A 72,089-nucleotide genomic window follows, 5' to 3' on the forward strand; every position below is an offset into this window, starting at 1 on the left:
AATGCCAAACAACTTCTTTATTATCATTTTATCCTTTTATCTTTGAAATACAAGGAGTTTCCGCCTGTAGGCGTATTCATAATCCGCCCGAAGGCTATCCAGTAATCCACCAGGGATCACTAATCCAAGTTTCCGCCCGTAGACTAGTATGCGGGCCTCGAGATCCAATCCCGAGTCACGTTAGTCTCTTGTGCAGGGCCCGAAAGGCGAGGGATTTACGGCCAGAGCCCCCTCTGGCACCCAAGCGTCCTCCTGCTCCAAGTAGAACTCAACGGAGAGACCTCTCACGGCGGGTTCGGTCCACGTTCCCGGCGCGGTTAACAACCCCCTTGGTTAGGGTCAGGCAGGCAGTCGAGGGTAACTGAAGCTGCCTCTCCCTTCAGGCTTCAACCTGAAGTATTTAGATATATTTTCGTCCTTTAGTTCATTGAGCAAACAATGCAAACAGTGCTTTCCAAACTGTTACAAGCACAATCAATTTCCAATGGTCGTTTAGCTGGCAAACTGTTAAGGAGTGACTCCTTTTCTCCGAATGCAACCCGCATTCGATTCGGAATCAATTGCAACTTGGCAAGATTCCTATCATTCTTGGGTTAGGGTCATACCCTACCAATACTTTAGGTTTTGTTGTGGTGGATTCCAGCGCTCCATGTCGCTTTAGTTTATTGACTGGTCATTTGCTTCAAGGCAAATACCTAACTTTCCTTTTCCTTGGCAATTATCCCCCAAGAAAAGTGAGTAACAGGATGATTACTCATCCTCTTGTAAGTTAAATTCTTTCAATAACTTGCCAACCTCATTTCGAGAGATGATAAAACTCTCTTGTGGACAAATCTCAAGTCTATACAATGTTGTAGCTTTTTGCACATGTATTGCATCTAATTCCATGGGATCATTCTACCCATTTGCTTAGCGTTTTCCGGTCACGGGATTTACCTCCAGCCGAGTAGCAGGGTTGAGGGTATCTTCTTACCCAATCCATTCCTAATTATATTGGCCCACGGCCCTAGGAATTTCCAACTCAGTCGGAGTTTCATAATTTGTACGAGTGATCCCTAGGATGAAACCTTAGATCATTTTATGCATGAGCATACAATTGACTCGACATTTAGTGAATGTGTGTAAGATCTTTGGGTTTGCGGGTTTTGTCTTGGCAACAAGTGTAAAACTAGGTCGAATTCTTATCGCACTAAACCCTAGTTAGCACTTGGGATACTTATCATATCGACTGAACCATGCCCATATGAATCCCGTGTGGTTTATGTGATTTAGATAACCAATATACTTGTCCTGCGACAAGGATGAACCTTTCCCAAAGGTAATAAACTAGATTTAATGGAGAACAATAGTTACAACTACACCAATACGTGTAAACATGCGATTCACTGCTTCTACGCATCACATGGTTCACAATAACCCTATCCTTCCTTGGTAAGGTAAAAATGCCTGATAATCTGGACACTAACTTTCCTAGGTCCTACTAGGACTTATATCAAATAATCATTCCACTTGCAAGTCCATAGATCATTTTCGTGCCCCTCTATTCCTTTTCGAATAACGTCTTATGGGTGTTAACTTCCCCTCATGAATCATTACAAGGAAGATCTATCTAAAAATGGGACATGCCATTAATCTTTCCATGCCTAGTAAAAAGGTGTACCTCAATAATTTCAACCTTGTAATGAGGCAACAGTTGTCCTAGGCTCGTCGCTTTTGAATACACAAAAGGAAAACTTGCTGATAAGGTCCTACAAATGCATAGACACCTTATGCTCTTTTCATTCATTCCTTTGAACGTATCAATGATCAATTTCCATATCTTAAGCTATTTCTAATAATGTTCAAATAGCCAATTCATTTTCCAATTGCTTTTAACTTGCCTAGTTGCATTTGACATGCATGAGTGCCTCCTAATCCATGAAGTTATCGTGATTAATTCAATATTTCTGTGTCGAATCCAAATAGATAAAACCTGGACTTCCGGACTCCGGGAAATATCCACGTATGCTCGGGGTGAACCTCCCGCATCGCACCTTGTGATCTTTCTAGAGGCCATCGCGAATTCGATCTCCAGTTAGCCTTTGTGGATTTCAACTTTTTGCCTTGGCTTGCAGTTTTTATGACCTTGGTCCGTCTCCCTTGTATGCGCAATTTCCTTTGAGATATGGCTTCCTTGACCGAAGTTCCGACTTGCGGAATTTGACTTGGGAAGGCCTTAGGGTTCTTATGAGGTCCTTTGGACAATGGAGGTTTGAGAACTTTAATCCACCTTGAAATTCCGGGTTTAGGAAGGATTTTGTGGGCCTTACGATGATGTTCGCGGAAAAGGGCTCTTGCGAATGGGCCTTGCAAGAATGGAGACTTTAGAGTTCTTCTTCTCCTTCCCTAAAATCCAAGGACCGGCCTTGTAAGTGATTAGTGGGAGGGCCTTTATGGGCTTCCTCTCTTATTCTTCAAAATCCCGGCCCATGGATGACTGGTGGGAAGGGGTTTTGTAGCCTCCTCTTCCTCAAAGTCCCGGGATGGACTTATTGGGTGATTGGTGAGAAGGCTCGTAGCTTTCTTCCCTTCAAAGTCTCGGGGGGTGTGGATAGACTTATGGGGGGAAAAGGTAGTGGGAAGGGGGCTTAAGAAGCCCCCTTAGAAGCTTCTTAAGAAGCTTCTATTAAGAAGCTTCTAAGAAGCTTCCCAGCTTCGGCCTGCGACGTCGAGGGGGGGAAAGGGAAGTCGAAATCCAGCGGCGGCGGCCTGAGATGGCCTGGCGGACCGTGGCGGAACGTGGTGGCGGCTGGCGGACTGGCGGCTGGGCGGCAGCGTTGCGCTTGATGACGGCGGCCTCCTCCCTCTCACGCTTGTCCAACACGTCTTCCTCCCTTCCACACGGCAGCCCTCCTTCACGCCGCCTTCTCCTTCACGACCTCCCTCTGCCGCCTTGTCCTCCTCCACCTCCTTCAGTACGGCGACATGGCGACCCTTCCCTCACACGGCCGGCCTCTCCCTTCTCAACAGCCTTCTGCCGCCCATTGTTCCTCCACACGGTTCACACGGCCGTTCAGCACGTCCTCCCTCTCACGCTTGTTTCCCCCCCCCCCCCCCAAGAGGGGGTTCTTATAGTCCAAGGGGGGAGAGGGGACCTCCCCACGTGGCCCTTTGCATGGCTCTCTCCCTCTCACCTCCCTCATGCTAGCCCATCCCTTTCCCCCAGCCACACATCGGCTGGGGAAGATAATAAAAGAATTTGTAATTATCTTATCCTCTTGACCTCTTCCCAAGAGGCTGTTTTCCCGCGGCTATGCGGTTTGAATCCCCGGCCTTATTTTCCTAAGGTGGAGTGTCTCCATTTCCCGCGTATGGCTGCTGGCACTGGTGATAATCTTTGCACGAGTTTACGATGAGAGCGGGGAGTTAATATTTACGGTAGGCAGTACGCGGAAATATTACATTCTCTCCCCCTTAGAAGAATCGAGATGTCCTCATCTCGAGATAAACTGGGGATATCGAGATTGAGAGAGCTTTCATCCATCCAGGTAGCATCCTCCTTGGGACAATTTTTCCACTGGACGAGGCATTCTCTCAAGGTTTTGGATCTCAGTTGTCTCACCCTAGCATCTAAAATCTTGTTCGGCCTTAGTTCAAGAACTCCTTGACTAGGCATTACAATTTGTTGGTCATCAAGTACATGACTAGGATTAGGTACATACTTCATTCTTCAATAGACTGCTATGGAATACATTTATGAACCTTTAGGTTTTCAGGGAGTTGCAGTCTATAAACATTAGGTCTTAAACACTTGAGGATCTTGTATGGTCCACAATACCTTGAACTTAGCTTCCTACAATCTCCTAAGGATAGAGAACTCTTCCTTGGGCATACGTGAATGAAGACCATGTCTCCTTCCTCAAATATTCTATCTTGACACTTCAAATCCGTGTATGCCTTCTGTCTATCCTTCGCAGCTTTGATGTCCCGAGAAAGTGAAATCATGAGCTTCGCACAATATCTTCTATTTAAATAACTGGCTTGCTCGTATACATACTCTCGTCCTATAGTAGACAAGTCCACTATTGACAGAGAATTCACGATACTTAGCCTCTAGCTTTTGTCCCTGGTCCTTGATAGAGACTTCCCTTAGCATCCTTTGATAGGCTAGATCATGGCATCCTTCCTCTCTAGCTAGCTCAAGTATTAGGTCGTTTGGCATGGACACCTCTGTAGCTAGAGATCTAGCTATTGATAGATCTTGCAAGATTAATGAATTAAGGAATGCCTTGCGATTGAATGCATCAACAACTACATTTTCCAGGTCGGTACTTGATCTTAAAATCATATTCCTCCAATACTTCAATCCGTCGACGTTGCCTCATGTTGAACTCATTCTGGGTAAAAATCCATTTGAGGCTCTTATGATCGGTTACTAGAGTAAACTTGTTACCCAACAGGTAGTGTCTCCAAAGCTTTAGAGCATGGATGACAGCTAATAACTCCAGATCATGCGTGGCATAATTCTTTTCGTGACTCTTCAATTTCCTTGAAGAATATGCTGATGATTTTCCTACATGAGCACATATCTTAAGGCAAGCATGCTAGTATCAGTTACTACCTCTACTCCTTACTGTGGTCTAGAAGTTTTTGGATCGGTGCTGATACCAAACTTTGCTTCAACCTATCGAAGCTAGTTTGTTCGGCAGTTGACCATGCAATGGACGTTTGCTTCCTCAATAATTCTGTCAAAGGTGCTGCAATCAAGGCATAGTTTTAGATGAAGACCCCATACCATCCTGTCAATCCAAGAAAGCTGAGTATTTCTTTGACAGTTGTTGGTATTTGGCCATCCTAGAACATTTCTAACTTAGGCTGGCTCCACTGAGATTCCTTTTTCCGATATGATGAATTCTGATGTTTGAGGAATGTGCAATTCCATCATCTTAGCATACCGCTTGCGTGACCTCCTTGTCTCAAGGAAAATCCGAAGTTGGGATTCATGATCTCCTTCTTGTTTGGAATAGAGTATCGTCGAAGAAGACAAGCACGAAATCATCAAGATATGGTCTAAAAATATCCTGCATTAATCTATTGAAGGTGGCAGGTGCATTTGTAAGCCCGAATGACATAACCAAGAATTCAAGGTGCCCATATCTTGTATTGAAGGCCGTTTTTGGAATGTCCTCATCCTTGATCCTGATTTGATAGTAGCCTGACCTGAGATCAATTTTTTGGAGAAGATCTTTGCTCCTTGAAGGCGATCAAGAAGCTCATCTATTCTAGGAATAGGATACTTGTTCTTGACTGTTGATTGATTCAACCCACGTTAATCAATACATAGTCGAAGTGTCCCATCTTTCTTCTTCTGGACTAGAACTAGAGCTCCCCATGGTGAATTGCTAGGTCGGATGTAGCCTTGGTTTAACAGTTGCTTGAGTTGTTCCTTCAACTCAATAGCTTCCGGAATGGACATCCTATAGGGTCTCTTCGCAATCGGCGCAGCTCCTATTACTGACTTGATCTCATGATCTACTTCTCTTTGAAGCGGGAGTTCTGTTAACTCTTCAGAAACTACATCCCCGTATTCCTTTAGCCAAGTGACCAAATCACTTTACTTCTTTATCAATATTCATAGTCAAGACAATCGGGAAAAAGTTTTATTCCATTCATCTCAGCATAGCCCTTACAATTATTTCTTGGGCCGATGGAACAAGTTAATACATTAATTCGAGGAGAATAAGATGTTGTTGCATTCAGCTACAGGAACTGAGTAGTAGTACGGATTGGGGTCATCGATTTTCAGGAATCGATAGATCATCGAAAGATTAGGGTATCTTTTCCTTTGATATCCATTCTTCTCATGACGTCCCAAAACCTTGATTCGGTCGGCAGAGATTCTTTGAATCACTTCTCCGTACACATACTTATTCTGCTTAACCCTTCGACCTCCAACCTGTAGGGTTGCGTTTGCGTGAGCCTCAACAAAGATGAACAGCTTCACGATCTTCAAATCCTCCATCCACTTGATTCTCTTCAAGTTAATTTGAAGGTACGCAGGTCGATAGGCAGTTATGTAATAGATCCCTGAAACACCCATCCATCTCTGTTCCATGTACACAGGCGATGGATTGTAAATGCGATCTAGGATGTTCATCATCTCAACCCTTTGTCGATAATCCGTGGAATGCATCGCGGTCATAAACATGATTTGGAACACTAAGAACTTGTTCCATGCTTCGTAATTCTAGAATACAGCATTCAAAGTAAGGAAATGTTTGGGACACAACATTTGCTTTACTTCTTCTTATTAAAATTTCCTAAAACAAATCCTTTGTTGGTTTGCTCTGATACCAACTGTAACGTGTCCGCTAGAATCATTCCAGACATGTCTTAGCAGTCCATCGGGAAGGATGTCTAGAAAGCTCCGCCCGGCACTCCCATGGAATGTTACGGGACTTGCGATCTAGGTCTTCCCGTGTCTACCACGTAGCGGAAGTATCCTGGCCGTTCCCACTTAGGATCGACCTGAATTTGGGTTTTCATGTTTGGTCATTAGCTAGCAACAACTAGCGTCAGATCCGAGCGAACTACTTTACGCAGAAACGCCAGATCCGAAGCGGATTCACACTGCACTTGGTTCAAGGAGAATGGGAAACGAGAGGGATGCAAGGCTCGACCTCTCTGCCACAAGGCATAGTCCCATTCCGTTCCCCTAAAACAGCGCGAATCGGGTAATAGTTAATTCTAAGTCATCGTTCTCGTTACTTGTTTCAGTGATGACGATCATCCTCTGTTCGTTGAAGACTTTGAGAAAAGTTCCTGGCTAACCGGGACCACCCATCCATAGTACGGACCCATGGTCCATCCTCCGCACTTTCCTCGGTTTGTTTTAGTTATGTAATTACCTACCACATTAGTTTGACATATACAAACAGCTTCTTTGATTAACCCTGTTATGCACTGGTTCCTTCACGTAATCTTATCACAGGACATAAAGAAAACAATGCCAAACAACTTCTTTATTATCATTTTATCCTTTTATCTTTGAAATACAAGGAGTTTCCGCCTGTAGGCGTATTCATAATCCGCCGGAAGGCTATCCAGTAATCCACCAGGGATTACTAATCCAAGTTTCCGCCCGTAGACTAGTATGCGGGCCTCAAGATCCAATCCCGAGTCACGTTAGTCTCTTGTGCAGGGCCCGGAAGGCGAGGGATTTACAGCCAGAGCCCCCTCTGGCACCCAAGCGTCCTCCTGCTCCAAGTAGAACTCAACGGAGAGACCTCTCACGGCGGGTTCGGTCCACGTTCCCGGCGCGGTTAACAACCCCCTTAGTTAGGGTCAGGCAGGCAGTCGGGGGTAACTGAAGCTGCCTCTCCCTTCAGGCTTCAACCTGAAGTATTTAGATATATTTTCGTCCTTTAGTTCATTGAGCAAACAATGCAAACAGTGCTTTCCAAACTGTTACAAGCACAATCAATTTCCAATGGTCGTTTAGCTGGCAAACTGTTAAGGAGTGACTCCTTTTCTCCGAATGCAACCCGCATTCCATCCGAAATCAATTGCAACTTGGCAAGATTCCTATCATTCTTGGATTAGGGTCATACCCTACCAATACTTTAGGTTTTGTTGTGGTGGATTCCAGCGCTCCATGTCGCTTTAGTTTATTGTCTGGTCATTTGCTTCAAGGCAAATACCTAACTTTCCTTTTCCTTGGCAATTATCCCCCAAGAAAAGTGAGTAACAGGATGATTACTCATCCTCTTGTAAGTTAAATTCTTTCAATAACTTGCCAACCTCATTTCGAGAGATGATAAAACTCTCTTGTGGACAAATCTCAAGTCTATACAATGTTGCAGCTTTTTGCACATGTATTGCATCTAATTCCACGGGATCATTCTACCCATTTGCTTAGCGTTTTCCGGTCACGGGATTTACCTCCAGCCGAGTAGCAGGGTTGAGGGTATCTTCTTACCCAATCCATTCCTAATTATATTGGCCCACGGCCCTAGGAATTTCCAACTCAGTCGGAGTTTCATAATTTGTACGAGTGATCCCTAGGATGAAACCTTAGATCATTTTATGCATGAGCATACAATTGACTCGACATTTAGTGAATGTGTGTAAGATCTTTGGGTTTGCGGGTTTTGTCTTGGCAACAAGTGTAAAACTAGGTCGAATTCTTATCACACTAAACCCTAGTTAGCACTTGGGATACTTATCATATCGACTGAACCATGCCCATATGAATCCCGTGTGGTTTATGTGATTTAGACAACCAATATACTTGTCCTGCGACAAGGATGAACCTTTCCCAAAGGTAATAAACTAGATTTAATGGAGAACAATAGTTACAACTACACCAATACGTATAAACATGCGATTCACTGCTTCTACGCATCACATGGTTCACAATAACCCTATCCTTTCTTGGTAAGGTAAAAATGCCTGATAATCTGGACACTAACTTTCCTAGGTCCTACTAGGACTTACATCAAATAATCATTCCACTTGCAAGTCCATAGATCATTTTCGTGCCCCTCTATTCCTTTTCGAATAACGTCTTATGGGTGTTAACTTCCCGTCATGAATCATTACAAGGAAGATCTATCTAAAAATGGGACATGCCATTAATCTTTCCATGCCTAGTAAAAAGGTGTACCTCAATAATTTCAACCTTGTAATGAGGCAACAGTTGTCCTAGGCTCGTCGCTTTTGAATACACAAAAGGAAAACTTGCTGATAAGGTCCTACAAATGCATAGACACCTTATGCTCTTTTCATTCATTCCTTTGAACGTATCAATGATCAATTTCCATATCTTAAGCTATTTCTAATAATGTTCAAATAGCCAATTCATTTTCCAATTGCTTTTAACTTGCCTAGTTGCATTTGACATGCATGAGTGCCTCCTAATCCATGAAGTTATCGTGATTAATTCAATACTTCTGTGTGGAATCCAAATAGATAAAACCTGGACTTGCGGACTCCGGGAAATATCCACGTATGCTCGGGGTGAACCTCCCGCATCGCACCTTGTGATCTTTCTAGAGGCCATCGCGAATTCGATCTCCAGTTAGCCTTTGTGGATTTCAACTTTTTGCCTTGGCTTGCAGTTTTTATGACCTTGGTCCGTCTCCCTTGTATGCGCAATTTCCTTTGAGATATGGCTTCCTTGACCGAAGTTCCGACTTGCGGAATTTGACTTGGGAAGGCCTTAGGGTTCTTATGAGGTCCTTTGGACAATGGAGGTTTGAGAACTTTAATCCACCTTGAAATTCCGGGTTTAGGAAGGATTTTGTGGGCCTTACGATGATGTTCGCGGAAAAGGGCTCTTGCGAATGGGCCTTGCAAGAATGGAGACTTTAGAGTTCTTCTTCTCCTTCCCTAAAATCCAAGGACCGGCCTTGTAAGTGATTAGTGGGAGGGCCTTTATGGGCTTCCTCTCTTATTCTTCAAAATCCCGGCCCATGGATGACTGGTGGGAAGGGGTTTTGTAGCCTCCTCTTCCTCAAAGTCCCAGGATGGACTTATTGGGTGATTGGTGAGAAGGCTCGTAGCTTTCTTCCCTTCAAAGTCTCGGGGGGTGTGGATAGACTTATGGGGGAAAAAGGTAGTGGGAAGGGGGCTTAAGAAGCCCCCTTAGAAGCTTCTTAAGAAGCTTCTATTAAGAAGCTTTTAAGAAGCTTCCCAGCTTCGGCCTGCGACGTCGAGGGGGGGAAAGGGAAGTCGAAATCCAGCGGCGGCGGCCTGAGATGGCCTGGCGGACCGTGGCGGAACGTGGTGGCGGCTGGCGGACTGGCGGCTGGGCGGCAGCGTTGCGCTTGATGACGGCGGCCTCCTCCCTCTCACGCTTGTCCAGCACGTCTTCCTCCCTTCCACACGGCAGCCCTCCTTCACGCCGCCTTCTCCTTCATGACCTCCCTCTGCCGCCTTGTCCTCCTCCACCTCCTTCAGTACGGCGACATGGCGACCCTTCCCTCACACGGCCGGCCTCTCCCTTCTCAACAGCCTTCTGCCACCCATTGTTCCTCCACACGGTTCACACGGCCGTTCAGCACGTCCTCCCTCTCACGCTTGTTTCCCCCCCCCCCCCCCCCCCCCAAGAGGGGGTTCTTATAGTCCAAGGGGGGAGAGGGGACCTCCCCACGTGGCCCTTTGCATGGCTCTCTCCCTCTCACCTCCCTCATGCTAGCCCATCCCTTTCCCCCAGCCACACATCGGCTGGGGAAGATAATAAAAAAATTTGTAATTATCTTATCCTCTTGACCTCTTCCCAAGAGGCTGTTTTCCCGCGGCTATGCGGTTTGAATCCCCGGCCTTATTTTCCTAAGGTGGAGTGTCTCCATTTCCCGCGTATGGCTGCTGGCATTGGTGATAATCTTTGCACGAGTTTACGATGAGAGCGGGGAGTTAATATTTACGGTAGGCAGTACGCAGAAATATTACACTTTTCATGAGCAGATCTGCAAGATTTTGGTCAATCGAGATCTTGACAAGGTCAATAAACTTGTCCTCAATGACCCCCTTTAAAGTGATACCTCATCTCAATGTGTTTCGTCTTCGCATGGAAGACCGGATTCTTGGTTAATTGAATAGCACTTATAGAGTCCGAATGCAGTGTAGGGATAGCATCAATACCAAGGTCAGCAACCAAACGAACCAACCAAATGGCCTCCTTGCAAGCCTCAGTGGCTGCAACATACTCAGCCTCTGTAGTAGAAAGGGCCGTGAATTTCTGCACCCTAGACATCCAAGAAATAGCACCTCCAGCATAGGTGAATACATAGCCGGAAGTGGACTTTCTACTATCTGCATGTCCTCCATAATTAGAGTCAATGTACCCCACGACTCCTAAATCCTGGCTACCATAGGATATGCACAAATCTGCAGTGCCCTTTAGGTACCTCATGATACCCTTCACGGCTTCCCAATGCTTCTTGCTAGGTGTAGCCATATAGCATGCCATGACACCAACTGCAAAGGCAATATCTGGACGAGTGCCTATCGTGGCATACATAAGACTACCCACTGCGGATGCATAGGGGATCTTGGCCATCTTGGCCCTATGCTCATCTGTTTGCGAACAATCAGCTTGTGATATCTTCACATAAGAAGGCAATGGACAGCCAATAGGCTTTACGTCCTGCATGCGGAAGCGCTCAAGGACCTTATGAATGTATTCCCTGTGTGATAAGTAGAGGAGTCCATGATGCTTGTCGCATCTAATGTGCATACCAAGTATGTGAGAGGCCTATCCCAGATCTTTCATCTCAAAGCTCTTCTTGAGCTGAGCCTTAAGAGCATCTAGCTCATCATGACCTTTCCCTACTATTAGCATATCCTCAACATAGAGTACCAAAATCAATAAAAAACCATCACGGGATTTCTTCCTGTAAAGACACGGATCCATAACACTCCTCCTGTAGCCCTGTGTTGATTGCATAAAGGCATCAAACTTGTGATATCACTCCCTAGGTTCCTACTTCAAGCCATAAAGACTTTTCTTCAATTCACACACTAGGTACTCCCTGCCAGGTTCTGCAAAGCCCTTAGGCTACTCCATATAAATCTCATCATGCAAGTCCCCATGCAAGAAAGCCGTCTTGACATCCATCTGGTATAAATCCAAGTCAACTTGAGCAACCAAATCCAAGACTAAGCACAAGGTAGTCATCTTAACCACATGAGAAAAGACCTCATCAAAGTCCACACCATGCTCTTGCTTAAACCCCTTTGCTACCAATCTAGCCTTGTATGCCAGCTTGGGGTGTCCAGGGGTACTTTTTAGCTTGTACACCCACTTGCATGGCAAATCCTTCTTGCCCTGAGGCAAGAAAACCAAATCCCAAATCTCATTCTTATGTAAGGAGTCTATCTCAGACTACATAGGCCTCTCCCAGGAGTGACTGCCACCCCTACGGACAGCCTCATCATAAGTGAAAGGCGCTCCTGCATCTGTAACCAAGACATAATGCATCGAGGGTTGAAATCTATCAGGTGGATGTCTATCTCTACTAACAGACCATCTCACAGTAGGCTCTACTGCCTGCCCAGCTTCCTGTCCAACACCCTGACCATGAGCATCTGCTGCAGTTGTAGGCTATCCAACTGGCTGTGCGGGAGCTCTCAACTCCTCCTAAAATATGACCCTGTGGATCTCAACAACTCTCTCAGGCTACCTACGTATCTTGTCTTCATGGAAGACTAAATCGTGACTACAGATAACTTTTCGTGTCTCCGGATCCCAGAGACAGTAACCCATCTCATCTACATTCCCATAACCAAGGAAAATGCATTTAACACTCTTAGGACCTAGCTTACTTCCCTTGTCCCTAGACACATGGCAAAATGCCTCACATCCAAAGACACGGAGATGCGCATAAGAGGGAGGTTTTCCAATCCATATCTCCTCCGCAACCTGGAAATCCAAACCACTAGAAGGTGATCTGTTTATGATATGCATAGCTGTACTAACTGCCTCAGCCCAAAAGCTCTGTGGTAGGCCTGCATGGCTAAGCATACTGCGTACACGCTCCTGGATGGTTCTATTCATCCGCTTAGCCAAACCATTTTGGGAGGGATGTAGGGGGCGGTCAACTGACGCTTAATACCCCTCTCATCACAAAACTACTCAAAAGCACATGAGACATACTCACCCCCATTATCTGTCCTTAGGCATTTTAGCCTATACCCAGACTAGTTCTCAACCAATGCAAGCCATCTCTGAAACATAGCCAAGACATCGGATTTCAGCTTAATGGGATAAGCCCAAACTTTCCATGAAAAATCATCTATGAAAGTTAAAAAATACTTTGCACCACCCATAGACTAACAAGGCATGGGCCCACAGACATCCAAATGTACCAATGCCAAGGGCTCACTCATACGTGGCCTACCAGAATTCTTATGCGTAGACCTAGTCTGCCTGCCATAAAGACAATGCTCACATGAATCAAAACATGCATAATCAAGCGGCAGTAAGTACTGCAAACCAGAAAGCATTTTCATTCCCTTCAAAGACATATGACCCAAACGGGCATGCCAAAGAGATACATGTGGGATAGAACCCACAGAAAAACATGATCAAGGGAAGAAGCGGATATAATCAAGGGATAGAGGGCTGCCAGCCTTGGCACCTCTCACAATCACAAGTCTGCCACGAGTGATCTTCCATGCAGAGTCTCCAGAAGATACACGATAACTTGCATCATCAAGCTGTCCAGTTGATATGAGATTGCGTGTCAAAGCAGGTACATGCTGTACATCCTACATAACAAAACTGCTGCCAGAAGGAAATTGCAGCCTAACATCACCAATGCTCACAATATTAAGAGAGCTCTCATCACCCAAGCACATAGAACCCAAAACAGTATGGTATGAATGAAACTACTCTCAGCAAGGTGTCACATGAAAGGACATACCTGAGTCCAAGAGCCAACATTGTGCATACATAGAGTGTATCTTTATCATCTATGAAGCACTTAAAGAAGCTACAAGGATATAATCATCATCAACATCCTCAGGCTGCATAACATTGATCTCTTCAATTTTAACATTGGACTTTGCAAGCACTATGATGCGATCAGAAGACTTATCCTGCACTTTGTCTTTCCCCTTATTTTTGTGCCTTTCATTGCACAGTTCATGGCATTGTGGCCTAATATGGCCCACAGTGGTGACAAGTAAGATCTGCATTCCTACCACGGGATTTGCTACGTGACTTCCCACGAGACTTAGACTGATATTTCTGAGAATCCCATCCACGGCCCACTACCATGCTTTCCATATCCATCATTCCTGCCTCTAACTATCATAGCATGCGACACACGAGAAGCATCCAAATTCTTACGGTTAACCTCTTCCTACAAAAGAGCACTCTCAACATCAGATAATTTCAAGGTAGCAGTAGAGGCACATAATGCAGTGTGGAATACATCCCATGACTCATTAAGAGTACCAAGCAAGAAAAGAGGAGTGACATCCTCTGCAAAAGTGATGTCCTACGAAGTCAAGTTCTTGAGTATAGCATGGAACTGGCTCAAGTGAGAAGACATAGTCACATTCTCCTTCATGCGCAGATCCATAAGCTACTTCAGCCAATACATTTGACTCGCCGGGTCTTTCTTGTCATAGAGATTCTTGATTTTATCCCACAATTGCCATGCACTCTGTTCTTCCTCAAATATATTGTAATGAACCTGTTATGTGAGAGATAATACAATAGTGGACTTGCATAACTCATCAAGCTCAAGCCATTCCTCATCTAACATAGTTGCAGGCGGATGCCCGCTCAACCTCAAAGGTTTGATCTGCGATTTCTGCACCAACACCTGCCAAATCTGGCTCTTCCAATAAGAGTAATTCATACCATCAAGCTTAGTGATATTGAAGATAGCATGATCAGTGGACGAACTCGCCATAATGCAAGCTGGAAGACTGCAGACAATTCAAAACTGCTTGTTGTTTACTGTAGAAAATGACAAAAAAATCACCAAAATCGAAAGAAAATGACAAGAAAAGTGTAACCAAAGCTCCTGCCCACCAAGTACTAGTGAAAGTTCATCATTTCAAAATATTTCAGCATGAAAAATCCATGTCAGTCTGGAGTTATATGCTTGCTGTAATAAATGACAGCAGGGTACTGTGAGAGTCAATTGCTGACCAAATCACTGCACCAAGTCAATAAATAACTGCCAAGACATGACCAGCCATAAACGAGCATAAATCAGCACCAAACAGTCATCAAGACCCTGAGCAAATACCAGCACCAAACAGTCATCAAGACCCTGAGCAAATACCCAAACATGTCACCAAAGCATCCGTCAGTGAGTAGGCATACCCCCTGGACGGTAGGGCAAAGTATACATAACACTGGCAAGACCTGACCACCAGTAGGTGTATGCTCATAAGAGTGCAAAATCCAAGCTCAGGTCAAAAGCAACTCCAAGATATCAGTGCATGAACCATGCAACATTTAAGTGTATGAGATCCCAAAGTCTCAAGTACAAAACTTCTAAGAGATTGGATTTCTATAACATAAAATACCCTTCTCCTCTATGAGTTTTAAACTGGAATGGCTATGGTAGAAGATTCATCCGTGGCAGGCATTTAATCTTATTATTACATGGCTCATAAGTGCTTCATGGACCTCTGGAACGAACTATTTGTTTGGGAAGCTCGAGAGTTTAAATATGGATAAGGGAGGGGGCCAAAGAGGGGACGAAAAAAGCTTTTGATTCTTATCAATTCGTTTGCCTCAACTCTTCTTGCTGGTATTTGATAGGACAAGTCCTAATCACAGATGATAGCATGGGCCTAGTCTTGAGGAGGGAGAATATGATCTTTACCAATCCATGATTGCCACATCCTCTTAACTTCGCGACAAGTTCTTCCAGTATGTCCATTTTTGGAGGAGGTACTCCAGCAGCGCCAAAAGTTCTGACACCAAAGTGGAGTGTGGCTAAGTAAGCCGCCTACGCATTAGCAAACCTCACTACATAGACAGACTTGTGCAATTTGAATTTGCCAAGGGGTGTCTTGGCTCTCAAGTTGCGTTTGTCGTGGCTCTAAGTAGACTTGTTACTTCCTCTTCCTCTCCCTCTTCATGCCAAAGGGGGGGGGCGGATTTTGTTTTCTTGCCTCTCTTGTCAAGGAAAGCATTTTATGTGTAGCGCGGCACTAATGGAAGTGCTAGCTGCTGACCTTGGTAGTTCAAGGAGGCCAAGCCATGAATCATGATCCTTATCGGGCTCAATACGCAATGTTTTTGCCCTTGTGTTTGCACAGGACACGCGAAAACGTTGACTGTCAACGTTGCCACACACGCGCGGGGGCGCCCGCCCCACACGCAAGTATGGAAGAAAAAGCCCGTTTGACCGATTAATGAGATCAGGAAAGAGGCTACACGTTCCTTCCTTCATAAGCCTCGAATTAGCTCGTATCCCTGTTTGGAGGCCAGGGCCGGAGGTATCGTCATTGGTGAGCTATGCATTAAAATAACACCATCTTAATGGCTGTCTCGATAGAACCTTCAAAATGGCAAGCAAATACGAACAAATGCCTCCGTTGACCTTACAATAGCGAGCGCTTCTAGTAAGTGCCCACAGAGCTGGCGACTGGCTGCTTCTCTCATAAACGGTTTTGGAAGAGTCTCCTAGGAGTTATCTCGGCGTTGCCATTTCCTCTGCGAAGGTAGAGGCAGGCAGGCATTTGGAGAGTCAAACCTATGACCTTACTCTCGAACCTGTCTATGACTCCAAGTTGGTAGATTAAGCGGGAGGGAGGGAGGGAGGGAGGGATTATGACAGCCCGAGTTTGAAAAGGAACTTGTGTAATAAGATTAGACTCTTTTTTGGCTTCTTCCGCCAATGGGAAAGTCGTCAATGATCCTGGGCTGATGATCCAGCGCCGTGCGCGCGCGCGCGCTCTATAAAAGGCATGGATTGTGACAAGTGCCACATCTGCCCAGTACGTACGTACGTACACACTCTCTCTCTCATTCATTCATTCATATCCATCTAATATGGGGTATACTGCTGTTCTTCTCCTGCACACGACAGTCGTCCTCATTCTGGGGCTCGCCTTTTCTCCACCAGTCCGCGGCCTAAGTGGCAGCAGGCGCAGCTTACTTGCAGCCGACCCGACCGCCAATCAAAGCCTGACATTTGGCGAGCGCCAAGCCGAGTTCGCGGCCTGGGTCGACTACGTGGCTTCCAAGAAGCACAGCGCCGCCCCTCCGTCGAAGAAGTCGACGTCCTCCTCCTCCATCACCAGCACTAATAGTGATCAGAAGAGTACTACTGCGTCGACTATCATCAGTGTTCAGGATGCCAAGTCGGGCAGCTCGGCAGGGACGGTGCTGACGGTGGGGAAGAGCGGCCAGTACCGCACCGTCCAGGCTGCCGTGGACGCTGTCCCGAAACACAACAGCCAGCGTGTCACCATCCGCATCGCAGCGGGCACCTACAAGTGCGCCCCCAATTTATGCTCACTGCCCCTTCGCCATATTATTAATCACTAGACTAGATCATTGTCGCACCAAAGTCGCTGGCATCACCAGCCGAGATTCTTATGGACCTCGCAATAGTCACCATATACTAGATTTTTTCCTTTGACAATGTGTGCGTGTGTGTGCACCATATAATAAAGCAATCAAACTTCAAACACGCTCCTCATCTCCTCGTGGGTTTATGCTCTCCTGATGATCTTATAGGGAGAAGGTGCTTATCCTAGACACAAAACCATACATCACATTTATCGGGGCCGGCAAAGATGTGACGACTATTGCTTGGGGCGACACTGCCTCAAGTAGCGGGAGCACTTTTAAAAGTGCTAGTGTGGCAATCAATGCTGACTATTTCATAGCACGTGATATTTCTTTCAAGGTAAATCACGGCATTGAATTATGTAACTAGGGAACCCAATTGTGAGGAAATGATGTTGGCGTATTTCATCAAGATACACCTAGAAAGACATCCTATGTATCATGTTGTATCATATTTGCTAACACGTGTATCGTCATCTTGGAATTGCATTCTAGAACTCTGTTTCTGCTCCCCCTCTCGGCGCAGTAGGCAAGCAAGCGGTTGCCCTACGCATATCGGGAGATAAGGCAACATTCTACAATTGTGACTTCTACGGAGCACAAGATACTTTATATGACCATTCTGGTAGACACTATTTCCAAGGTTGCTTCATTCAAGGATCCATTGACTTTATATTCAGAGATGGCCTATCTTACTATGAGGTAATGTTATAGTGCTAGAAGTTGTATTATTGAACCAAAACTAATCATCCTTGAGAATACCATCATCAAGAGGCAATTGAGAAATTTGCTCTATATGAAGTCCTAGGCTCAATGATCACCACTTACTACTATTGAATCCCAACTCATGGGCCTTAAGGGTACCACTATCATCCCTAAGAACACGCCCATCCTAAACACTTCTTATGAATTTCTAGCCCAACTAGATCCACTCGCCAAAGTCCATGTGGCATGCTCGAGTTATGGCCAATCCTTAATGTGCTAGTGTTGTTTTTCTCAAAATTTCATTAACACTACAAGGATTTGAGCTGGTAGCAATGGCGATTAGCGATGGCAGGTAGCGGCGTTGCTATTTGCGTTGCTATTGGCATCGCTTTTGCGACGCAAATAGCGACGCTCTACAGGGAAAAAAGCGGGCCAAAACCGAGCGCGGCTTTATTTCGCATTTTCACGTTTTGTGTTTTGAGAGCGAGAGTGAGGGAGAGAGCGAACGTCGTGAGAGAAGGAGAGGAACAAGACTTGCCGCCGTTGCCGCCGTTGTTCGGGAATGAGAGGAGGAGCCTTCATCGCAAAGAGGAGCCGCCCCACACTCGCCATATCTCATCGGTGAGTCTCCCTCTCTCTTTCTTTTGCTTGTTTAAGGTTTAAATCACTTTATATTTTGCTTGTTTAGGAGAGGAAATGAGAGAGAAAGAGAGGGAGAGGGAGAGGAAGGGAGAGTGCATTCTCGCTCTCCCTCTCCCTTTTGCTTGTTTAAGGTTTAAATCACTTTCTTTTTTGCTTGTTTAGGAGAGGAAATGAGAGAGAAAGAGAGAAAGAGAGGGAGAGGGAGAGAAAGAGAAAGAGAGGGAGGGGGAGGAAATGAGAGGGGAGAGGAAGAGGGAGGGAGAGTGCATTCTCTCTCTCCCTCTCCCTTTTGCTTGTTTAATGTTTAAATCACTTTCTTTTTTGCTTGTTTAGGAGAGGAAATGAGAGAGAAAGAGAGAAAGAGAGAGAGAGGGAGAGGGAGAGTGAGGGAGAGAAAGAGAAAGAGAGGGAGAGGGAGAGGGAGAGGGAGGGGGAGGAAATGAGAGAGGGACAGAAAGAGAAAGAGAGGGAGAGGGAGAGGGAGAGGGAGGGAGAGTGCATTCTCTCTCTCCCTCTCCCTTTTGCTTTTGGAGAGTATTAAGATATATTGTGAGAGGGAGAGGAAATGCGAGAGAAAGAGAGGGAGAGGGAGAGAGAGGGAGAGAAAGAGAAAGATAACATATATTGGAACGATAGCATATCCATGATTATGGTAATGGTATCCACTTTGCTTTTTTTATGGGTACCATTACATCGACTCCTTAAGAGGGCTAAAAATTAGTCATACACTTTATAAAGTCTAATTAGGAGATTTAAGATGCACGATAATAGACTTATCGATAATGGTATGCAATGTGCTTTGCCATGGGCCACGTACATTGGTGACTCTTTAAGATGGCTTAAAATTGGTCATATCCTTCATGTCCAAGTAGTGAATCTAATTGTGATATGCATAATTCATTTTTTTGGTATTAACTTTATAGGCATAACAAATTAGAAATCATGCCAACTAGTCAACGGAAGGACTAAAAGAAAATGATACCCTAGCTAATGGTCATTACGGTACTTCATCAAAATGAACCCAAAAGTATTGTTATAGAAGAAGAATCCCTTAAATTGAGCATAGGATATTTTCTTCAAATGTTATGGCTATGAGTAGAATTGATTGAAACAAATTTTATTACTATAGTTGATAAATTTCATAGATGGCATTAATTTTAATACATAGACCTAGGACAAAAAAACCACATTTCTAAGATGCTTTTTGTTGAGACTGATTTATTATTAGATTAAGAGATCCTCAATGATGCTCATAAATGGATTACTTATACTTAAAGCCCTCTAGTGCAATTGTATAAGTAATCCTAGTAGAGCCCCTCTAAGATACTCAAAGTACATAACCTAGAGACCGTAGCTAGGTATATAAGGTATAATGGTTGTACAAGAAGACACCTCAATAATTGACTTATCGCCATTAAATCCCAAAGAAGAATCGTGTTCCATCCCCTTCAACTCTATATTCACCTCATGAAGAACTTCATTAATCATAGCATCCTTGTCACCAATCTTTTTGTTGCAATGATGAAGTAACATATTCATCACTTTTCCTTTTAGCATCTAAGCCATTATCCAATCTTTTAGTCAAGTCCAAACATTTAGTCTTCGACTCATGAACCTTATGAACCAATGCCTTTTTTTTTACAATAATGAATAATTATCTACCGGGACAAACAAATCCTTGAGCATGGTATATGGCCGAGATATAACATCAATAAATCTCTCAACTACTATGTACAATGCATTCTTTACATTAATCAATAAAGTATTTCTTATATCTTGAAGTTTAGATTTCAACACGATGGATGCATCAATATCAACCTCAATGTTTTACAAAATTTGCTTCTCAAGCTCTTGCAGAGGCTAAAACCTCTCAAGCAAGAGCTTATGGTCAACTTGCAACTTGACATACATCTCCATAAAGCTATCCATTTGAGCCTCATTTGCTGTAATGTAGATAAGATGGAAAATGAAGAAGGTCTTATTGTTTAAGATCACGAGGCGTATCTTAATCAGCGTGTCCCATGTCCTTGCTCTCAATGCAAGTTGGCAATTAGACAAAAATGCCGATTGTTTATAGAACACGTACGATGATTTTGCGAGTTTCAATCTGGGATCATTGATCAGGCGATTGCGGATTTTAGAAAATGGTAATTTGAAGTTATATTAATCATGCATTGTACTCGCAAGCTAATTGAAAACCATACACAATATGATTGGGTCTTGTTGGCAAATTTTCTATCCAGGGGGGTGATGTCTCGTCCCAAGGGGGAATGAACCCTTTGCGGCCAATTAGAAGAGTTCGTGGGCGTGCGATGGATGGAGTGTAGGAGCTAATCCACCACTCGCAAGGCCAATCTATACCGTCAATGCCAGAGGAGACAGACAACCTTCCAGGCCTACCTACAATCTTGGAGCCTGAGATAGAGGCAATGATCGATGCATTGATTCCCATGGATGTCGAGACATATGATCCGCTTAGAGAGGAAGCATCCATACTATTATATGTATTGTACTCGCAAGCTAATTGAAAACCATACACAATATGATTGGGTCTTGTTGGCAAATTTTCTATCTAGGGGGGTGATGTCTCGTCCCAAGGGGGAGTGTACCCTTTGCGGCCAATTAGAAGAGTTCGTGGGCGTGTGATGGATGGAGTGCAGGAGCCAGTCCACCACTCGCAAGGCCAATCTATACCGTCAATGCTAGAGGAGATAGACAACCTTCCAGGCCTACCTACAATCTTGGAGCCTGAGATAGAGGCAATGATCGATGCATTGATTCCCATGGATGTCAAGACATATAATCTGCTTAGAGAGGAAGCATCCATACCATTATATGATGGGTGCCGAGTATCTCGATTGAAGATATTGCTTGCACTCTTAAGTGTGCAAGCAAAATACAGGTGGAGCGATACGAGTGTGACCGAGTTATTCAGGTACCTTGCACATAAGCTTCATTGATTTATTTTTTTTTGACACTATTATTACAAACATTTGTTCTTTTTCAAGGTTTTTTATGATTTTTTTCAGGTTATGGAAATATCATATATTACCACCTGCAAATACCATGCCTAAGTCTTGTGATGATACACGACATGTTTTATGGAAGCTTGGCATGGACTACAATAACATCCATGCATGTATCAATGATTGCATATTGTTGCAAGATGAATACGAGACTATGGAGACATGTCCAAAGTGTGGTGCTCACAGGTATCGATAAGACTTGCAAGGGAAAACCATCCCTCAAAAAGTTCTCAGACACTTTCCGCTCATCCCCCCCATAAACCACATGTTTCGTACGGCCGGCATGGCAAGCTTAACAACGTGGCATGTGCAGAATAGGTCTATGGATGGAGTTCAATGAATATCAACGAATTCACGCGCATGGAGCCACATTGACTCTACCTTCCCAAGCTTTGCGCGAGAGCCAAGGAATCTTCGGCTCGATCTCACAATGGATGGTGTGAACCCATTCGGTCTACGCTCAACTTCTTACAGTGTGTGGCCTATAGTCCTTGTCAACTACAACATCCCTCCATGGCTTTCTACAAAGAAATGACATCTCATCCTTAGCTTGCTTGTCCCAGGCCGCTACAAAGTGAAAAATATGGACATGTATCTTCGTCCATTAGTCGATGAGCTTAAGATTTTATGGGAGGAGGGGGTCACTGTGCAAGATATGAGCAGGCGCGATTGTTGGGGGTCCAACATTCGAGCCATTCTCATATGGACGATGCATGACTTTTCGGGATTGGGAGAGTGCTCAGGTGAGGAGACCTCCGTTCTCACTGGTAATATCTATATTTTATCTCATTCAATCAAGTATTCTGTAATATTTCCGCACACTGCGTGCCGTAAATATTGACTTCCCGCATGCCGTGTAAATCCTGTGCAAGGGTATCACCTACATCGTATTATTGGTAGCATTATCCATACCGTGTATACTCAAAAATAAGGCCGCCACATTGTAAATACGAGGCTGAGATTGAGAACCGGCATAGCCGCGGGAAAACAGCCTCTTGGGAGGAGGATAAGGGGATAAAGGTAAAATTAGTGCAAATTTTTTTATTATTTTCCCCAGCCGATGTGTGGCTTGGGGAAAGGGGATGGGCTAGCATGTGAAGGGAGAGGGAGAGAGACATGCAAGTGACCACGTGGGGAGGACCCCTCTCCCCTCCTTGGCCTATAAGAACCCCCTCTTGGGGAGAAGGAGGATAGACGGCCGTGGGCTGAAGATGTGTGAAGGGAGGTCGCCATGTCGACGTGCCGGACGTGAGAGGGGGAAGGATCGTGTGAAGGCCGTCGGGTGGAGGAATGCCATGAAGGAGGGGACGGAAAGTGTGAAGGAAGGATGGGAGGTCGCCGTGTGAAGGGGACGGCCATGGATGGAGGTCGCTGCTGCTGCCGCCGTTGGGGGAGCCGTGAAGAAGACGTCGGTGATGAAGGGAGGCAGCTGCCAGCTGAATGCGCCGCCGACTGTAGCTGACGGCCACCACCAGATCCACCAAAGGCCAACGTGGCCATCTCCTAACAAGGGAACCCCTCTCCTGACGCCACGTGCTGGAGAAGCTTCCTAAGAAGCTTTCTAAGGGGGTTTCTTAAGCCCCCTTCCCACTACCTTTTCCCCCATTAGTCTATCCACACCCCCGGGGACTTTGAAGAGAAGGAGGCGACACGGGAAGCCCTTCATCAGCCCATTTTTATCCCGGAATTCGAAGAAAAGGAGCTGACAAAAGTCCTTCCTACTACATTGCCATAGGTCTATCCACACACCCCCGGGACTCTGAAGAGAAGGAGGCGACGAACCTTCTCACCGATTTTCCACGAGCCCTCTAGGCTCAGATCTTGTAGAGAAGAAGAGGGGTCCTCAACACCTTTCCACAATATCATTAACCCTCGGGATTTTGGAAGAGTAAAAGAGGAAGACTATAAAGGTCCTTCCCCACCAATCCCCCCAAGGCCGGTCCTTGGATTTTTGGAAGAAGAAGAAGAACTCTAAAGGCCCATTCTTGCAAGGCCCATTCGCAAGAGCCCTTTTTCCGCAGACATCATCGTAAGGCCCACACAATCCTTCCTAAAACCGGAATTTCAAGGTGGATTAAAGCTCTCAAATCTCCATTGTCAAGGGGATCTCATAAGAACCCTAAGGCCTTCCCAAGGAAAATCCGGCAAGACGGAACGTCGGTCAAGGAAGCCATATATCAAACAGAATTGCGCATACAAGGGAGACGGGCCAAGGTCATAAGATTGCAAGCTAAGGCAAAAAGTTGAAGTCCACAAAGGCTAAATGGAGATCGAATTCGCGATGGCCTCTAAAAAAAGATCACAAGGTGCGATGCGGAAGGTTCACCCCGAGCATACGTGGACATTTCCCGGAATTCACAAATCCAGGTTTGATCTATTTGGATTCCACACAAAAGTATTGAATTAATCACGATAACTTCACGGATTAGGAAGCACTCATGCATGCTCGAATTCTACTAGTCAAGTTAAGTGCAATTGGAAAATGAATTGGCTATTTGAACATTTATTAGAGATGGCCTAAGATATGGAAATTGATCATTGGTACGTTCAATGGAGGGAGCATAAGGTGTCTATGCATTCGCAGGACCTTATTAGTAAGTTCCTTTTGTGCATTCAAAAGTGACGAACCTAGGACATCTGTTGCCTCATTACAAGGTTGAAATTGTTGAGGTACACCTTTTTAATAGGCATGGAAAGATTAATGGCATGTCCCGTTTTTGGATAAATCTTCCTTGTAATAAGTTAACATCCATAAGATGTTATTCGAAAAGGAATAGAAGGCACGAAAATGATCTATGGACTTGCAAGTGGCATGATTATTTGACATAAATCCTAGTAGGACCTAGGAAAGTTAGTGTCCAGATTATCAGGCATTTTTACTTTGCCAAGAAAGGATAGGGTTATTGTGAACCATGTGATGCGTAGAAGCAGTGAAACGCATGTTTACACGTATTGGTGTAGTTGTAACTATTGATCTAGTTTATCACCTTTGGGAAAGGTTCATCCTTGTCGCAAGACAAGTATATTGTGTTGTCTAAATCACATAAACCACAAGAGATTCATTTGGGCATGGTTCAGTCGATATGATAAGTATCCCAAGTGCTAACTAGGGTTTGATGCGGCAAGAATTGACCTAGTTTTACATTTGTTGCCAAGTTAGAACCGCAAACCCTAAGATCTTACACACATTCGGAATATCGAGTCAATTGGGTGCTTATGCATGAAATGATCTAGGGTTTTATCCTAAGGATCATTCGTTCTAATGATGAAACTCCGACGGAGTTGCAAATTTCTAGGACCATGGGACAACATAATTAGGAATGGGTTGGAGGATACCCTAAACCCTGCTACTCGGCTAGAGGAATTTCCGTGGCCGGAGGACGCCATTCAATGGGTGGAATGATCCCGTGGAATGATGCAACGCATGTGCAAAAAGGTTGCGACATCGTGTAGACTTGAGATTTGTCCACAAGAGAGTTTTGTCATCTCTCGAAATGAGGTTGGCAAGTTGCTGAATGAATTTAACTTACAAGAGGATGAGTAATCATCCTGTTACTCACTTTTCTTGGGGAATAATTGCCAAGGAAAAGGAAAGTTAGGTATTTGTCTTGAAGCAAATGACCAGACAATAAACTAAAGCGACATGGTCGCTGGAACCTACCACAACAAAACCTAAAGTATTGGTAGGGTATGACCCTAACCCAAGAATGATAGGAATCTTGCCAAGTTGCAATTGATTCCGGATCGAATGCGGGTTGCATTCGGAGAAAAGAAGTCACTCCTTAACAGTTGCCAGCTAAACGACCATTGAAATTGATTGTGCTTGTAACAGTTTAGAAAGGACTGTTTGCATTGTTTGCTCAATGAACTAAAGGATGAAAATATATCTAAAGCTTCAGGTTGGTGCCTGAGAGGCAGCTTCAGTTACCCCCGACTGCCTGCCTGACCCTAACCAAGGGGGTTGTGAACCGTGCCGGGAACGTGGACCGAACCCGCCGTGAGAGGTCTCTCCGTTGAGTTCTGCTTGGAGTAGGAGGACGCTTGGGTGCCAGGGGGGGCTCTGGCTGTAAATCCCTCGCCTTCCGGGTCCTGCACAAGAGACTAACGTGACTCGAGATTGGATCTCGAGGCCCGCATACTAGTCTACGGGCGGAAACTTGGATTAGTGATCCCTGGTGGATTACTGGATAGCCTTCGAGCGGATTATGAAAATGCCTACGGGCGGAACTCCTTATATTTCAAAGATAAAAGGATAAAATGATAATAAAGAAGTTGTTTGGCATTGTTTTCTTTATGTCCTGTGATAAGATTACGTGAAGGAACCGATGCATAACAGGGTTAATCAAAGAAGTTGTTTGTATATGTCAAACTAATGTGGTAGGTAATTACATAACTAAAACAAACTGAGGAAAGTGCGGAGGATGGACCATGGGTCCGTCCTATGGACGGGTGGTCCCGGTTAGCCGGGAACTTTTCTCAAAGTCTTCAACGAACAGAGGATGATCGTCATCACCGAAACAAGTACCGAGAACGATGACTTAGAATTAACTATTACCCGATTCACGCTGTTTTAGGGGAACGGAATGGGACTATGCCTTATGGCAGAGAGGTCGAGCCTTGCATCCCTCTCGTTTCCCATTCTCCTTGAACCAAGTGCAGCGTGAATCCGCTTCAGACCGGGTGCTTCTGCGTAAAGTAGTTCGCTCGGGTCTGATGCTAGTTGTTGCTAGATAATGACCAGACAGGAAAACCCAAATTCAGGTCGATCCTAAGTGGGAACGGCCAGGATACTTCCGCTACGTGGCAGACACGGGAAGACCTAGAATGCAAGTCCCGTAACATTCCATCGGAGTGCCCGGCGGAGCTTTCTAGATATCCTTCCCGATGGACTGCTAAGACGTGTCCAGGATGATTCTAGCGGACACGTTACAGTTGGTATCAGAGCAAACCAACAAAGGACTTGTTTTTAGGAAATTTTAATAAGAAGAAGTAAAGCAAATGTTGTGTCCCAAAATTTCCTTACTTTGAATACTGTCTTGCAGAATTATGAAGCATGGAACAGGTTTTTAGTGTTCCGAGTCATGTTTATGACCGCGATGCATTCCACGGATTATCGACAAAGGGTTGAGATGATGAACATCCTAGATCGCATTTACAATCCATCACCTGTGTACGTGGAATGGAGATGGATGGGTGTTACAGGGATCTATTACATAACTGCCTATCAACCTGCGTACCTTCAAATTAACTTGAAGACAATCAAGTGGATGGAGGATTTGAAGATCGTAAAGCTGTTCGTCTTTATTGAGGCTCACGCAAACACGACCCTACAGGTTGGAGGTCGAAGGGTTAACCAGAATAAGTATGTGTATGGAGAAGTGATTCAAAGAATCCCTGCCGACCGAATCAAGGTTTTGGGGCGTCGTGAGAAGAATGGATATCGAAGGAAGAGATACCCTAATCTTCCAATGAACTATCGATTCCTGAAAATCAATGACCCCAATCCATACTACTACTCAGTTCCTGTAGCTGAATGCAATAATATCTTATTCTCCTCGAATTGATGTATTAACTTGTTCCATCGCCCCAAGAAATAATTGTAAGGGCTATGTTGATATGAATGGAATAAAACTTTTTCCCGATTGTCTTGACTATGAATATTGATAAAGAAGTAAAGTGAATTGGTCACTTGACTGAAGGAATACGTGGACGTAGTTTCTGAAGAGTTAACAGAACTCCCACTTTAAAGAGAAGTAGATCATGAGATCAAGCCAGTAATAGGAGTTGCGCCAATTGCGAAGAGTCCCTATAGAATGTCTATATCGGAAGTTATTGAGTTGAAGGAACAACTCAAGCAACTGTTAAACCAAGGCTACATCCGTCCTAGCAATTCACCATGGGGAGCTCCAGTTCTATTCCAGAAAAAGAAAGATGAGACATTTCGACTATGTATTGATTACCGTGGGTTGAATAAATCAATGGTCAAGAACAAGTATCCTATTCCTAGAATAGATGAGCTTCTCGATCGCCTTCAAGGTGCAAAGATCTTCTCCAAAATTGATCTCAGGTCAGGCTACTATCAAATCAGGATCAAGGATGAGGATATTTCAAAAAAAACGGCCTTCAATACAAGATATGGGCACTTTGAATTCTTGGCTATGTCATTCGGCCTTACAAATGCACCTGCCACTTTCAATAGATTAATGCAGGATATTTTTGTGCTTGTCTTCTTCGACGACATTTTAGTCTATTCTAGACAGGAAGAAGATCATGAACCTTAACTACGGGTTGTTTTAGAGACAATGAGGTCTCATAAGTTGTATGCAAAAATGAAGAAGTGTGCATTCTTCAAACGTCAGATTGAATATCTAGGATTCATAGTATCATCAAAAGGAATATCAGTAGATCCAGCCAAAGTCAGAGATGTGCTTGAATGGCCAATACCAGTATCCGTCAAAGAGATACGTAGTTTTCTTGGCTTGATAGGATGGTATAGGATCTTTATAAAAAAAAAACTATGCTTTGATTGCAGCACCTCTTACCGACTTATTAAAGAAGCAGACTTCTATTACATGGTCTACTCCCGAACAAAATAGCTTCGACCAATTGAAGCAATGTTTGGTATCAGCACCTATTCTGAAACTTCCCGACCTCAATAAGGAGTTCGAGGTAGTAACTGATGCCAGCATTCTTGCCTTGGGGTGTGTTCTTATACAGGAAGGTCATCTAGTAGCATATTCTTCGAGAAAATTGATGAGTCACGAAAAGAATTATGCCACGCATGATCTGGAGTTATTAGCTGTCATCCATGCTCTAAAGCTTTGGAGGCACTATCTGTTGGGTAACAAGCTTACTCTAGTAACCGATTATAAGAATCTCAAATGGATTTTTTTCCCAGAACGAGCTTAACCTGAGGCAACGTTGATGAATTGAAGTATTAGAGGAATATGATCAAGTATCGACCAGGGAAAGAGAATGTAGTTGTTGACGCACTCAGTCGCAAGGCATTCCTTAATTCACTAACCTTGCAAAATCTATCAATAGCTAGATCTCTAGCTACAGAGGTAAACGACCTAATACTTGAGCTAGCTAGAGAGGAAGGATGCCATGATCTAGCCTATCAAAGGATGCTAAGGGAAGTCTCTATCAAGGACCAAGAACAAAAGCTAGAGGCTAAGTATCGTGAATTCTCTGTCAGTAGTGGACTTGTCTACTATAGGATGAGAGTATGTATACAAGCAAGCCAGTTATTTAAAAAAAGAAGATATTGTGCGAAGCTCATGATTTCATTTTATCGGGACATCAAAAGCTGCGAAGGATAGACAGAAGGCATACACGGATTTGAAGTATCAAGATAGAATATTTGAGGAAGGAGACATGGTCTTCATTCACGTATGCCCAAGGAAGAATTCTCTATCCTTAGGAGATTGCAGGAAGCTAAGTCCAAGGTATTGTGGACCATACAAGATCCTCAAGTGCTTAAGACCTAATGTTTATAAACTGCAACTCCCTAAAAACCTAAAGGATCATAAAGTATTCCATAACAGTCTATTGAAGAATGAAGTATGCACCTAGCCCTAATCATGTACTTGATGACCAACAAATTGTAATGCCTAGTCAAGGAATCCTTGAACTAAGGCCGGAAAAGATTTTAGATGTCAGGGAGAGACAGTTGAGATCTAGAACCTTGAGAGAATGCCTCGTCCAGTGGAAAGATTACCCCGAAGAGGATGCTACCTGGATGGATGAAAGCTCTCTCAATCTTCAATATCCCCAATTTATCTCGAGATGAGGACATCTCGATTCTTCTAAGGGGGAGAGAATGTAATATTTCCACACACTGTGTGCCGTAAATATTGACTTCCCGCACGCCGTGTAAATCCTGTGCAAGGGTATCACCTACATCGTATTATTGGTAGCATTATCCATACCGTGTATACTCAAAAATAAGGCCGCCACATTGTAAATACGAGGCTGAGATTGAGAACCGGCATAGCCGCGGGAAAACAGCCTCTTGGGAGGAGGATAAGGGGATAAAGGTAAAATTAGTGCAAATTTTTTTATTATTTTCCCCAGCCGATGTGTGGCTTGGGGAAAGGGGATGGGCTAGCATGTGAAGGGAGAGGGAGAGAGACATGCAAGTGACCACGTGGGGAGGACCCCTCCTTGGCCTATAAGAACCCCCTCTTGGGGAGAAGGAGGACAGACGGCCGTGGGCTGAAGATGTGTGAAGGGAGGTCGCCATGTCGACGTGCCGGACGTGAGAGGGGGAAGGATCGTGTGAAGGCCGTCGGGTGGAGGAATGCCATGAAGGAGGGGACGGAAAGTGTGAAGGAAGGATGGGAGGTCGCCGTGTGAAGGGGACGGCCATGGATGGAGGTCGCTGCTGCTGCCGCCGTTGGGGGAGCCGTGAAGAAGACGTCGGTGATGAAGGGAGGCGGCCGCCAGCTGAATGCGCCGCCGACTGTAGCTGACGGCCACCACCAGATCCACCAAAGGCCAACGTGGCCATCTCCTAACAAGGGAACCCCTCTCCCGACACCACGTGCTGGAGAAGCTTCCTAAGAAGCTTCTCTAAAGAAGCTTCTAAGGGGGTTTCTTAAGCCCCCTTCCCACTACCTTTTCCCCCATTAGTCTATCCACACCCCTGGGGACTTTGAAGAGAAGGAGACGACACGGGAAGCCCTTCATCAGCCCATTTTTATCCCGGAATTTGAAGAAAAGGAGGTGACAAAAGTCCTTCCTACTACATTGCCATAGGTCTATCCACACACCCCCGGGACTCTGAAGAGAAGGAGGCGACAAACCTTCTCACCGATTTTCCACGAGCCCTCTAGGCTCAGATCTTGTAGAGAAGAAGAGGGGTCCTCAACACCTTTCCACAATATCATTAACCCTCAGGATTTTGGAAGAGTAAAAGAGGAAGACTATAAAGGTCCTTCCCCACCAATCCCCCCAAGGCCGGTCCTTGGATTTTTGGAAGAAGAAGAAGAACTCTAAAGGCCCATTCTTGCAAGGCCCATTCGCAAGAGCCCTTTTTCCGCGGACATCATCGTAAGGCCCACACAATCCTTCCTAAAACCGGAATTTCAAGGTGGATTAAAGCTCTCAAATCTCCATTGTCAAGGGGATCTCATAAGAACCCTAAGGCCTTCCCAAGGAAAATCCGGCAAGACGGAATGTCGGTCAAGGAAGCCATATATCAAAGAGAATTGCGCATACAAGGGAGACGGGCCAAGGTCATAAGATTGCAAGCTAAGGCAAAAAGTTGAAGTCCACAAAGGCTAAATGGAGATCGAATTCGCGATGGCCTCTAAAAAAAGATCACAAGGTGCGATGCGGAAGGTTCACCCCGAGCATACGTGGACATTTCCCGGAATTCACAAATCCAGGTTTGATCTATTTGGATTCCACACAAAAGTATTGAATTAATCACGATAACTTCACGGATTAGGAAGCACTCATGCATGCTCGAATTCTACTAGTCAAGTTAAGTGCAATTGGAAAATGAATTGGCTATTTGAACATTTATTAGAGATGGCCTAAGATATGCAAATTGATCATTGGTACGTTCAATGGAGGGAGCATAAGGTGTCTATGCATTCGCAGGACCTTATTAGTAAGTTCCTTTTGTGCATTCAAAAGTGACGAACCTAGGACATCTGTTGCCTCATTACAAGGTTGAAATTGTTGAGGTACACCTTTTTAATAGGCATGGAAAGATTAATGGCATGTCCCGTTTTTGGATAAATCTTCTTTGTAATAAGTTAACATCCATAAGATGTTATTCGAAAAGGAATAGAAGGCACGAAAATGATCTATGGACTTGCAAGTGGCATGATTATTTGACATAAATCCTAGTAGGACCTAGGAAAGTTAGTGTCCAGATTATCAGGCATTTTTACTTTGCCAAGAAAGGATAGGGTTATTGTGAACCATGTGATGCGTAGAAGCAGTGAAACGCATGTTTACACGTATTGGTGTAGTTGTAACTATTGATCTAGTTTATCACCTTTGGGAAAGGTTCATCCTTGTCGCAAGACAAGTATATTGTGTTGTCTAAATCACATAAACCACAAGAGATTCATTTGGGCATGGTTCAGTCGATATGATAAGTATCCCAAGTGCTAACTAGGGTTTGATGCGGCAAGAATTGACCTAGTTTTACATTTGTTGCCAAGTTAGAACCGCAAACCCTAAGATCTTACACACATTCGGAATATCGAGTCAATTGGGTGCTTATGCATGAAATGATCTAGGGTTTTATCCTAAGGATCATTCGTTCTAATGATGAAACTCCGACGGAGTTGCAAATTTCTAGGACCATGGGACAACATAATTAGGAATGGGTTGGAGGATACCCTAAACCCTGCTACTCGGCTAGAGGAATTTCCGTGGCCGGAGGACGCCATTCAATGGGTGGAATGATCCCGTGGAATGATGCAACGCATGTGCAAAAAGGTTGCGACATCGTGTAGACTTGAGATTTGTCCACAAGAGAGTTTTGTCATCTCTCGAAATGAGGTTGGCAAGTTGCTGAATGAATTTAACTTACAAGAGGATGAGTAATCATCCTGTTACTCACTTTTCTTGGGGAATAATTGCCAAGGAAAAGGAAAGTTAGGTATTTGTCTTGAAGCAAATGACCAGACAATAAACTAAAGCGACATGGTCGCTGGAACCTACCACAACAAAACCTAAAGTATTGGTAGGGTATGACCCTAACCCAAGAATGATAGGAATCTTGCCAAGTTGCAATTGATTCCGGATCGAATGCGGGTTGCATTCGGAGAAAAGAAGTCACTCCTTAACAGTTGCCAGCTAAACGACCATTGAAATTGATTGTGCTTGTAACAGTTTAGAAAGGACTGTTTGCATTGTTTGCTCAATGAACTAAAGGATGAAAATATATCTAAAGCTTCAGGTTGGTGCCTGAGAGGCAGCTTCAGTTACCCCCGACTACCTGCCTGACCCTAACCAAGGGGGTTGTGAACCGTGCCGGGAACGTGGACCAAACCCGCCGTGAGAGGTCTCTCCGTTGAGTTCTGCTTGGAGCAGGAGGACGCTTGGGTGCCAGGGGGGGCTCTGGCTGTAAATCCCTCGCCTTCCGGGTCCTGCACAAGAGACTAACGTGACTCGAGATTGGATCTCGAGGCCCGCATACTAGTCTACGGGCGGAAACTTGGATTAGTGATCCCTGGTGGATTACTGGATAGCCTTCGAGCGGATTATGAAAATGCCTACGGGCGGAACTCCTTGTATTTCAAAGATAAAAGGATAAAATGATAATAAAGAAGTTGTTTGGCATTGTTTTCTTTATGTCCTGTGATAAGATTACGTGAAGGAACCGATGCATAACAGGGTTAATCAAAGAAGTTGTTTGTATATGTCAAACTAATGTGGTAGGTAATTACATAACTAAAACAAACCGAGGAAAGTGCGGAGGATGGACCATGGGTCCGTCCTATGGACGGGTGGTCCCGGTTAGCCGGGAACTTTTCTCAAAGTCTTCAATGAACAGAGGATGATCGTCATCACCGAAACAAGTACCGAGAACGATGACTTAGAATTAACTATTACCCGATTCACGCTGTTTTAGGGGAACGGAATGGGACTATGCCTTATGGCAGAGAGGTCGAGCCTTGCATCCCTCTCGTTTCCCATTCTCCTTGAACCAAGTGCAGCGTGAATCCGCTTCAGACCGGACGCTTCTGCGTAAAGTAGTTCGCTCGGGTCTGACGCTAGTTGTTGCTAGATAATGACCAGACAGGAAAACCCAAATTCAGGTCGATCCTAAGTGGGAACGGCCAGGATACTTCCGCTACGTGGCAGACACGGGAAGACCTAGAATGCAAGTCCCGTAACATTCCATGGGTGTGCCGGGCGGAGCTTTCTAGACATCCTTCCCGATGGACTGCTAAGACGTGTCCGCGATGATTCTAGCGGACACGTTACATATTCACTAGGTTGTGGCTCGCCTTACAGGTCTGGTTACCTCAGGTTATCATGCATGTCCATTGTGTGGGCCACAGTTAGACTCCCGAAGGTTACGAACCATGAAGAAGATGGTATATCAAGGACACACCGCTTTCTTGCCGGAGGATCATGAACTCAGGGAAGGTTTCCTTGGACGACCTCCAACACATATGAATGCCGCAAGCTGGTACGAGCTGAAAATGGTCAACCCGGAATCACATCCAAATGGAATGCGATGGTTCTCAGTTTTCTACGAGTTGCCATATTAGACCCACTTACAGGTCAACCACTTGTTGGATCCCATGCATATTTTCAAGAATGTGGGCAGCTTGCTATGGGACCATATCACAGGAAAGAGAGACACTATAGGGGCACGAATGGATTTGAAGGAGGTAGGTAAGATGGAGGCACTTTGGCCGCAGTCGAGTGCTGATGGTCACGTGCAGCTTTCTCGCGCTCCTTGGGTTTTGTCCACTAAAGAAGAGTACATTGTGAAGCAAGTAATCAAGTCTATCCACACTCCAACGGGTATGATGCATTCTCTTAGGTCCGCATTTTCTAAAGATGACCAATTGTCGGGGCTAAAATCCCATGATTGGCATAAGATATGTCAAGTTTGTGCTACGAATGGATTGTAATTAGCGTGGGCATTTTGTAATTTAAAAAGTGGCCACTATTTATAATGCTTTCTCATTTGTGGCAGTTTATCCTACCGATCGCGATCGCATGATGCCTTACTCCAGAAATTCGCGGGGCCATTTACAAGTTGTCAACTTTGGTGCAATGGATCTCATAGAAAGAGATTAAGACGTCCTCTATTGAATCTGCGAGGCGGGGAGCAGTGGAGACAGTCTGTCTCTTTGAGAAATACCTGCCCACTAGCATGCTCACGATACAAGTCCACCTTCTTGTGCATCTTGTGAACGAAGTGGAGATTGCTGGACCTGTCCATACGCGATGGATGTTCTTCCTGGAGCACTTCATGAAAACCATGAAAGGTTTTGTGCGACAACGAGCTTGGCCAGAATGTAGCATGGCCGAAGGTTGGTTGGTGTCAAAGGCGTTAATGCATATCTCGCAATGGCTACCAACGGTGGAACTAGACAATGAAATGCTATGGACATTGAAGGACGATGATAGACTGACTGGAGATGTGGTGGTTAGAAATGGGGTAGAAAAAAGAATGGATGCCTCAATGGAAGAGAAGGTGAATCGCTTTTGTATGTTGCACCATGCCTCCATGGAGACGTGGCTCGCCAAGTACCAGATTGCAAGGAAAGATTGAGAGGAAGCGCGAGCTGAATTCCGATGTAGTATGCGTCATCGACCGATTCGATATCCCGAAGGCATGGAGGAGATGCCGCGGTTTATGTCAACACGATGGTTGCATGGAGCCTTGACTGCAGCATCCAGCGAAGGGATAGAGGTCTCAATGGAGGAGTGGGAATTCTTGAGGGGATGTAGTCCAAAGGTGATGAGGGGTTTAGAATCTGTCGTATCTAAATTTTATATGCGACATCTAATTTGAGTGTTTTAATGTATAGTACAAAATATAAAGTGTAGCGTGGTCGTGCGGATGGCATTTTTACGTGGAGCGTATTAACAAAATGCGCTCCACAATGGACTATGGTGTCATGGCAAGGTTCGAGCAAAATAGTCGATGACGAGCAATGGATCTGAACACGGTTGTGGATGAGATGGAGTATTTTGGGAACTTGCAAAGTATTATTACAGTGGATTACCGTAGCTTCTCCATGATACTATTTGATGTGCTGTGGTTCAAAGTGGTACTTTGAGGAGCTAGAGCAACAGTTTGACGAGGTCCATCGGGATTTCTCGAAATAGATTCCGAAAAAAAATGGACGGATTTGCGCGACACCTTTGTGTTGTCGGCCCATTGTGAACAGGTGCATGGAGTCATTTGCTTGCTAATTGTAATAAGACATGGTTTATGTCACAATGGTTTGAACTCGCTTTGTACGTGTTTATGAACAGGTAATCTTCTATCCAAACCCCTGACAACCTCGATGGTGATATGTTATACCTTTAACTCCCCGAAGTGCGAGAGTATATGATCAAAGCAATGTTTCGAGAATAGATGAAGATAATATGCAAATAGAGGGGTCGATATTACAAGGGGTGGAGGCCATCGAAAGCTTGGAGCCCGCATCCGCTAACAATGATGGAAATACAGGAGTCCAAGAATTTTTTGAGAATGAGGCGGACTCATTCTTTTGTGGTGACATGTCTATCGACCTTTCAGTGTATGCGGAGTTGTGTTAGGAGATTAACATGGAACCATATGATACTTCATACTTGGAGCATCCACTTACTCAATTCGTTTTTTAGATCTCTTATAAAGGTACATAAGATATGCATTTTAAGAGGGATTTTTTAAAAATGATTTATATTACTATACTTTGTATAATTTAAATCGATTATTATAACACCATTTTTTATCTATACAGGTGACATTTTCAAGATGAGTCGAGGGATAAGCGATGAGGAGTTGCAGGACATCTTCGCATGCATGTCTCCAAACCAGCTCGTGAGATTCAGAGAGATAGCAAACCAGAAGCTGTCTCATTCTTCGTCAGGGCACTCTGCTAGATCTGCTTCAGCACGATCGGATGCTTCGGCTTTGAGCAGACGATCTCGACGCTCACGACTTGGGCTAGAGGGAGGGACTTCATCGGGATCAAGGGGATGCTGCTGTGGAGACACGGATGTGGTGTCTCTATCTCGTTGTTCAGCTGGAGCTACGTCACCTCCAGGATTTGTCACACCTGTGGGGACATCTACTCCAGTTACTCCGGCTTTTGTGCAGCTGTCAGTACGTGCCACCCCTTTGGGTGCCACTCCAAGAGAGGTTACCGCCGTCCTTACACCGGATGTAGAGGGGTCTCCTGGATATGCCCAGGAGCATGGACGGAGATGGGAGAGGACCCATCTTAGGCAGACTCCTAAGGGTTATAGATATCTAGTCGATAGTAGGTCAGGAGCCATCATCATGAATGATGAGGGGAGGAGGGTGATGGCTCGCATGAGAGAGTTGTGCCAACAAGTTTTTCGGCACAACGTCTTGGATCGTTGGAATAACATACCGGAGGGGAGCAAGGACTACATAGTAGCATCCTTGTACGAGGAGTTTCTGGATCCAGCCGTAGTAGATAGATTCTCTATGGGCTGGATGATGGATTGCATGCACGCATACATGTCACATAGATGATCCGACGCACGCAAGGCAATCAAGAGTGGGGCTGCAAAGCCCGAGTGGTTAGATGCAGACGACTGGTGCCGTGAGGGAGGAGGCTACAGATTCTCCAGGACGTTCGAGTTAGCAGCGCGAGGCGGCGAGGGCACGACTGGAGGCCGGAGTGGTCCATCATCTTGGGAGTGGTGGCCACAGAACATATTTGGAGGACTTTGTAAGTTTCTCTTTTGTTTTGCTTGTTTGTTTTTTTGAAATATTCTTTGTACTGACAATCGTGTTTCTAACAGTTAGCATTTTGTTTTCTTTGCAGCACTCCATTACAAATCGCGATCTGTAAGGCCTTGAGACTCGATATGCAGAGAGGCATGGTCTCAATGCATTGATCGACCGATTGTATAGATACGGCAGCCCTGTAAGTCACTCATCTTTCTTGTCCGTAGTTACCATGAGATATTTGAATGCATTATTGTATGGTGGATTGATGTATTGTTTCTTTTTCTGCAGAATCTATTCAATGCTCCTTTGCGGCGGGATGAGCTTTCGGGGGACGAGGACTTGTAGCTCGTCCTTGGATCATTGGAGCTCACACACCTTTATTTTTTAGTCGTCTGATCTATATAGACATTTTCTATATATTAGTGATATCTTGTCATGATTGTACCAATCGCTTTTTATGAGATCATGTATTTATTTCATGTATCAATTTTATGATTTCAGTATACATTCTTTTTGTTTGCAAGCGCTTTGTATACAGTAGTGCAGAAACTATTTTGTATGGCTCTCATACAGCACACAACGCTATATGTGGCAGGGCAGCTTGCTGCCTTGCCACAATTTTTTTTAAATCCCTGTTACCATCGCTATTAGCATCGCAAATTTACTGCTTGCGTTGCTATTGGCGTCGCTATGCGCGTCGCAATTTACTGGTTGCGTCGCTATTGCCATCGCTATTGGCGTCGCTATTAGCAACGTCGCATTTGCGACGCTAATAGCGACACCAATAGCGATGCTAATAGCGACATTTCTATGGCGTCGTCAATAACGATGCTTTTTGCGACGATGGGGGTAAATTTTGTTGTTTGTATTTTTGTCGCTTTAAATGTCGGTATAAGGGCTATATCTTGTAGTATAATTTGCCTAAGAATGTTTGAGTTCTAGACAAATGCTAGCGATTTTATGATTGAGTTCTAGATAAATGCTATATGAATGCATAGGAACTATGAATATCATGTTTTAACCTTAGGATTGTTATCGAAATATCTAAAATGAAAAAAATCTAGAGCATTCTAAGGAAATCCTAGAAGAAGTTTGAAAACATGCATTCATGGGTAAATAGTACTTGAATTCTACAATACCCTCAATTTTTAACACTTGTTGTTTTGAACTCTACAAGGTTGTGAGTTGCATTCAATAGCTAGTAGTTCATGTTTTGTGACAGCACAAAAGCGACAAAAGCCAGGAGACAACATAGGCTTTTCATTTGTAAATTGCAAGATTACAGGGTCTGGAATGATCTACCTTGGGAGAGCATGGGGGCCTTATTCTCGAGTGGTCTTTCTCTACTCTTACATTGACAACATCATCGTGCCTGCTGGATGGAATGATTTTGGTGATTCTAGCAATCAAAAGTGAGTCCATTAGGCACATATACACATGTGCACATGCAAAAACACATGCACACATGCATGTGCACACACTTGCATTTACACATGCATATCTACACACACATACTTACACAAACACGCATACACCCGTGCACACACACAGACATGCAAGTTTATGTGCCCCATACATGTGTACATGCATGCACACACATACATACACACTCTCTCCCACACATGTTTGTGTCTTTTCCACCCACATAAACACATGCACACATAGCCCCACATGCATGAATTTGTTCGTTTTGAATGACTATCTTGTTAGTGCCATGCACATGAACATGTATGCAAACACACATCACTTGTGTATATCAATGCATGCTTGTATACACACACCCATACATGCATATATTATTAGTATTTATGCAAAACTTAAAAACACCTAACTTTCCAAATTGAAAAAAATGATGTTATGGCTAGATTTCATGATAGAGTCATAAAATCATCAAATGAAGTGCTAGAGAAACTAGAAGATCGACTTGAAAAGCTCTATGCACTCTACAAGTGGATTAAAAGTATATTCTCACACCTAACCTATTTCAATTGAAAACGATATCACATAATTATAGTATGGAAGAAGTTGTATAATGATTGCTTTCTTTCAGAGGCTACAAGAACATTACCAATTTTTTTGGATGAAGGCTATTTCAATATGTAAAAGTTTTACATTGCATTTATGCTAGAATAAGAAAGCCAAGGCTAGTCCAAATATAAATGTGTTTTGCTATTCTTAGCTTTCATGATCACCATCCAAATGGAAAATAAGAGTTTTTGTATTGATGTTTTGTCCAAATGTTTAAATATTTATTAGGTTGTTCACAGTGTTGGATTGGCACGATATACATGCATTACACTTGTGCTATTAATTTAATGAACTAATTGATTTTTTCATGACATAGGACGGCCTTCTATGAAGAATATAAATGCTCTAGCCCTGGTGCGAACACAAAGAATAGGGTTGCATGGTCTTACCAATTAACAACTACACAAGCAGCTGCCTTTGCATCCCTAAGTTTTGTGGATGGACAATTGTGGGTCCAAACATAGAAATACCAATCAAGTACGAGAGTTAATTACATTATGTAGCATTCTTTTAAGGGAATTCCAATGTACCACCCCACTTGATCATATTTGTTCCATTTTACACCTCACAAATGTAGCATGCTATGGAATGTTAATATGGATTATACATGTCTCATAGTGATAACTTTTTACACACATGCACAATAAGACCCTCAACATCATTCTACCTATAGAACTTTAAACTACTTTGTATGATCCAATAACCTTACATGTAATGTTGTTCATGTTAACCTATGAAAAAGTTCATTCATATCTTTGTTTTGAGCACTTCATTCTCAATTTCTAGAAATGTCTCATAAAAAAATGAATTTTTAACACAAGTTATTTGGAATTGAAGAATGAAATACTATAAAGAAATTATGTGAATGTGAACAACTATAACAATCATATTTTTCACGAGAAAGCATTTGATTAATATTATCTATCTATCTGCTTGAGTTCTTGGTAGAACAAATTAGTGATGTATATGCCTTTTGACCCATCAAGAAAATCATTGAAATTTTACCCTAATTTCTAAAAGCCATTTGGTAGTATCTAATCTAGACTTAGTTTGAAATTAATAACATAGCTTTGTAGTACGCACATCATTATGGCAAAAACAAATTGAGTCCATACATTTGCTAGTTCCCTCTATACTAATACATATTGATTCCACCTATGTACTGTAATTAACATAAGACTTGATAGTACATAAAAGGCTTGTTTATAAGGTATTAGTGTGCCACGATGAGACCTTAGACATTACGTGATTTGTATGGGTGAACTTGCTAGCATGTTTAGGTGGATCCAACAAAATGTGCAAACTATATATGCTGAGCGCCCACAGTAACTTTTAGACATCAATAAGCTACTCCAAAGGTTGACTTTGAGAAAGTTTCAACAACAACCATTCAGTTGGCCAAAGTAAAATATGACACATCAATTCAAAATTGAAACATACATGTTGATTATTAAATATGCTTTAACTTAGAACTTATCAACATTAAAGATAATGATAGAGCATAAGAGATCTAATAAATATACCAAATAGACATGTAAACAATATGTCATTATGCAAATGCATCCATGGACCAAGTTTATGAGACAATCATACACTAGGTTTGATATCCTTGAGCATAATGTTGCTTATTCAGCAGCTCACAAAAATAGGAGTGAGATGTCTTTGCCCTTTTGTGTAGGATAATCACTCTTCAAAAAGTACCCCTATTGCATGTGTTCAAGCCCTATAACGTAATCCCTCATTTACATATTTGAGGTAATTGTAGAGACATGTAATTTAGAAAAAGCCCTATTGATTGAAGGATCTCAATATGTACACATTTTCCTCACACCCTTGTGTATGTATGCACTATGTATTTGTAGGTCACATAAAATTAAAATAGCTCATTGGTTAGTTTGTGTGATAGGATACATTTGCAAAAAATGACTACATTGGGTCCCTCCTTCCAATAAATATAGATTGATCCATCATATTTCGATAGTTGCATGCTGCGTGGACTCTTTGAAGGGGTTACACTTGTATTAAAAAAGTAAATTAAGATCATGTACCCCTTCTTCTACATCATCTTTGGAGGTCACTATTAGCCATAGGGGCACTAAGAGAGGGAGTAAAATAATCATGTGTTGCTTAAGTGATGACGGCTTTTGTCGCTTAAGCAACGTAACCGTCTTTTAAGTAACATAGGGAAAAATTTTAAATTCACGCGTCGTTTACGTGACGGCATCTGTCACTTAGAAACTGCCACTATAGAATTCACTTAAGCAACTACGAGAACCAATGACTTTTGTGACGTGTTCACACTGGATTTTGTCGCTTAAGCGAGGATTGTTCTCCATCACTTAAGCAACGCCCCACAGTAAAACAAAAAGCCGAATGTTTCTCTCATTTTTTACAATCAAAGCGAGGAGAGCGAGAGCAAGGGCAATCAACGAGATTCGAACCACTACATGTGCATGGGAGTGTAAGTGATATATATATATATATATATATATATATATCTCATGTCGAAACAAAACATGGACATGACCAAGGTGCTAGAGTAAGATGTGAAGGAACTTAGCAAAAAGAGATACATAGCATTATATTCCTATCATAAGATGGACTGTTTCAAAGCAACTCACCAACATCATAGCTTGCACATGTTGGGTACCATAGACATAGCCTTCCATAGCTAGAAACTTGTCAAGAAGGATATCTCATAACTATGAGATCATTGCCTAGGCTTCATGAGAAGATGAGTGCTCTAGAGGTGGTTTTCTAGATTGGCCATGTGGAGACCCTTATTCCCTTAGCTCCATTGTCCCATGCTATTGGCTCATGGTTGACTTTATATATGTTGTATACTATGATACTTATGACATGTCCAATCATTTACTTAAAACATTTGAATAGAACTAGTGGAACTACATCATTCCAATCAAAAAAGTGATCGAAGGACTTTTCTACTAACGCTACCATGCCAATCATGTGATTCCACATCATAACCTTTGCTTAGCTTACCTACAAAATGATTTCCACATAGTCAAGCTTCTTATGTGTGTTTATAATGTGGCAAAGATGAAGTAAAGAGATTTACATCCACATAGGCTCTAGAATATTGTCGTCCTACAATATTTTGGAGGTTTTACAATGAAACGTATAATTCATTTGCTAACCTCTCGCTAACCTCTAGGGATATCCTCTATGACATTTATTTCACACAAAGCTCAAGGATTGTTGTTTGATGATGTTTGTAATTCCCTTGGATTCAACTTGTTTTTGTGACTATACCTGCTAATGTGATGTTTCACTCTAGATAGACCTATGGTTGGATGCCCCTAGATTCAAACCTAATTTTGGGACTAGCTAATATGATATTGCATTCTAGTCAGTAGTTGGATGCCTTTGGATTCAACCTATTTTTGTGAATATACTTGTTGATATGACAATTCATTCTAGATAAACCTTCACTTGGATCATACAATTACATGAGATATGTTTCAAAATTTTCAAGAGATAAAACAACTTCTCCTTACTAGTATGCCTACCCTTGGCTCTAGGACTATATGTAACAATTGCTCACTTTCTTAAAGATGATATTTTCCATTATGCTTTCTATGTTGCTATGGCCTACTGTTCTCACATTCTTTGGCCTAGACTTCAAAACTTGTCTTTCTAATAGGAAGTGATTACAAAATGGTGGATTGGATGCATCTTGTATTATGTGACCAGGTTGAAGAGATACCTAAATGAGATTGGGACCATTCCCTGTTCCCTTTCCAAGTTGCTAAAGGTGATGATTATGTGCATATGTTAATTGCTAGAAGACCACAATGTTAGCTTGCATGCTATTACCAAGACATTGGATGGGCAAGCTTTCATGTAGATCAAGATCTCCTTGAACCCTACAAGTATCAAGTTGTCTTCTTACTTAAGCACCTATAACTTTGCTCCATATGACAACTTGCATGGGTGGGCAAGCATGTTCTCATGTGGATGGGAGTGCCATTCAAATGAGCATGACAATAGATAGCTTGAAGTGAGTGTGGAGTTGTATGTGGCAAGGTATGAGGAGAACCTAATAATCTCCAAGCATTAAAACCTCCACAACTCTGCAAGTGTTGCAGATTACAAGCAATTGTATCATTGGCTCCATTTCAAGCTCAATTGGGCAGCTTACATGATAAATACTATCCTTGGTGAATGGACATGGGTTACATTTCAAAGCTTAGGTCAACCCCAAACATCCTTCTTGGATTTTGAAATCCCATGATGTGTATTTCAAACACATAGCAAGACCAACCTTTTGGCCTTGTTCGATTTGAGCAAGCAAAGCAATGTGATACAACATGTACAAAACATAAATAGGGACACCATAGATCCAAAAGATGAGTATAAAGATGCTCTCTCCAAACTCAAAATTCAACATAAGTACCATTATTAGTTCTAGTCCATCCTTTTAAGATTAACTAGAACATCATCTTTTAAGGCATCATAAAATTTAGCAATCAAACTCTAGAAGAAAAAAAACTTAAAGATCCCTCTTATATCATACTTCGAGGAAAGCCCGATGGATTGCTTTATGGGCTTGCATATACAGAGAATTTAGTCAAACAAGGTAAGGATCTCACTTTGCATTTAGATGAGATTATGACACCATGTGAATCCAAGTATTTGACGCGAGCTGCTTGGAATTGAAGCATCTTCATCATCTTTTTTTTGCATCTTTACTAATTCATAGCCGATTTCTAAGCACATCTTCCTTTCGCCACCTACTAATGTTGATTTAGGAGCAAAATATGTCCACCACCTCACTGTTGTAGTAGCTTTCATAGGGAAAGCTTCACCAGTAGTTGCTTTTATTTTAAAAATTCCTTCTTCGTTAATCCAAAGAGAGTCTTCAAACGTACCACCACCATTATCAAAGATGAGCACATTCTTCTCCCAGCAGAGTTTGCCTTGTCAAGACTGTAGGCAATAGGTGCCGCAGTCAGCTCATTAATAATTCTCATTACATTCAAGGCCAAGCATCCAATTTATCCATAATTTTACAGAACTCTACATTTTGAGAAGTTCTCTTAGAATCCATTTGGTCTTGTCCTTGAAGTTGAATTCAATGCATACATGATAGTATAAAACTATCCTAGGAAGTATTTCCCTGAGTGCTATCCATAATTACCTATAGCCACAAATTCACCTCACAACTTGAGAAGTGCTTATCCAAATGAGGTGTTTGTTGGCTCCACTCAAAGAATATGAAGTCTTCTTCAAGTTAGATGGATAATTTTGATGTTAGACTGCGAATATCCAATTCCATAATAGATTTACCAAAACTTTACACAATAAAGCATCACCTTCTTTTGCCTTGTAATGAGCTTGTTTAGACCTATAAATCCCACCCCTTATTACCAATGGGAACTTAGGAAACACTTAGGATAAGTGCAAACACACTCAAGCACTTGTAGAACCTACAAGAACTCCATATTTCATCCAAATCCTCTAATGTGATATTTGTAAATGAATCAATTGACTATGGTACATTATGTATATTCCATGTTAACCTATGGAAGTCCAAGAAACAATGTAGACTCCATGATGACATTGCATCCTTCAAGACTTATTTATTAAGTGCCCATACTCCATGTAGAAACTTGAATCTTCATAAAAATTCAAAGGTTTGACCATTCCCTACTATGTGGACAAAAGAAAAGAGCCCAAGTGCTTTGCCCCTTCTGAATAAAACTTCTCAAGACTAATATTGCCTTTGAATTCAATAGGAGTCTTTATTCTTGTTGAATATTTATTGATGCTAGTCCAAGAAGTTATCCCAAGATTTACAAAAGCTACAATGATGATGAAGAATCCAAAAACTCGATAGGCTTTAAGCTCTACTACTCCCCATACATTCACAAGAAGGATGCTTGGAATGCTGAAGTGATTCAATGTTGGCAAATAGGTTGATGTTGATGTTGATTCTCATTGTCAAGATCCCAAGAATGCCAAAAGCCCCTTGAATAGAGCCAACATTGACCAAAATTTCAAGAAAAATTAATAGTACCCTTCTATCCAAGAGTTCAAGAAAAAAAGAATGCCATGAATCTTAGCAAGAAGCTTCAATCTTCAACCAATATTTGTTGTTGAGGCTTCATATAAAATGGTAAGATTAGCCAAAAGCCCCCTTGATTAAGTCAAGATTTGGCCAATATGTTAAGAAAATACTTTGCAACCCTATTTACTCCATATCTAGGTTGAAATGAAACTTCAAGTGTAAAGAATGGCTAAGTGTAAATGACAATACTTGAGGTTTGAGGAAGATTCCTAGAGCTTAGTGGAGTAAAAGCCCCATGAAGTTCTTTAGGAAATTTGTAAATACTCACTATTGTCCATGACTATTATCATGGGCCTAGGGTTTGGAAAGCTCATAAGCCCTTCAAGGAAGAAGAAACATTTGATAGCACACTAAAATAAAGAAATATCTCATGCCAAGAAATATAAGAAATCATTGTTGAAGCCATAGCCTTAACATGTTTAATATTGCTAAGTAAAAGACACCATGAATACAAGACAAGAAGCCATAGCCAAAGCTTGAGAATTAGTGAATGAGGGGCTATAATATCAAAACATCCTCATGTTAAGGATGACAAGGTATCCACCCCTTGGTCATGGTGGGGCATGTAGCTCACCACCCCTTGATCAATGAAAGCCGCTAGTGCCTAAGGAGCATTTGATTCCCCAAGAGGGATATACAAGTTTCGTTAAATATGGGAAGAGGGATATCCACCTATGATTTGTCAAACTCATGTGATGCTTGGGCAATGTTTGGTGAATGATTGTTGGCCCATTGGGATTCTTTGTTTTTTTGTTTATTAGTTCACAAGTTTTTTTTTGTAATGAGGCCTCATGTAGAGTTTTTTGAGCAACCAAAGACCTCCTTTCTACTTGGTTGTTAATTTGAGCAGAGGAAAGCAATGTATTTTATATTTGATTAATTGTTGTTTTAATATGCAGGCACGATGAGTGACCGAGGCCGTAGAGCGAGGCTGGTCACCATAAAGGCTATGCTACAAGCTACTAGACTATCACATGATGACTTGCGAGAGACCATGGCAAAGTATGAGGAGTTGTTAGATGGAGCACTGGACACTACCATCGAGATATTGGGTAGATCATTGTAGCCTATGCAACGTGGAGAGGATACGTTGACTCAATCGCCTCTAGGAGCAAGCACTTCTTCAATTGGAGATACCGCTAGAGCTTTTCACCACCCTTTCAAAGTGTTTGCTATAATTAAATGTAAAATAGGTTTTTCACCACCCTTTCAAAGTGTTTGCTATAATTAAATGTAAAATAGGTTTTTCACCACCCTTTCAAAGAAGGGAGGCTGATTTCAAGGTTCCATTGCCAAGACACATCAAATCTCTCAAATTGGCAAACTTGAGGCACCTGATTGCAAGACAAGGCTTTGTGCTAGTACTGAATTTGTGTGAGACTCTGAGGGGAATCAAACGTCGACACTAGCCATATGCATCTACCACCGTGAGACTCCCCACCCACCCTCCCTTGTTAGTAAGAATACAAAGGAATGACCACGTAATGAAATATTAAGAGCTAGATACATTACCAAGTGTAGGAAATAATAAGCATCTCTTGAGATAGGTTGATTCGTAAGTTAATAGGTAATTCGGATAATCCTTGTCATCGTCTCCGAGATTGATGGTCAATAGAATCTCATCTTTATTATCCTTGTTGACTTCTTCAATCTCCCCCATCGTTAAATCTCTTCCTATGTTCATTTCCATTAGGCTCAACGTCCATTGTTTCCTCCTCTTCTGTGTATGCAATATTGGGGTGTGGATCATTGTCATTCTGAACGTCAACAAGGTCATCGTGATTGAAAAGAAGAATTCTATGACTGTCTGATGTTGATGCACCTACATCGAAAGGTGTGGTCGTTTCACCCTGATCATCAGCCACTATGTCTGTGACATCAAGCAGCTATCGATCTCTAGGCTGGACACGCACAACTTGCCACCGTGGACGAGCATATGCGTTCTTGTAGAGAAACGATTGTTCAACATGAGCTAGCAAAATATATGGCTCCTTTGAAGCCCATATTAACTTGGAGGAATTGATAGACCAAAATCCGAATGGTTCTTGTCTCATTGTGGCATTACTACCTTTGTACTCTGCTCGAAACCAATCCACCTTCAAAACCACCTATCCAAAGGCGTGAATTGAAACTTTAGAATTATGTATAAATTCAAGAAGTCTAGATGTCATGATTACACAATTTAAGAGAGCGATTATATTTACCTGCTTGAAGATTCAATACAATACCTCATAAATGCCTACTATGGTTCCCACGTAGCCAGGTTCACTGTTGATAAGATTTGTGTTTCTTGAACTTGCACGTGATACTTGCTTGAAAGAGGCAACAACACAAGAATCTTGAGTGAGACACAAGCATGTTCATGCCGTGTGCGAGGGACATATGCCCCATCAATACTATAGTCATCCTCCTTGTCAAGTGAGGATCCCTACATATATAATGTAGTTCACATCAGATATATAAGCCATTATTTATTAAAATAATAATAATAATGAAAGTAAGAAAGATTAGTCACATACCATAGGCTCATGTCACTCCTCAAGTGTTGATGCTCGATCATAAACACCATATTGCATCTAATATGAATGGCAGTCTAGTCGTGGCCTCCGATACGTGCCTGGACAATGGTCACACCAGCATATCACATGCTCCTCGTAGTAGAAATCATCACATGCAGGTCCATGTGTAGCACTAGAACTCTACCCATCCCAGCCATCACCTATCGAAGGTGGCGGTGTATCCTTTGACCTGTCGGAATTTACTTATTAAGTACCACAAAAAAGTGAAACATTTATTAAATGATCAATCAAACCCTAAAACCACAAACCTAGTAAAAAAACGAAATGTAACAGATCCTTTGATATCTTATAGTGCTTATTTTGCAAGAAATAAACAATCTATATATATTTATATGTTTATATATATATATATACTCCTTTTGTTTGTCTCCACCAAACAGTAGCACCTATTTTTCCCATGCAATGGCACCTGTTTGTCTCCACCATACAGTAGCACATGTCTAAACTAGGCCGGATGGGATGGGCTAGATTTGTGGCAACATTTGTAAGTCAAGGCTAGTTAAATTTAGAATTTTATAGATAATAGTAATAAGTTAAGAAATCAATAAGTCTTTGGTATTATTCAATCCAGACCAAAGACTATGGTCGTGCACCTACAAAGCAGGAGACGGAGTATGCGACATACCACGAATACCGAGCCTTGTGCGCGACTCTTTAGGACAAAGCGAACCCACTTGTGTTAACCCCAACACGAAGAAAGCAAAAGAAAATAAAAAAGACGCAGGGCAAAGGCGGAAAAAAGGTAGCCCGACTGAAGAAAGAATAGGAGAAAAGGCCAAAAGCGCAAGGGCAACCTTAAAAGGCCAAGGCAAATACAAAAGGGGAAAGGCACATTTTAAAATAAAAAGACGCACACTGAAATCTTGTAAAAGAGCGCCGGGCTCTCACCCATGCAATTTGTAAATGTAGATGGGCGGTGGAAAGGAAGCTAGGAAGATAGAAGGACAATGGGAAAAAGGGCCTATAGGCTACGGCTGGCCATGTAAAGGGAAAAAGGGGATGACCACCCAAAAGGGATTTAGGGTTTTGTATATAAAGTTGAAAAGTGAATGAGAAGCTCATTCTTGTGTGTGGCCAAAAGTAGCTCTCCTCCTCTTCTTCTTCTTCTCCTTCTTGCTTGCTTGAACTTGTGCTTGAGAGAGGGAGTGTGAGAGTGTGAGGGAGTGAGTGTGTGAGGGTGAGGGACCGTAGGGTGGAGAAGCTCTCCATTTTCTCCTCTCTTCTTCTCTTCTCTTCTCTTTTCTTGTCTTGCTCGCAGTAATGGAGCTTGGAGCTTGGAGCGGGAGGATCGAGCTTGCTTGAAGCTTGCACTTGGATCGTGGAGCTACCAGAGTGCGCGCGAGAGGAGGTAACTCGAACAGCACGGAGGTAAGCTCACTACACCTATAGATATGGATGGCGTGTCGGTTATGTGAGAGGTAGCCATTAGTGCTCGGCTTGGAACGCTTGAAACAATAAGCAGTCTGTGGGTCTTGGCGATTGAGTGAAAGCTCCCTTCATTTTGGTTCCATTGCCGGGACCAACGGATTCAAGCCTTGAGCACTTGCGCTCTTCGAATCGAGCATTGGAGTAGGGTTTTCCTCGAACCGGTGCTTGAGGTAGATAGGTAGGAAGCGAGGGAGTTTGAAGAGGTATTCGATTTCCTTGGCAAGTAGGTTTTTGGTTTTTTGATTTGGGAAAGCATGTTGGAGTAGTGTAGGTGATTACTTTGTGATTTGTATGCATTTAGGGTAGGAAAAAAAAACAAAGAAAAAGAAACAAATAGTAGGGTTTTCTGTTGCTGTATAACAGGCTAAAATAGGGAAACAAAGGACCAGATTCAAGTTTCTGGGTGAGACAGGGACAGAGAACTGGTGGTAAGGTTCTGCAATGCTGGGAAAGGACCTTAAGGGGTAGGGGAGACCGCGACATACCCCATTTCCTCGGTTGGCCTTGTGAGAGAGAGAGAGAGAGAGAGAGAGAGAGAGAGAGCTTCTGGTTCATAGGACGAGGAAGCGCTACCCCGATTTCTAGGTGCCAGCGATTCCTGCTGCTCCAGGTGAGTCCGATGTTCTCCAATAGTGCTCTAATCAGATCTAGGAAGTCTGTGGTGATTGTGTGCAGCAGACAGTAAGGAGGGGTCAAACGTGCCGGAATCGCGACAAATGCGCAAGAATCGCGCTCGCCGCCGACACTGTCGGACCAACTCGCAGTGATCCGAAACCCTAAATCGGACCACTCGTGCTCTGGAGTCAGATCGTCTGATTAAGAGTGAGTCGGATCAGTTTGGTCCCATTACGAGAATCGGACCAGCCCGACCCGACGTGCCACATGGCACTCTGACTGCCTTTAAAATCGGACCACTCGGACCACTCAGATTCGGACCAACTCATCCGACTCGGACACTCGGACACTCAGACTAGTCCGAAATCGGACCAGTTCGAAATCGGACCAATCCGAAATCGGACCACCTTTTGATCCAACTCCCAGAATTAGACGTGACCAAAATCGGTTCATTGAGCTGATCGGACCAACCCAAAATCTGACGTCCGATTCTGATAATCGGACTCCTGAAAATCGGACATCTTAGAATCAGACCAAAAACTGTCAAAATCGGATAGGTATCCAGAACACAAATTCTGATGCATCTAAACCCCAAAATTGACCCCAAAGACCACGTAGAGCTAAATGCACATCACAGATCCATCACTGGGATGAAACTTAGAGCAAGTAGTTCAAATTTGGCTATAAACGGTCCTCCAAATTGCACATGGTGTTTACCGTAACGGCCTTGCGGGCTGGGGGGGACTACCCCCCCCGGACCCCCACAGAGGGGACTCCTCCGCACCTCCCCCAAGTAGGTTGGAGAGAAAACGCGCGCGGTGACAAGTCCTCCAAATTGGACCCTAGTGTAGTAATGGCTCTACACGAGCATGGATTCTCACCTAGAAAAGAGCAACCAAGAGCCCATACCCAAACAGAGAGAAACAGAGACCCTAGAACATCAATGGGCCAATCTAGCCATCAAGGGAAAAAAGGCCACACCACGAGAACACAAAGACATTGTGTTCATACCATGTCTAGTTAGAGCAAAATGCAACATCAGCAAGCTACAAATGCCAAGATGACTAGACACGACACTCTTGTCAAGAGATATACCTTGAGCAACACTGCACAGACAACCCAAGACATTGGTGGAGAATCCACATCTGGTCATGCATGTGGGGACTCAAGGGCATTTGTTAGAAGGCTTAAATTTACAAGCCAAGACCCGGAAGATGAAGACATATTCGACATGCTGAGTCACCCTATCCCGTGGTCGCTAATGAGAGCTACATTTTAGGAGCCGACTTTAAGCCGATCTAGAAGCGGTTCGAGCTCATTTTAAAGAGAAAACATGGCTGGGACGAGTCAACGAGCCAATTTTCATGAAAAAACAAACGGTGGAGGATGGCCAAGCTAGAGTTTTCCTAGATGCATTTCGACATCAGGAATCCAACGCTAGTCTCGGTTCGTCAATCGGAGGTCGTTTAACTCCCCATTTAATCCTCACAAGGTTCAGTATTATAAACTAGCTATCACATCGGGAAGCCATTAAGTGTGTGGGAGAGGCTAGATTGATGGAGTTCCACATCATGAAGTCGCTTGTCCAATTAGATTGCAAATCAGAGTTCATTTGGGCCTTCAAAATTGAAAAATCCACACTCAGGATAGTGTGAACACAAAAAGATGAACCAATCATTTTAATTTTTTAAACTTTAGTCTTAATATACATAATGTCACTTCATGAGGATAAGAACCAATTGTAGAACTCGGGGTTGTACTGGAGCGTGGCACATGCATCTAGCACTCGTGGCAGCTTACTTAGTACTGATAGATATTTTGCCACATTGAGCAGCATGGACCCTTGTCCGAGTCTACTGGCAATATGTAACTCCTCCGCTATGAGAACCTTATCAAATAGAGAGTTTTCTTGGCTAGGTGGTTCAGCCAAGTCCCTACCCCGAATGGCAGTCAACACTCATAGGGAAGTTGGTGCCACATAGGTTGGGTCTCTTTGAGACCGCCATTTGGCCAATCGCTCCTCAGAGACTGTCATGATCTGAGCCCCTAGTTCAGCCATTGCAACGCGGCGTTCGCACCAACGCTGCTCAAATTGACTTCGGCCCTCTGTTAGTCGCTTTAGTTGCTCTATGTCTATGAGATTTGGTCGGCAGAGCACTTCATTGAACGTGATGGTTAAGCACAGTTTGTTAGCCTCCTTGTCACAGATGAGTTGCATGCGTTCATGTAAGAGCTTATTATAGTGCTCATCAAGATGTTCTTGCTTTTCCCAAGATAAGGGGAATGGCAAGTAGTCTTCAAGCTACTCCTTAGGGCATGCGCCCATGTCCGCAAGGACGTAGATACGTGCGAACACTTTGAGCTTAGCATCCAACTCAATTAAGCATTTTGTGACACTTCTGTGTTCAATGAGGGCTTGCTCGGTTGCCATCTCATGCAAGGTTCTAGGAATTTGCATGGGCTTTAGCATAGCTGGGGGCTCAGGCCTAGATGAACAAAATTGGTCAACGTTGGAATTGCTCATGCCCTTGGGGTTTCCATGTTTCTCTAGAGGCTTTGTTGTTGCATTATGGTTCTTCTTGGATATGACTAGTGTGAGCTCGTCTCCTTGTTGTGACCGTGTTGTATCCACTCTTGATTGGTTGATGTGGGTTCTATTGTCAATGGATTGAGCGTTGAAAGCAACTGTTGATGGCAACAGTTGCTTTGATTTTTTAGAGCACACGGATGTGTCTGAGGTTTCACCACTATTAGGGGAGACATCTATGGGTTCATTGGTGGATGGACTCGATGCTTTATTCATTAGCTCTCCAGCACTCTTCGTCCCAATGTTCTTGGGGTCTGCAACTACCTGCAACAGTTGTTGTTTTCGCTGTTTTCTCCTCTTTTTCTTGGTCAACGCAGGAGCATCTAATGTCTTAGGACCCTGGGCTAGGTTGACCGCTGATGTGCTTGGTTGGGCCTCAGCGTTCTCCCTCTCTAGAGTATCCTTACGGGACATGGCTGTGGCCTGCTGAATAGCCTCGCTAGGTTATGAGAGCACAACTACCTCCCTTTTCGGAGAGTCTAGCCCTTCAGCCAACTCCCTTGTGTTTAACTCCTCCAACCTAGGCTTTAGGCACTTGGGGAGTGTTGGAGTTGTCAAGGAAGATGGTTGTGACACCTCCTCCACAGGTAAACTACTAAGGACATGTTCCACAATGGGCATTGTCAGGGCCAAGGGCTGTGACGGCTGTGATTTCTGATTGGAAGTAGTGGTGGCTAGTTCAGTGGACTAGCTACCATTGGTAGCTTGCGGTGTCAAGTCTTTAGGCAGATTAAAAGTGGTGGTGCCTTTTGTTGCCCTTTGCATATTCACTTGTGCAGATTGAGTACCGGTTGAGCTAGCCACGGTGGATTGCACAGGCACATCCTTCGGTTGAGAGCTAAGGTTGGTGTCGTGTCCTACCTCTTGGACATTTGGAAGCTCTGATGTAGGTAGAGATTGGGATTGAGTAGCCTCACTTGACGAGTGTTGTGCTTCATGTGTCCGTTTAGGGGAAGAGGGTGTAGGAGGCTTGGGACTCCTAAGTGGCTTTGACACTGGCTGGGAGATTTGATCATGGCTATTAGATGATTGTGCTATTTGCTTTGTTGAGCATTTAACCTTCCCCTGAGCAATGTTGTGCCTATGATGCTTGCTATCCTCTTGGGGAATCAAATGCTCCTTAGGCACTAGCGGCTTCTGCGTATTCTCAACGATTACATCTGACATCTGCTTGTCAAGCATGATAGGCCGAGGATCTACTTTTCGATAGGTCATGTTCGGTTTCTTGACTTCAATCGTGTGGGGCTCAATCACTCCCATATTTTTGGTTCGAGACTTGGATTTTCGTTTAGGTTTCCTCCTACGCCTCCTTGCTTTTGACATAATTTGGGCGTTTGACAGAGGTGGTTTAGTAGGGGGTTTTGGTACCCAAATCCATCAGTTTCCTGCATAATACCCTTGAGCACGAAGCAACGCCTTGGATATCCATCGTGGCATTGTGCTAGCTCTCCATCGATGCCTTCGCCTATGAGGCTTGGGCTTCTTTGGTGGTCTTCTACGATATTTGTGAGTCCAAACCCTATCCTTGGCCTTGTCTCCTAACCTTTTTGTTTCAAGCATGGCCAAACTCACTGGTTCTCGTTGCTCGACCTGTGCTTGTATCAATTCTTCCAACAAGTCCTTACTCTTACTAATGGGCTTGACTGCTACATCAGCACCTTCCTTGCCCTTCCCTCGAGGTTTACTGAGGTCACCCTTCCTAAAGGTCGTGGCTATCCTCACACCTGGTAGTGTCAAGTGTATCCTTTGAGCTACGTAGTCAGCCTCACACTTGGTAGCCTTTTTGAAGGGCCTTCCTAGAAGGATGTCCTTTCCACCATTCTCACTATTGGGAGGAACATGGAACAGGACTCGCAAGCTTTCTGTTTCAATAGTTACAAGGATTATGCACTTCCCTAGAAGTGCTTGTGGGTGTTCCCCGTAAGGGTTAAAAGTTGCATCAGTCGGTTTGAGCTCTAGTTGACCTAGTAGAGTCCCTGCTTCATAAGTCAAGATATTGAAATCTACTCCTTCATGAATGAGAGCGTCAACACTATGCTCTCTTTCTGTGGTGAGTTTGACCCTAAGATAAGCAGGTGGTATGACAAGTGGATGCAGGATAATACAGGTTCTTGTGCGAAAGTGCTCAATGCCCGATCACCGCAAGACCATTGATCCCACAAAGAGCCGCGACAAAGCCACGCTGCCAAAAGCAAAAATCACCCTTGTCGACCACCCACATCGCATAGCCCAAAGCATATTCATGGGCTACGCTCTCTTTATGGGTCAAGCTCTATAGTTGGCTCACGGCAGTCGTTACCTCAATTGTACCAACATCGGATGTGTCGCAAGGAGGTTTGCAATATCTCAAGTGTATCTCTTCATCTCAACAATAGTATGAAGGCTGGTGATACAATCATCTCTGTACTATCAATTCTTCATAGCCTTTGAATCCCAACATTTCTCAATCCAAATGAAAGGCTAACAGTCTCAATGTATGGCATTGATTGTATTCACTTTTTCCAAAAAAAAAAAAAGCACACACTCACAGCACCGCACCTAGGGGTCCTCAAATTAGGTACGCCCAGTGACCTTGGTCGGCTGGCTTCGTCCCTAATTCCCTAGCCCTTTGTACATCCCCCACAATGGTTCAGGGCACATGAAGGGCAGGACATAACGAGGGAGCTCGCCTCGCCTTTGGTTAGACTTGTCACCCTGAACCACTTGCCATTTCTTTTGCACTCCATCTCAATGCCATTACAATCAACAGTGGTAAGCAAGGCATGAAAGACAGTGGAAAGTACACTATACTTTTCAAGCACTATGAGTAGCCACTAGCTACCACAAGCTAAGACATCATAGAGCTTAATTGTGCTACATTGCCTTGACAAGACCATAATGATGTCTCAAGCAATCTTCAAGTGTACTCCCTGTCTTCATCAATAAATTTTTCCATCAACTAAGCCCTCGCTTCACTGACCCATTGCTATACAAAGAACCAGGCCAACAGTCTTCTAACTAAGTAATATCTAAGTATACACAAGCACTCACATAATCTCTGCACCGAAGTATATACACAGTTTGGGTCCTCAAGTGCAGGACAATTCTCTCAACTTGCTTAGAGTTCGACATGTCTCCCAAGCTAATCAAACATGTCTTGTGCACGATAAGAAGACTAGCACTATCCCTTAGGGAGAGACCACACGAGAGGTTTTCAAATTGCAGGTATTGAAGCCTCCAATGACATTTCAATCGCTCTTTAGTGACACCTAACTCTGAATGCTTATCCCTTACCATCTGACAAGCCTACAAAGACTCGTCATGTGCACAATCCCCAACAAACCAACACTTGTGTTGGCCATCAATGCAATCCCCACACAGAATAGCCCTACCACCAACTCCAACAATCTTCCACCAGCCACCTTGGCCACCAACAGGCCCCTAGGACTTGCTTTCACACCACCACCAACACTCCTCCATGGAAACCACAGGCGTTCTTGTCACCCATATCTTCGGTGCATGCTAAATGCTTGCTACCTACGACGGTGAGTGCCATGGGACTGGCACTCGTCTAGGAGGGGGGTAATGTTAACCCTAACACGAAGAAAGAAAAAGGAAATAAAAAAGACGTAGGGCAAAGGCGGAAAAAAGGTAGCCCGACTGAAGAAAGAATAGGAGAAAAGGCCAAAAGCGCAAGGGCAACCTTAAAAGGCCAAGGCAAATACAAAAGGGGAAAGGTGCATTTTAAAATAAAAAGGCGCACCCTGAAATATTGTAAAAGAGCGCCAGGCTCTCACTCGTGCAATTTGTAAATGTAGATGGGCGGTGGAAAGGAAGCTAGGAAGATAGAAGGACAATGGGAAAAAGGGCCTAGGCTACGGCCGGCCATGTAAAGGGGAAAAGGGGATGACCGCCCAAAAGGGATTTAGGGTTTTGTATATAAAGTTGAAAAGTGAATGAGAAGCTCATTCTTGTGTGTGGCCAAAAGTAGCTCTCCTCTTCTTCTTCTTCTTCTCCTTCTTGCTTACTTGAGCTTGTGCTTGAGAGAGGGAGTGTGAGAGTGTGAGGGAGCGAGTGTGTGAGGGTGAGGGACCATGCTGTGCAAAACTACGAGCTGCATGCATGTCCCACAATCCAGGCCCTCCAGCCCATCTCCATCAAATGGTGAGCTAGCTAGGAGTGAGAAAGCAATTGATCAAAAAAGCACCAAACCCATAGAACCTCAACAAGTCTATCGACCAAAACTTCAGCGTGATGCATCCAAACAACTCAACCTGACACTTCCAATGTTTCCACTGCTCCACAATTTGCAAGTAGTACATCAACTGAGCTGCAACATGAACCCATCACACAAGTGGTTGACAAGCACCCCACTAAATAGCCCAGAAGATAGGCATCAATAGTGTAGTTATCTAGTCTAGTCAAACCCCAACCTCCCCCACGGGCCTCAGACCTTCCTATAAGAGGAGTTCCATCCTTGCCTTAGCCTTAGACCTAGTCACAAATATGAGGGATGACCTCGTCACATATATCATATGCTTGGATGCCACATTCACCATTCTAGCCAAGAGCTATGAATGGATAAACTTAGGCATCCTCGATAAGACATTGGCAATGAAACTATACTCCTTGTCATGCACTTAGGAGGAATATGAGTTCGTGTTTGTCAAGATTCATGAAATGGCTAAAGCCTTGATTAATAGCAAGATCTCTTGAGATCAAACTTGCACACAACGACTGATCACATCCTATCATAGGACCAAAGTCTCTATAATAATGGATATCCCATGAGAAGAGAGCGCTTAACTTGCTTAAATATGAGGTTTATTTGCTTACATTGTATGTTTGGTATATTTGGTCAACATTGGATATTGCATCATTGCTTATAATGTGAGCAAATTATCTAATAATTGCACATGTTATAATTACCAAAACTTGTTGTTTTCGCTATTTGGTTTTTGTTTTATATATGGATTCCTTTTCTACTTGCACTTGACACATCATAATGATCCTTTTTGTATTTCCTCACCATAGTAACATAAAATTTGAGTACAACAAAGAAAGGAAAAAACTATGTAGACCATTGCCATATCACACTCTGTTGTAGGATCAATGGAAGTTATGCCGAAAATTAACATGTGTTTTGGTCTTAACAAGAAAAGTTAGGGATTGTGAATCTAGTCGTACGTAGAGGCAATGAATCGCATGCTTACGTGAATTGTGACGTACTGCAACTAGTTTTCCCCTTTTAGACCAATTTAGTATCTCTAGGAATGCTTCGTCCTTGTCGCAAGACAAGTAGATCGAATTACCTAAATCACCTAACCCACAAAGGATTCGCATAGGATGGTTCAAGTGATACAATAAATACCCCAAGTTCTAACTAGGTTTTAGCACCACTATAAGATATAGGCCTTATAGCCACGTTAAAAGCGACGAAAATGCAAATAACAAAAATTGCCCCCATTGTCGCAAAAAGCGTCGTTATTGGCGACGCCATAAAATAGTCGGTATCACCGTCGCTATCAGCGTCGGTATTGGAATCGCTGCTAGTGACGCCAATACCGACGCTGATAGTGATGCCAATACTAGCACCGACGACAATACCAATGGTTTGCAAGGTAAATAACGATGCCAATAACAATGCGAGTAGAAAAATTTGCGACACTAATAACAACGGTAACAGGAAAAAAAATTTGTGGCAGGGCAACAAGCTACCCTGTCACATATAGCACTATGTGCTTTAGTAGAGCCATACAAAATAGTTTCTGCACTGTGTACAATGCCCTTGCAAACAAAAACAATGTATACTGAAATCATAACACTGATACATAAAATAAATACATGATCGCATAATAAGCGATTGGTATAATCATGAGAAGATATCACTAATACATAGAAAATGTTTACATAGATCAGGTGATCCAAAAATAAAGGTGTGTGAGCTCTAGGGATCCAAGGGCGAGCTACATATCCTCGCCCTCTGAAAGCTCATTCTACTACAAAGGAGCATCAAACGGACTCTGCAAAAAAAGAAACAACACATCAATCCACCATACAATAATGCATTTTAATTAAACATGGTAACTACGAACAAGAAAGATGAGTGACTTACAGGGCCGCCACGTCTATACAATCGGTCGATCAATGAAGTGAGACCGTGCCTCTCTGCATATCGAGTCTCAAGGCCAGTCGGATCGCGATTTATAATGGAGTGATGCAAAGAAAACAAAATGCTAACTATTAGAAACATGATTGTCAGTACAAAGGATATTGCAAAAAAATAAACAAGCAAAACAAAAGAAAAACTTACAAAGTCCTCCAAATATGTCCTATGGCCGCCACTTCCAAGATGATGGACCACTCCGGCCTCGAGTCGTGCCCTCGCTGCCTCGCACTGTGACTCCAACATCCTGGAGAATCTGTAGCCTCCTCCCTTAGTCGGTGCCAGTCGTCTACATCTAACGACTCGGGCTTTGCAGTCCCACTCTTGATTGCCTTGCATGTGTTGGATCGTCTGTGTGACATATATGCACGCATACAATCCATCATCCAGCCCATAGAGAATCTATCTACTGAGGTTGGAACCAGAAACTCCTCATGCAAGGATGCTACTATGTAGTCCTTGCTCCCCTCCGGTATGTTCTTCCAATGATCTAAGACATTGTGCCAAAAAACTTGTTGGCACAACTCTCTCATGCAAGCCATCACCCTCCTCCCCTCATCATTCATGATGATGGCTCCTGACCTACTATCGACTAGATATCCATATCCCCCTGGCATTTGCCTAAGATGGATCCTCTCCCATCTGCGTCCACGCTCCTGGGTATATCCAGGAGACCCTTCTGGATCCAATGTATTGATCAGGGTCATATCTCTTAGAGTGGCACCCATAGGGGTGCCACCTGCTTACAGCTAAGCAAAAGCCAGAGACACCATGTTCCTGCCTCCACAGCATCCACCTGAGCCTGAGCCACACTTCCTGGAAGGGCCACAAGAGCGAGGAGTCACACTTGTATCCCGTGTCGACCGCAAGCTCACTGCATCCGTATCTCTGCAGCATCACCCTGACCCCGAAGCACTCCCTCCCTCTGGCCCAAGTCTAGAGCATTGAGCTCATCTGCTTGAAATCAAAGCATCCGATTGCGCTGAAATAGATCTAGCAGAGCACTCTGACGAAGATCGAGACAGCTCCTAGTCTGCCATATCTCTGAATCTTGTGATCTGGTCTAGAGACATGCGTGTGAAGATATCCTGTAACTCCTCATCGCTCATCCCTCGACTCATCCTGAAAATGTCACCTACACAGATAAAAAATGATGTTAGAATAATTAATTTAAATCATACAAAGTATAGTAATATAAATCCTTTAAAAAAATCTCACTTAAAATGCATATCTTATGTACCCTTATAAGCAATTGGTCAACGAATTGAGTAAGTGGATGCTCCAAGTATAAAGTATCCTATGGTCCCATGTCAATCTCTTAACACAACTCTGCATACACTAGAAGGTCGATAGACATATCACCACAAAAGGATGAGTCCACCTTGTTCTCAAAGAATTCTTGGACTCCTGTATTTCCATCATTATTAGGCGATGCTGGCTCCAAGCTTTCCATAGCCTCCACCCCTTGCAATATCAACCCCTCTATTTGTGTATTATCTTCATCTATGCTCGGAACATCGCTTTGATCATATACTCTCACACTTCGGGGAGTTGAAGGTATAACATACCACCATCGAGATTGTTAGGGGTTTGGATAGAAGATTGCCTGCTCACAAACACGTACAAGAGAGTTCAAACCATTGTGACATAAACCATGTCGTAATACAATTAGCAAACAATTGAGTCCATGCACCTGTTCACAATGGACCGGAAACACAAAGTACCACTTTGAACCACTGCACATCGAATAGTATCATGAAGAAGCTACGGTAATCCACTGTAACAATACTTTACAAGTTTCCAAAATACTCCATCTCATCCACAACCGTGTTTGGATCCGTTGCTCGTCGCCGGCTCCCTTGCTCGAACCTTGCCATGATACCACATTCCATTGTGGAGCGCATTTTGTCAATAGCTCCATGCGAAAATGTCGTCCGTGCGACCATGCTGCACTATATATTTTGTACTGTACATTGAAACACTCAAATTAGATGTCGCATATAAAATTTAGATACAACAAATTCTAAATCCCTAATTACCTTTGGACCACATCCCCTCGAGAATTCCCACTCCTCCATTGAGACCTCTGTCCCTTCGCGAGACGTTGCGATCAAAGTTCCATGCAACCATCGCATTGACATGAACCGTGGCATCTCCTCCATGTCTTCGGGATATCGAGTCAGTCTATGACGCATACTACCTCAGAATTCAGCTCGCGTTTCCTCTCGATCTTGCCTAGCGATTTGGTACTTGGCGAGCCACGTCTCCATAGAGGCATGGTGCAACATTCAAAAGCGATTCACCTTCTCCTCCATTGAGGCATCCATTCTTTTTTCTACCCCATTTCCAACCACCATATCTCCAGTCAATTTATCATCGTCCTTCAGTGACCATAGCATTTAATTGTCTGGATTCACCATTGGTAGCCATTGTGAAATATGCACTAGTGCCTCAGACACCAACCAACCTTCAGCCATGCTACATTCTGGCCGAGCTCGTTGTCGCACAAAGCCTTTCAGGGTTTTCATGAAGCGCTCCAAAAAGAACATCCATTGTATATGGATAGGTCCAGCAATCTTCACTTCATCTACAAGATGCACAATAAGGTGGATTTGTATCGTGAGCATGCTAGTGGGCAGGTATTTCTCAAAGAGATAGACCGTCTCCACTGCTCCCCGCCTCGATGATTCAATAGATGACGTCTTAATCTCCTTCTGTGAGATCCATTGCACCAAAGTCGACAACCTATAAATGGCCCTGCGTATTTCTGGAGTAAGACATCCTACGATCGCGATCGGTAGTACAAACTGCCACAAATGAGAAAGCATTATGAATAATGGCTACACTCTAAATAGCAAAATGCGCATGTCAATTACAAACCATTCGTAGTACAAACCTGATATATCTTATGCTAGTCATGGGATTTTAGCCCTGATAAAACTGGTCGTCTTTAGAAAATGCGGACCTGAGAGAACATATCATACCCATCGGAGTGTGGATAGACTTGACTACTTGCTTCACAATGCGCTCTTCTTTAGTGGACAAAACCCAAGGAGCGCGAGGAAGCTGCATGCGACTATCAGTACTTGACTGCGGCCAAAGCGCCTCCATCTTACCTACCTCCTTCAAATCCATTCGTGCCCCTATAGTGTCTCTCTTTCCTGTGATGTGGTCCCATAGCAAGCTGCCCACATTCTTGAAAATATGCATGGGATCCAACAAGTGGTTGACCTGTAAGTGGGTCCAATATGGCAACTCGTAGAAAACTGAGAACCACTGTATTTCGTTTGGATGTGATTCCGCGTGGACCATTTTTAGCTTGTACCAGCTTGCGGCATTCATACGTGTTGGAGGTTGTCTAAGGAAACATTTCTTGAGTTCATGATCCTCTGGCAAGAAAGCAGAGTGTCCCTGATATACCATCTTCTTCATGGTTCATGACCTTCGGGAGTTTAACCATGGCCCACATAATGGACATGCATGATAACCTGAGGTAACCAGACATGTTCTAACACCACAACCCAGTAAATACTTTCTTGAACGAGATAAAATATAGATATTACCAACGAGAACGAAGGCCTGTTCACCTAAGCACTCTCCGAATCCCGAAAAGTCATGCATCGTCCATATAAGAATGGCTCGAATATTGGCCAACCGCCGACCATCGCGCCTGCTCATGTCTTGCATGGTGACCTCCTCCTCCCACAAAATCTTAAGCTCATCGACTAATGGACGAAGATACATGTCCATATTTTTGACTTTGTAGCGACCGAGGACGAGTAAGCTAAGGATGAGATGTCCTTTCTTCATAGAAATCCATGGAGGGATATTGTAGTTGACAAGGATTATAGGCCACACACTATAAGAAGTTGAGCGTAGACCGAGAGCGCAGACCGAATGGGTTCATGCCATCCATTGCAAGATCGAGCCGAAGATTCCTTGGCTCTCGGGCAAAGCCTAGGAAGGTAGAGTCAATGTAGCTCCATGCGCGTGAATCCACTGATATTCGTTGAACTCCGTCCGTGGACCTATTCTATGCATGCCATGTTGTCAAGCTCGTCGTGCTGGACATACGATACATGTGGTTTATGCGGGGGATAAGCGAAAAGTGTCTGAGAACTTTTTGAGGGATGGTTTGGCCTTGCAAGTCCTGTCGATACCTATGAGTACCACACTTTGGACATGTCTCCATAGTCTCATATTCGCCTCAAAACAATATGCAATCATTGATACATGCATGGATGTTATTGTAGTCCATGCCAAGCTTTCGTAAAACATGTCATGCATCATCACGAGACTCAGGCATGGTATTTGTAGGTGGTAATATATGATATTTTAATAACCTAAAAAATTTTATAAACACCTTGAAAAAGCACAAATATTTGTAATAATAGTGCTGAAAAAAAATCAACGAAGCGTATGTACAAGGTACCTAAACAACTTGGTCACACTCGTATCGCTCCACCCGTATTTTGCTTGCACACTCAAGAGTGCAAGTAGTATCTTCAGGCGAGATACTCGGCACCCACCATATAATGGTATGGATGCTTCCTCTCTAAGTGGATCAGAAGTCTCGACATCCATGGAAATCAATGCATCAATCATTGCCTCCATCTCAGGCTCCAAGATTGTAGGTAGGTCTAGAAGGTTGCCTATCTCCTATGGCATTGACGGTATAGATTGACCTTGCAAGTGGTGAATTGGCTCCTGCACTCCATCCTTCGCATGCCCATGTACTCTTCTAATTGGTTGCAAAGGTTGCACTCCTCCTTGGGATGAGACATCACCTCCCTGGATAGAAAATTTACCAGCGATACCTAATCTTATTGTATATGGTATTCAATTAGCTTGCCAGTACAATGCATGATTGATATTAACTTTTCTTATTGTTTGCTGAAAATCCGCATGTTGAGATATCGAGCTCCACTCGTGATACGCCAGGGTGACCGTTGTGTATTTATGTCACCGACTTGTCAGTTGCAGATGCGGTTGGTACACCGCCCCTGAATAATAGCTACATGATAGCTATCCTTATCTACTCTAGTTCGTGGCTCAGTTAGTATGCCACCTTAGTTAGTTGAGTTTGGTTTGAGACCCATATCTAGGGTTCTTCTATTTCTTTGTACTTGAGTTCTTTTTGGCTTACACAACTAAGAAGAGGAAAACTGTTTTCAGCCTCCACCCTTGTGTGTCTTCCCCCATTGTGCAAGCAAGAAAGCTTCAAGTGAGACTCCTTCCTTCTATCCCACAATCTTGACATGGTATCAGAGCCTTGTTCGTGGTAAGGAGCTCAAGAAAGCAAGCCAAGCTCGCGGTGTTCTGGTAAGAGGAGCAGTGTTGCTTTCATTTTCTGTTTCGGGAGCAGATCTCTGCAGGTAGCACAGCCGAAAAGTGCAGGAGTGCATTGTCTCAGGTTGAGATGCCCTTCGCGGTGAAGCAAGAGGGCAGTATATGCTGCGGGAAAAGGCTTTAGCCCTCGGCGACCTTGTTTTTTTTATTTGAGACAGCCACTGTTCTACAGGTCGGTGAATAGTTACTGTAAAAATTGCATTGTATGCTTGTGCGCAGAGACATTGGGAGTTACAGAATTATCCCTGTTGCCTGTTGATGCAAAATCGTCACTAGGAAGTGACTGTGTGGTCAAATACCACTTTCGCCAGTTTTGCAGATTTTCCCTTGTGAGGGTGAAGCTGTGGTTTTTGCAGTGACAGAATTTTTTGCAGTTTTCTGTAATGGCATTTGATTCTCTTGCACAGATTGTCACTGAAAAGCTTGACAAGAACAACTTCCAAGCATGGAAGTTTAGAATGACGAATTTCCTTATGGGAAAAGGATATTGGGAATTTGTTGCAGGAAATGAAGAAGAACGAGTTCTTCCTGATGTTCCCAATCAATAGCAAATGCAGGCATTTAAAGCATGGCATGAGAGAGCCAGGAAAGTTATGTATTGGCTGTCTATCAGCATTTCAGACTCTATGTTTGTGCATATTCAGGATGCAAGTACGCCAAAGGAGGCATGGGATACTTTGTCAAAAATGTATAGCACAAATACGCAAGCCAGGAAAATGCAGCTCAAGCAAGAGTTGCACAATGTGCAAAGAGAAAATATGAGCATCAACGACTACCACATGAAGGTGAAGAAGATTGCAGATGCACTTGCTTCCATTGGGTCACCAGTGGAAGATGATGATTTAGTTTCTGTGACCTTGAATGGTCTAGGAAAGGATTATGCACAGTTTCGGACATCCATTTCAGTTCGTGAAAGATTTCCTGATTTTGAGGAGCTGATTGCTCTTCTAATTTCTGAGGAGCAAAGAAATGGTGGTGCATCTTCTTCAGGAGGAACTTCAAAAGAAGCTGTCTTCTACTCAAATGCTGGAAGAGGTAGAGGCAGAGGTAGAGGAGGCCGATATGGAGGCCGTGGTAGAAATCAGAATATGCAGCAAACTCAAGAAAACCAGTCCTATGGAGGAGGACGTGGTAACTCTAGAGGCAGGGGGAGCCAAAGAGGTCGTGGTGGATGGCAAAGAGGCCAAAATGCAAACAGTAATGTTGAATGCTACTATTGTGGTAAAATGGGTCATATGGCTAAAGACTGCTATAAAAAGCAAAATGACATCATGAATGGAAAACTGCAACAAGGAAATTATGCATCCTCTAGTAGACAGGGTGATGACAGAAATGAGCATCTGTTTATGGTGCAACACATGAACAATTCTGTGACAATTGCAGAAGAAAGCAACGATGTATGGTATGTTGACTCAGGTGCATCAAACCACATGATAGGTCATGCAGAATGGATGGAGGATGCAAGGAAAATGGAAAAACCAGGATTTGTGGAGACTGGTGATGATACTGCACATCCTATTGTGCAGATTGGAAAAATTCCCTTGTCTATGCAGGATGGGAAAAAGAAATACCTGTCCGATGTATTTCATGTCTCGAATATAACCAAGAATCTGGTTTCTGTTGGTCAAATGGTTGAACAGGGCTTGCAGGTCAGATTTAATCCTCATGGATGCTTTGTTGAGGATATGAAAAATAAAGGTTGCTTGATACCAAAAGGAAAGAAGAAGGGCAGAATGTTTACATTGGATGCAGACATGTCTGAATTGAGTGCAGCAATGTTTGCACATGGGACCGATGTAGTTGCAGATATTGATATCTGGCATAAACGCATTGGTCATGTCAATGTACAGCGACTTAAATCAATGCAAGCCCAAAATATTGTTGCAGGATTGCCAAAATTCAAGGTTGTAGAAATGCATAAGGTATGTGAAGCCTGTCAGTTTGGAAAACAGGCAAGGAAACCATTTCCTAGACATGTTCAAGAGAGTGAGAAGCCATTGGAATTAATCCACTCTGATGTGTGGACTACTAAAGCTGCATCTCTTGGAGGCTGTCATTATTTTGTCACTTTTATTGATGACTATAGCAGAAAAGTTTGGGTGTATTTTATGAAAAAGAAAAGTGAAGTTTTTGGGCATTTCAAAACCCTTAAAGCTATGGCTGAAAAAGAAACAGGTCTGCAAATAAAATGCCTAAGGTCAGATGGAGGGGGAGAGTACCTCTCAAATGAGTTTGCAAAGTTCTTGCAGGAGCATGGCATAAAGCAGCAATATTCATGCAGTTATACCCCACAACAAAATGGAATTGCAGAAAGGAAAAACAGGCATATTGGAGAGGTATCTCGTCCCATGCTCAATGAAAAAGACTTGCCAGATTTTTATTGGGCTAAAGCAGTTGCTACAGCAGTCTACATAACGAACAGGACTCCCACTGCAGCAATACATGGAATGACTCCACAGGAGAGGTATACTGGTAGGAAACCAGATATTTCTCATTTGAAAATTTTTGGTTGCATTGCCTATGTACATGTGCCAGATGAGCTGAGATCCAAGTTGGATCCAAAAGCTGAGAAGTGCATCTTTATTGGTTACTCTCTGCAGCAAAAAGGGTATAGATGCTATAACCCTTCTACTCGTAAGTTTACAGTGAGCAAGGATGTTGTTTTTGATGAGATGAGTAGCTGGTATAAACCAGTAAATGTTATTGATGATGTAGATGCACAAAATGGTAATGCTGCACAGAATTCACAGCAGTAGTCACAAAATATTAGTGGACCTGGAGCGTCCTCTAGCATGGTTCACATTCTTCGCCATGGACAGGCAGATTGAGATCAGGAGAATCTTCTCAAAGCAATGCAGATAGTGATATGCAGGTATTATGAAAATGAAAAGAGAAGGTTGATCAGCCCATGTTTGATGTGAATGCAGGTCACTCTTATGTGGATGGTGAATCCAGTGGCTCAGAACAGAGCATTGATGATGAGTTGGGTATTCCTTCTATTGTTACACCTGGAGTAAGGAAGACCAGGGATGTTTTGAGAGCACCTGGGAGTGAACCTACTTTGCGCAGGTCTACGACAGCTAGGTATCCTGTGGATAGGCTGAAATATGATGGATTTACAGCCATTCACTATGCATATATGGTCAAAGTGATACAAGAACCAGAACCCACATCTTTTGAGCAAGCCATGGGAAAAGAAAAATGGGAGAAAGCCATGGATGAAGAAATGGATGCCTTGGAAGAAAATGCTACATGGGAGTTAGTGCCTTTGCCTAAAGGTAAGAATGCAATTGGCTGTAAGTGGGTTTATAAGGTGAAGCACAATGCAGATGGTTCTGTGAACAGATACAAGGCAAGATTAGTAGTCAAGGGGTATGCACAAACATATGGCATTGACTATGAAGAAACATTCAGTCCAGTTGCAAGGATGGCAACTATAAGAGCAGTCATTGCTATGGCTGTATCAAAGGGATGGTCTTTACATCAGATGGATGTAAAGAATGCATTCTTGCATGGTGATTTGCAAGAAGAGGTCTATATGGAGCAGCCACCAGGTTATGTGCATGCTGTTCATCCTGAGTTTGTTTGCAGGTTGAAGAAAGCCTTGTATGGCTTGAAGCAAGCACCTAGAGCATGGTTTGACAAGATAGGACAGTATCTTGTCACTATTGGCTTTCAGATTTCCAAGGCAGATTTCTCACTTTATGTGAGAAAAACAGAGAAATGTATTATGCTACTTGTCATTTATGTTGATGATTTGATTATGACAGGTGACAGTGATGAAGATATCCTTCAGGTGAAAATGCTATTGAAGCAGAAGTTTGAGATGAAGAATTTGGGAGAGCTGCATTATTTCTTGGGCATTGAGGTGATTAGATCACCAACTGGGATACAGCTCTTGCAGAGGCAGTATGGATTGGACATGCTGTCCAAATATGGGATGACAGGCTGTAAGCCTATTTCAGTTCCTTTGGAGCAGAATGTGAAGCTGAGCACAGATGTAGGTGAGCTTCTAGAAGACCCTACTATGTACAGACGCATAGTAGGAAGTTTGATTTATATGCCTATTACCAGGCCAGATTTGAGCTATGCTGTTGGATTGGTAAGTCAGTTTATGCAGGCTCCAAGGAAACCACATTTGGATGCGGCTAGACGCATACTCAGGTATGTGAAGTCCACATTGCAGTATGGACTATTTTATGAGACTGGGGTTCATATACAATTGCATGGATACACTGATGCTGATTGGGCTGGTAGTATTTCTGATAGACGATCTACCAGTGGATATGTGTTCTCTTTTGGGAGTGCTGCAGTCACTTGGAGCAGCAAGAAACAGCCTACAGTTGCCTTGTCAAGCACAGAGGCTGAGTACAGGGGTGCAGCAATGGCTGCATGTGAGGTAGCTTGGTTGCATAAGCTACTTTATGATATGCATCAGTCTACAGATGGACCAGTTGTCATTTATTGTGACAACATGAGTAGTATACACTTGGAAAATAACCCAGTCTATCATGCTAGAACAAAGCACATTGAGGTGCATTATCACTATGTGCGAGAGAGGGTTTTACTAGGTCTTATTGATCTAGTTTATGTCAGCACAGAGGATCAGGTAGCTGACATATTCACGAAGGCATTGGGCACAGAGAAGCTGCACAAGTTCAGAGACCTGCTTGGTGTGCAGGAATTGGGATTGAGCTCAAGGGGGAGTGTTGAGATATCGAGCTCCACTCGTGATACTCCAGGGTGACCGTTGTGTATTTATGTCACCGACTTGTCAGTTGCAGATGCGGTTGGTACACCGCCCCTGAATAATAACTACATGATAGCTATCCTTATCTACTCTAGTTCGTGGCTCAGTTAGTATGCCACCTTCGTTAGTTGAGTTTGGTTTGAGACCCATATCTAGGGTTCTTCTATTTCTTTGTACTTGAGTTCTTTTTGGCTTACACAACTAAGAAGAGGAAAACTGTTTTCAACCTCCACCCTTGTGTGTCTTCCCCCATTGTGCAAGCAAGAAAGCTTCAAGTGAGACTCCTTCCTTCTCTCCCACAATCTTGACACCACAATCGCCTGATCAATGATCTCAGATTGAAACTTGCCAAATTTTCATACATGTTCTATAGACAATCAGAGTTTTCGTCTAATTGCAAACTTGCATTGAGAGCAAGGACATGGGACATGCTGATTAAGATACGCGATCTTGAACAAGAGGACCTTCTTCGTTTTCCATTTTGTCTACGTTACAACAAACAATTTGTTTTTGTTATCATTCTTTTTTTTTTCTTAGATTGTTATCCTCTCCTTCCATCTCTCTCTTTTTCTATGACCACGATTACGACTACAACCACGACCAGGATCACGACCACGACCATGACCATGACCATGACCACGACCATGACCACGGCTACGTAATACCTAACATATAGTACCTAGTACCTAGTACCTAGCATATGGTATCATAGAACACTAGTATTTAGTACCTAGTACTCAGTACCTAGCACATAATATCATAGCATCTTAGTATCTAGCACCTAGTACTCTAGTATCATAGTGCCAAGTACCCAGCACTATGATACTATGTAGCAAGTGCTAGGGTACCTTAAGCATTATGTAGTAAATGTGAGGTTCTAGGGTACTATGATAGTATGTAATAGGTACAAGGTAGTACATACTAGGGTAGTATGATACTATCTATCTATCTATCTATCTATCTATCTACCTTCATAATACTTGGGTACAATAGCAAATATGGGTAGTAAACAAGAAGAGAAGTTGTAACACTGACTATTATACCCATATATTATTACAATTGTCTATTTGACTTCTCTTCTGTCTATTTTTATTTGTACCCTTTGTACGTAGATGCATACACAAATATAGAGAGGGGAAGGGTGAAATATGATGGTACCCTTGTGCCAACACAAGTGGAAGCTTCTATAATGTAGTTTCTAAGATAATGTATTTGTACCATTTGTACCTAGATGGACCCATTCTTAGTGAGGTGAATCGCCAATCCTATTCTTAGTGAGATGGACTCATTCTTAGTACACACTATCATAGTACCCTAAGCTTATTGTAAGGTCCTATTTACTTTTCTCTCTTTCTCTCCCTCTCTCATTTCCTCTCCCTCCCTCACCCTAACCCTCTCTTTCTCTCTTTCCCTATTAGGTTTAATGATTTTTATCTCTTGTCTCTCTCTCATATTTCTTTTTATCTCTCCTTTCCATCTCTCATTTCCCTTTCTCTCTTTCTCCCTCTCTCATTTCCTCTCCCTCTCTCACCCTCACCCTCTCTTTCTCTCTTTCTCTATTAGGTTTAATGATTTTTTCTCTTTTTCTCTCTCATCTCCCCCTCTCATTTTCCTTTCTCTCTTTCTCCCCCTCTCTCAATTCCTCTCCCTCCCTCACCCTGACCCTCTCTTTCTCTCTTTCTCTATTAGATTTAATGATTTTTTTCTATTTTTCTCTCTCCTTTCCCTCTTCATTTTTTTCTCTCTTCTCTCCCTCTCTCATTTTCCTTTCTCTCTTTCTCCCCTCTCTCATTTCCTCTCCCTCCCTCACCCCAACCCTCTCTTTCTCTCTTTTCTTATTAGGTTTAATGATTTTTTCTATTTTTCTCTCTCCTCTCATTCCTTTTTCTCTCTCCTCTTCCTCTCTCTTTCTCTCCCTCTCTCATTTCCTATCCCTCCCTCACCCTGACCCTCTCCTTCTCTCTTTCTCTATTAGATTTAATGATTTTTTTCTCTTTTTCTCTCTCCTCTCTCTCTCATTTTTTTCTCTCTCGTCTCCCTTTCTCGTTTCCCTTTCTTTCTTTCTTTCTCTTCCTCTCTCATTTCCTCTCCCTCCCTCACCCTGACCCTCTCTTTCTCTCTTTTTCCATTAGGTTTAATGATCTTTCTCTCTTTTTCTCTCTCCTCTCTCTCTCATTTCTTTTTCTCTCTCCTCTCCCTCTCTCATTTCCTTTTCTCTCTTCCTCTCCCTCCCTCATCCTCACCCTCACCCACACTCTCTCTTTCTCTCTTTTCCTATTATGTTTAACATCTTATCTATTTTTCTCTCTCCTCTCTCCTCTCCCTCTCTCATTTCCTTTTGCTCTCCTTCTCTCATTTCTTCTCCCTCGCTCTCCCTCTCTCTCATTTCCCTATTATGTTTTCATCTCCCCCCCCCTCTTCCTCTCCCTCTCCCTCTTCCTCTCTCATTTTCCTATTATGTTTAATGTCTCCCTCCCTCTCTCTCTCTCTCCCTCTCCCTCTCTCATTTCCCTATTATGTTTAATGTCTCTCTCTCCCTCTCTCATTTTCTCCCCTCTTTCTCTCTCTCTCTTCCTTTCCCATTTCCTCCCCCTCTCCCTCTCCCTCTCCCTCTTTCTCCCTCTCCCTCTCTCATTTCCTCCCCCTCCCTCTCCCATTTCCTCCCTCTCTCTCTCTTTAATTTCCCTCTCTTTCTATCTCTCCCTCTCCCTCTCTCATTATACAAAAATTATACAAAAAATAAATAAAAAAGAGAGAGAATACACTCTCCCTCCCTCTTATTCTCTCATTTTGTCCCCTTCCCTCTTCCATTTCCTCCCTCTCCATCTCCCTCTCTTTCTCTCTCCCTCTCCCTCCCTCTCCCTCTCCCTCTCGTTCTCTCTCTCTCCCTCCCTCCCTCTCTCTCTCTCCCATTTTCTCCCTCTCCCTCTCCTCTCTTTCTCTCTCATTTCCTCTCCCTCTCTCAATATATATAGACAAATCATATAAGCAAAAGTAAAAGAGAGAGAGAATGCACTCTCCCTCCCTCTCCCTCTCCCTCTCTTTCTCTTTTTCTCCCTCCCTCTCTCTCTCCCACTCTTTCTCTCTTATTTCCTCTTCCTCTCTCAATATACACAAATTAAACCCTAAACAAGTAAAAGAGAGAGAGAATGGACTCAGCGTAAATATTTGGCAAGGGTTTGGCGGCTCCTCTTGGCGACAGCGGCTCCTCCTCTCCTTCGCGAACGGCGGGGACGGCGGCGGCAAGCCTTCTTCCTCTCTCACCCTCTATGCAAAACGGTCGCTCTCTCTCTCACTCTCTCTCTCTCTCTCCCTCTCGAAATGTCTCACAAATGTGCGAAATGAAACCCGATCGGGTTTCGGCCCTCTTTTTTTTCCATGTGGGGCGTCGCTATTTGCGTCAGAAATGCGACGCAAATAGCAGCACCACTATTCTTGCGTCGCTACCTGCCGTCGCTATACTTGCATTTCCTTGTAGTGCACAATAAAGACTTGACTTAGTTTCACACTTGTTGAAACCCTCATACCCAAAGGTCCTATCCACATTCACGGAATGTAGGGACAATTGGACACTCTTGCGAGAAACGATCTAGGGTTTCTATCCTAAGGATCACTCATTCAAATGATGAAACTCGAATTGAGTTGGAATTCCTAGGCCCATCGACCTAGTGCAATTAGGATTGGGTTGGGTAAGAAGACACCCTAAACCCTG

The 72,089-nt window shown here is 43.3% G+C and overlaps 2 protein-coding genes across 2 annotated transcripts; both read left to right on the forward strand.

Moving 5' to 3' along the window:
• The first annotated feature begins 16,299 nt into the window (after positions 1–16,299).
• On the forward strand, positions 16,300–39,300 carry LOC148023405 (putative pectinesterase 53). The gene is made up of 6 exons (XM_087696355.1): positions 16,300–16,953; positions 17,198–17,369; positions 17,525–17,731; position 17,889; positions 37,986–38,220; positions 39,153–39,300. The coding sequence occupies exons 1-6, from the start codon at positions 16,508–16,510 to the stop codon at positions 39,298–39,300; spliced, it is 1,209 nt and encodes a 402-aa protein (XP_087552481.1). The 5' UTR covers positions 16,300–16,507.
• On the forward strand, positions 16,915–36,275 carry LOC148023406 (uncharacterized). The gene is made up of 4 exons (XM_087696545.1): positions 16,915–18,355; positions 20,620–21,311; positions 21,406–21,588; positions 36,206–36,275. Exons 2-4 carry the CDS (start codon positions 21,022–21,024, stop codon positions 36,273–36,275), a joined length of 543 nt encoding a protein of 180 aa, XP_087552671.1. The 5' UTR covers positions 16,915–18,355; positions 20,620–21,021.
• Positions 39,301–72,089: the final 32,789 nt, after the last annotated feature.

The sequence above is a fragment of the Lygodium microphyllum genome, chromosome 16 (assembly GCF_053477565.2).
Source record: "Lygodium microphyllum isolate KBCC chromosome 16, Lygodium_microphyllum_v1.1.10, whole genome shotgun sequence".
NCBI lineage: Eukaryota > Viridiplantae > Streptophyta > Polypodiopsida > Schizaeales > Lygodiaceae > Lygodium > Lygodium microphyllum.

What these genes read in the sequence shown, in the direction of transcription:
- LOC148023405 (XM_087696355.1), top strand. Translation starts at nt 16,508, where the DNA reads ATGGGGTATACTGCTGTTCTTCTCCTGCACACGACAGTCGTCCTCATT. An exon ending in ATCGCAGCGGGCACCTACAA is followed by an intron (nt 16,954 to 17,197) that starts GTGCGCCCCCAA and finishes ATGATCTTATAG; the next exon opens with GGAGAAGGTGCTTATCCTAG. An exon ending in GGTGATTCTAGCAATCAAAA is followed by an intron (nt 38,221 to 39,152) that starts GTGAGTCCATTA and finishes TTCATGACATAG; the next exon opens with GACGGCCTTCTATGAAGAAT.
- LOC148023406 (XM_087696545.1), top strand. Translation starts at nt 21,022, where the DNA reads ATGGATGGAGTGCAGGAGCCAGTCCACCACTCGCAAGGCCAATCTATA. An exon ending in AGTGTGACCGAGTTATTCAG is followed by an intron (nt 21,312 to 21,405) that starts GTACCTTGCACA and finishes GATTTTTTTCAG; the next exon opens with GTTATGGAAATATCATATAT. An exon ending in CCAAAGTGTGGTGCTCACAG is followed by an intron (nt 21,589 to 36,205) that starts GTATCGATAAGA and finishes GCTTTTGTGCAG; the next exon opens with CTGTCAGTACGTGCCACCCC.